General features: G+C 42.8%; 2 protein-coding genes across 2 annotated transcripts; one reads left to right on the top strand and one right to left on the bottom strand.

Annotated features, from left to right (window-relative positions):
• The first annotated feature begins 16,825 nt into the window (after positions 1–16,825).
• UBE2B (ubiquitin conjugating enzyme E2 B) lies at positions 16,826–53,150 on the top strand. Its single transcript, XM_075856335.1, has 6 exons — positions 16,826–17,006; positions 28,971–29,051; positions 35,193–35,218; positions 36,949–37,038; positions 37,559–37,647; positions 52,853–53,150. The coding sequence occupies exons 1-6, from the start codon at positions 16,963–16,965 to the stop codon at positions 52,979–52,981; spliced, it is 459 nt and encodes a 152-aa protein (XP_075712450.1). The 5' UTR covers positions 16,826–16,962; the 3' UTR covers positions 52,982–53,150.
• Positions 53,151–62,098: 8,948 nt separating this feature from the next.
• Positions 62,099–66,903, bottom strand: CDKN2AIPNL (CDKN2A interacting protein N-terminal like). Its single transcript, XM_075859958.1, has 3 exons — positions 66,662–66,903; positions 62,500–62,599; positions 62,099–62,389 (listed from the first exon to the last, which is right to left on the bottom strand). The coding sequence occupies exons 1-3, from the start codon at positions 66,832–66,834 to the stop codon at positions 62,381–62,383; spliced, it is 282 nt and encodes a 93-aa protein (XP_075716073.1). The 5' UTR covers positions 66,835–66,903; the 3' UTR covers positions 62,099–62,380.
• Between the last annotated feature and the right edge of the window lie 5,186 nt (positions 66,904–72,089).

The raw sequence follows: 72,089 nt of genomic DNA, 5'->3' as shown, positions 1-72,089 counted from the left end.
ATTTATTATATATAATCAAGACGATAGACATTAGAATATATGCTTAAATACATGTGGCATTATCTTGTATCCAATGTTGTTTGACATTCCATTCCTTTTCTCAACAATCTATAAAAGAAAGAAAAAGAAAAAGGAAAAAACATTAAAATTAAAAACATAATCATATTTAAATATTACATCCCAACTTTTTCGAACATCAGCTAAAATCTAAGTGGACCAGAGGGCAAACCCCAGAGCAAGCATCTATAATTACTGCATAGAAATTATTGAATTATACTCATTTAAAGTCCATACCACTGTTACGGTGGTTTATACTCCTCAGATGTAGTAAACCAAAAACCAAACACATTAGGAGCTTGAAACCAAAATGACAACCATATGATTAAAATTGTATAAATACTTTATTGAAATCTCATGTTAAAAAGATAAATGTTTACATATCATGAAAATAAACATTTAATACAGAATGTATCAAAGGACAATGGTATCAACATTTAACAACGCTAAATCTATTATACTGGACTAAGAAAATCAGGTATGATGATATCTGTATAACATGTAGCAGGCTTTATAGTGATAGTTTAGGTCTGTGTCAGAATGCTAGCAAGTTTTGAATGTTACTCAACGCTGAACAACCAACCATGTGTTTGCTTGGAAAAAAGCAAAGTCCCTGCATAGGCAAAAAAGGAACACTCAATGAGCCGCAGAGATAAATATATTACTATTATAGTAGTATGCCCTCATACATTGTGCATAGTCTGCTGATTAAATGTATTTTATATAAATATAACAGCATCCATATAGTACAAATTACTTGTCCTTAGATGATATTTGTTTAGAGCGTGTACTGCACCTCGACGCACGTTTCTCTTAGTAATCCTCCTGAGGATGTAAAACATGCTCTCTGGAATGTTATAAAGCACACAATTTATGTTTTTTCACAATATGTTGCGGATATCCTCTGGATAAAAAGTTATCCACAATAATTTCTAATGTTGGATCCATCTTTTCTTCCTGATCTACTATCCTCCTAATACGGAGCATTTGGCAAAATAATTAATAATCTTCCTAGGGTGACAACTACGATCGGTTGATCTTCTAAACAATTCTGTATGTAACCCATCATCACAAACAATAACTTTTGTATCCAAAAATTGGATCTATTTAAAAAAAAAAAACTAAAGTAAATTTGATGTCCGGATCTATGCTGTCAAGGAATGTGTGCAATTCTAAAAGTTGTGATTCAGTACCGAACCAAATGAAGAAGATGTCGTCGATGTATCTCCATCACTTCAGCACATGGTTGAAGTAGTGGGATACATAGATAGACACTTCCTCTAAATCGACGACAAATATATTAGCATACGCCTGAGCGACATTTGAACCCATCGCAGTTCCAACTCGCTGTAGAGTCATAAAACCAAAAATAATTGTTCGTAAGAATTAATGAAAGTAACTCTAAAACGAACTAGCTGTAGAAAATTCAGATTGAGTTAATGCCCGTTTCCCACCCTCTATACCTCTAGTATGGTCAATTGATGTATGGAGGCTGACAATGTCAAATGAAGCCAGGAAAGCCCCTTGTGGAAATGTGGTCCCCTGCAATTTTAGAAGAAAGTCAGATGTATCATTTATGCAGGATCTAGCTCTAATGGCAAAAGGTCTCAAAAGTTTGTCTAAAAAAAATGTAGATATTACTAAGAATTGAATGTGTAAAACACGCCATGAGTTCAATGGCGTTACTCACTGCGTTTTTTTCCTGCAGCCAGATTTCAATTTAAAGTCTATAATGAAAAATAAAAATATCGACATACACTGCGGTTTAATTTTTTATTTTTTACGCCGTTCACCGTGCGGACTAAATAATGATATATTGTAATAGTTCAGACTTTTACGGACGCGCCGATACCAGTTATGTTAGCTTTTTATATTTTTTACATTGTGCTTGAGGGAAAATGGGAAAAGGTTTTTTTTTTGAGCTTTTAATTTTAACATTTTTTTTTATTTGTTAAAATAACTTTATTTTACTGTTTTTTAAATTTTTTACTTGTCCCCCTTAGGGACTTTAACCAGCGATCGTTAGATCGCTTGCACGATATACTGCAATACTAATGTATTGCAGTATATTGCGATTCTGACAGTCTCCTATGAAGCCCTGCCTCCGGCATAGGAGAACAAAGATGGCAGACCTGGGGGACGTCGTCAGGCCCCCAGGCAGCCGTGCCAACCAACGGCTCCCCCTGATCTCATGGCGGGGGGGGGGGCGTTGGGACTTTACAGGGAGTCGCTCCCCTGTTTTCAGTCATTTAAATGCTGCGATCGCTATTGAATGCGGAATTTAACGGGTTAAACAAGCGGGATCGCGCTCGAACGGGATCCCGCTCGTTAGCCGGAAGTGTCGGCTGTAGCACACAGCCGACACACGCTAGCTATGGAGCGGTCTCAGCCCGTGAGCACGCTCCATATTCACCCACCCGGTGTGCGCCGTATATATACGGCGGATGTCGGGAAGGGGTTAAAGCCACTATGTACAATCACTTGCATGCTTGACAAAGGTGGGTTTGCCTACCAAAAAGTTGCAGCTCTGTATGCACTTTTTTTTTTATGTACCTGCCTGAATAAATGTGCAGCAACTTTTCTACACTGCTAAAGAGTCTCTGTGGTGCTGTGTCCTCCTTAACCATATATCTTAGGCCTCATGCACACGACCGTAAAAACGCCCGTTATTACGGGTCGTAATCACGACCCGTAATAACGGGCTCATAGACTTCTATTGGCGACGGGTGCCTTCCCGTTTTCTCACGGGAAGGTGCCCGTGCCGTTGAAAAAGATAGAACATGTCCTATTTCAGGCCGTAATAACGGCACGGACAGTCCATAGAAGTCTATGGAGCTCTCGTAATAACGGGTGGCTACATGTGTGCACCCGTCATTACGGCAGCGTTGCTAAGCGACGTCAGTAAATAGTCACTGTCCAGGGAGCTGAAAGAGTTAACTGATCGGCAGTAACTCTTTCAGCACCCTGGACAGTGACTACCGATCAGTATAAACCTGTAAAAAATAAAAATAAAAGACGTTCATACTTACCGACAACTTCCTGCTTCCTCCAGTCCGGTCTCCCGCCCGTTGCCTTGGTGACGCGTCCCCCTCGACATCCGGCCCGAAGTCCTGGATGAGGTTTCAGGCCATGTGACCGCTGCAGCCAATCACAGGTCAATCACAGGCTGCAGCGGTCACATGGACTGCCGCGTCATCCAGGGATGTCGGGCTGGATGTGAAGAGAGTGACGCGTCACCAAGACAACGGCCGGGTAAGTATGAATTTCTTTAACTTTTATTACAGAAAAGCCTGTCCCTTCTCTCTATCCTGCACTGATAGAGAGAAGGGGCTGCCGATTAGTGCAGTGCTATTTTGCCGCCAAAAACGTGCTCGTAAATACGGGTGGAATACGTGTGACACCGGACCCATATTTACGGGCACGGGTTCGTAAATACTGGTGCAAAACGGGTGGAATACGTGTGACACCGGACCCGTATTTACGCCAGTATTTACGGGTGGGAAAAAATACGGTCGTGTGCATGAGGCCTTACATGTATAGAGTGCACTGTTATCCTACAAAATGACATCATGTGACCATTAGAATTTCACAGAAGAAAGGATGTTTTGTTCTCTTCTTGCACGCCCCCTAGTGTTCTTGTGCAGTGTTTTCCTTAGAGCAGATTTTTCTGCTGTTTACTACTGAATCGTAACTGTGGCAACAGACTAACCCTGCCAAGCGCTGCAAACTGTTTAGCAACGTTACCAAGAAAAGGAGGTGGGAAGATCCGGCTGTTGTTGCTAAGTAACCACTTCTCACAGTTCCTGTGTATTAGTCTCTTAGTCATTACTAATAGTCAAGGTGGTTAGTGTGTGACATACCTCATGTATTAGATTGTAACATCACAATATGAGAAAACTGTACAATCATGGACTCCATAGCGACAGTCCTGTTGAAACGCAGTCCAAAACGCAGCATGCTCTAGGTATGACGTTTTTTTTATTGGGTTTTTCCCATAGGCTTCTCTATAGGACGTAAAAAAATACCAGGTAAAACGCATGTTTTAAAATAAAAAATGCCACGGAAAAGGATTGTAAAACACGCCATGAAAACTCACTGCGTTTTTTCCTGCAGCCAGATTTCAATTTAAAGTCTATAATGAAAATTAAAATATCGACATACACAGCGTTTTATTGTGGCACTTGTTGGCGGTTTTGCGATCAGTGGCGTATTTTTCAAAATGCAGCATGCTCCAAGTATGGTGTTTTTTTCTGGCGTTTTTTCCCATTAGATTCTCTATAGGACTTGAAAAATGTCAGAAAAAAACGCATTTACAAAATGTCATGAAAACTGCTTGATGCCGTTTACATGCCAGTATCTAAGTCAATATTTTGCACCAGTATTTGGAAGCTAAAACCATGCACATGACCGCGTTTGGTCCATGATCTACGGACTGCATATTGGCCGCATTTCCCAGACCGAACAGAGTTCAGGGAGCCAGGCTCCTAGCATCATAGTTATGTATCGGTGTGTCACTGCCTCCCCGTGGGACCACTGTCCCGTACCAATCAGCGTCATATATGTGCACTACAGCACAGCAAGCGTAAAATGACAGTTTACAGCTTAATCTCGCGAGAGTACGCTTGCTGTGCTGTAGTGTCGGGATTGTGTTAGCGAAGTGTCAGGATTCTGAATAGACATCACGTCCTGGCTGGAGGTAATGTATATTCATTATCAGGACACTGCAGTAATGTTAGTGTTTGTGTATGTGGCTGCATATAGCGATATAGCTATATCGCTATGTGCTGTGTAAATGAATGGGGAGAAGTGCATGACGCTGATTAGTCACTGATTGGTCAGCGTCATACACTCCTCTGTACAACGCCCACTTGGCCAAAAAGTAAAACACGCCCAGTTGTCCATTAAGAAACTCATTAGCATAAAGCTAAAATAGGTCATAACTCCGTCAAAAATGATAGTTTTTCTAAATAAAAAACACTGCTGTAATCTACATTACAGAGCCGATCACATCATGTACAAGATAGGGCATTTATAATGTGGTGACAGAGCTTCTTTAAACTTATTTTTTTCTTTCACACTACTAATAACTTTAATTCTTCTACACATTTTATTAGTCCCCTTAGGGGACTTGATCCAGCGATCATTGGATCGCTGCTACAATATTGTAAAGGATCTGCCAGGCACAACTTCTGTGTATACGCCCATAGGTAATCAGTCTGCACCTGAGTCTATGTCTCTGAGACTGACTCCATCTTCCACCACTCAGGATGGCAGGCTTAGGAGCGGGAGAGCCTATCGCAGCCTGGCCAGACGGAGCTAGCTCCCGCCCTCTGTCTATTTATACCTGCCTTTCCTGTTCCTCCTTTGCTTGTGATTCTTCTCGTGTGGTTTCCTGGCCCAGCTAGAGCTTCTAACTATTTGATCCTGCTCCATCCTGACCCTGGCTTACTGACTACTCTCCTGCTCTGCGTTTGGTACCTCGTTCACTCCTGGTTTGACTCGGCTCGTTCACCACTCTTGTTGCTCACGGTGTTGCCGTTGGCAACAGCCCCATTTCCCTTAGCTTTGTGTACCCTTGTCTGTTTGTCTCGTGCACTTACTGAGTGTAGGGACTGCCGCCCAGTTGTACCCCGTCGCCTAGGGCGGGTCGTTGCAAGTAGGCAGGGACAGAGTGGCGGGTAGATTAGGGCTCACTTGTCCGTTTCCCTACCCCCTTCATTACAAATATACTGCAATACTAATGTATTGCAGTATATTGTTATTTTTGAAGGCTTCTGTAACCGCACGATCGCTGTTCCGGTCCGTTAGTCCTGGGTGTCAGCTGTAATACACAGCGGACACCCGCAGTGTAGCACGTGAGCCCGCTCCATACATCAACCCCCGCACCATGACATGCTATTAAGTCATAGTGCGCAAAGGGGTTAATGCACAGCGGATGGTGTGAATATTGCAATTTTCCACTGGTATGCCATGAAAGTGCATAATATGTTGTGCCCAGTTTGTGCCACTGAAGACAAATACCTCATAAAACGTTAAGCGGGTTCTCCCGGGTATGGCGATGCCATATATGTGGGCGCAAACTGCTATTTGGGCACGCTGCAGTGCTCAGAAGGGAGGGATGCCATTTTGTTTTGGAGCGCAGATTTTGCTTGGTAGTAGTTCTATTTGGGGTATTGCTGTTATTTCAGTTTATAATGTGGGGGCATATGTAAGCTGGGCAGAGTACATCAGGACATAATAAGAGGGTATAATAATGCGGTAAGTAAATAATAATTCATAGATGTGTGGCCCGTGTCGCACTGATAAATGGCGCCCAATCTTATCCGCCTTTGGAACACTGCACATTTTGCATCGCCATATTTTGAGAGACAGAACTTTTTTATTTTTTCTCCACAGGAGCTGTGTGAGGGCTTATTTGTTGCGGGACAATCTGTAGTTTTCATTGGTACCATTTTGGGGTACATGCGATTTTTTTGATCACTTTATATTTCATTTTTTTGCAAGCCGGGTGACCAAAAACAAGCAATTCTGACAATGTTTCTTAGTTTATTTTCTGCGGCGTTCACTGTGTGCTATAAATGACAGTTTTACTTTATTTTGCGGGTCGGTACGATTATGGCGATATCATATGTATATAGGTTTTTTTATGTTTTGTGGCATTTGCGCAATAAAATCACTTTTTTTTAATAAAATAATTTATTTTCTGTGTCACCATATTCTGAGAGCCATAACTTTTTTATTTTTTAGTCAAAAAAGCGGTGTAAGGGCTTGTTTTTTGCAGGACGGGTTGTAGTTTTTATCGGTACTATTTTCGGGTACATGCAACTTTTTTATCACTTTTTATTCTCTATTTTGGGAGGGGTGGTGACCAAAAAAATAGCGATTCTCGTGTAGTTTTTTATTGATTTTTTTTGGGGTGTTCATCATGCGGGAAAAAGAACATTATAGTTTTATAGTTTGGGTCGTTACGAACGCGGCAATAGCAAATATGTGTATTTTTTTTAACGTGTTAATTTTTTTCCTATAATGAAAGTCTTATTATAGGAAAAAAAAGCATTTTTTGTTTATATAACATATAAATTTTATTTTTACACTTTTTTTGAAAACATTTTTATTAAATTTTTTACTTGTCCCACTAGGGGACATTTAGACTTGCAGCTTTGATCGCTGCAAGAGTATATTACACTACCTACGTAGTGTAATGTATTCTAACTGTCATTGTGTCCGTTAGGACAGTGTGCGCCGGGAACTGCTCCGCAACTGTACGTCCTGGTGCGGGAAGCAAGCCCTCTGCAGGACGTACAGTTGTGGCGCAGCGCGTGAAAAGAGGTTAAAGTTGGCAAAATTTGAAAAAATTGCAAGAATTTAGCAAATGTGTCATTTTATGCAAACAGTGATCGCACATAGTATAGACCACAGACAAAATTAATCTCCTTTCACGTTCTGCCACTTCTTTCCCCATATAGAAGTTAGGCCCTTTTTCTGCCCCCATATAGAAGTTAGGCCCCCAGTTTGTACCCCCATAAATTTAGTGCCCCGTGTAGATAGTGCCACACAGACCCCCTCCCAGGTAGTGCCACACAGCCCCCTGTAGATAGCACCATACTGGCCCCCTGTAGATAGCACCATACATACTACTGTAGCTAGCGCCATAAAGCCCCCCTGTAGATAGCACCATACGGCCCCCTCTAGATAGCGCCATACAGCTCCCCTGGTACATAGCACCATACATCCCCCCTGTAGATAGCGCCATAAAGCCCCCCTGTAGATAGCACAATACAGCCCCCCTCCTGTAGATAGCGCCATATAGCGACCCCCAAACTAATAAAACAACAAAAGTCACACTCACCTACTCACGACAAACGGAGCAAATTAACGGGATCCTTGCATAGGCCGGCGTGATTCACTGACTTCCCGCCTGTGAAGGGATTCCGTCCCTGTGCATGACAGGCTGCAAGCTGAACGTGGCCTGTAGCCTAGTAAATAGCAGAGTAGGGAGATATGTCTCTGCTCTGCCATAGTGTTCAATCCTACCTGCATCCTAAGGGCGCAGATACTATTGAATGTGGCGTTGCTACCACTGTAGCAGCCATAGCAGCTGCTAGCGGTGCCACCGGGCATGGGGGGCAGTAAAAGCAGGCGGCAAGGGCCCACTCATGCCATGGCCCCGTAGCAGCCACTATAGATGCTACAGCGGTAGTTGCACTGCCTCCTAGACAGGGGCTCCCTCTAGAAGCAGAATCCCCAGCAAGAGTGTCGGCAACTCTCTTGCCGAGGATTTCTCTCCTGAAGGAGTCATGAAGGCAGCGTCAGCACCCGGCGGCCGAGTTGGCCCCCCCAAGGGTAGTGGACCCCGGCAATGACGCCAGCAATTCTGTGCTTGCTTTTATAGCAGCAAAGTTTTCTGGGAGCCTAATACTACTGAAACATTACAAACATCCCATAAATTACTTCATTCACAGAAGTAGACCCCCCCCCCCCCCCCCTCACACAGTTTTCTTCAAGGGGTTCATCATATTTTTAGAAAGTCCAGTTTTTCTTGAATAAGATGGAACAAAATAAAGTTACAACTTTTTGGGCAAATGCTTACGTTTTCACAATCATTTTTCACACACAGAATGGACCACAGACAAAATGAATCTCAATTCACATTCTGCCACTTTTTCCATGTATACCCAATATGTGTGCTTTGTTTAATGTGCGGGCATGTGCCAGGGCTCGGCAAAAAAAGGAGGCTTTTTTGGCCTTTAGGGTCCAGCAATTCTGCACTTGATTTTATAGCAGTAAACTGTATTCTGGGGTGTCTAGTGCCCCTGAAACATTACAAACACACCATAAATTACTTAATTCACAAACGTAGACCCACCAAGGTTTTCTTCAAGGGTTTTATCATCTTTTTAGTCCAGTTTTTTTCTGAATGTAAAAGGATACCAAATATGTGTGCTTTATTTTTCACATAGAGATGTAGGAGGGCTTACAAAAGAAGAAGCTTATTTCACAAATCACCTTTTTTCAAAGCTGGTTTTACAAAACTCAGCAGAGTTTCTATAACACTTTCAAAATATCTGCTCTTAAAACAGAGATCCAAAAAGTATTTATCTAGGGGTATAATGGGAATCTAAAATAAGAAATTGCAGGTTTATGCAAATGAAGGGGGTTTCCAGCAGTCGAACATTAGAAAATATGCAAACATGACATCCACCCCCCACCCATTCCCTCCCTCACCCTTGGAGTAAAATAAGGGGAAAAATAAAAATGTAATGTAGGGCAAATATATATTCAACTAATAATCTAAAAACTAACAATTCAGAACAGTATTGAATTTTTTAAAACATGGGTAAATGCACAGGCCTAGTTGTGAGTGACAAGAGGGACAAAAGTATCGGGAATCTTTGCGGCGCCCATGTTTTCTGCTTACACGCCACTTTTTTGAGGGGTTACTTCTAGTTGGTGCAGGGCGAATGAGACTAATAAAAAGTCTTTCAGTCAATCGTTTGATATCTTCAGACTGGGGGCATTCCCTGGTGTCCTGATCTTCAAATATGAGGCCTTCAATAATTTTGTCCTGAAAATGAAAGTGCCCCTGCCACTGTTTTTTTTTTTTAGAGCACAAATGAATTGCGGATTGGCACCTTTAAAAGATAAATGGCCAGTTTTTTTGTACCAGGTTTTTGTTTTCCGTTTTACTAAATAGACTGTAAAACCTGGTCGCTTAAATCCACCCCTCCATATACTTGTCCAATGATGCCCCTCTTTCCCTCACTGCAACTGTTATTGCGGTATGAACTGTGTTTAGCTCATAAATTTATTTGCGGTCCCTGTACTTGACCGCTAGCAATTCCTCACATGTATAGGCACAGGACTCCCCCTTTACCATGCGCTTCCCCACTAATTTCTTGCGGAAAACCAATTAGTTTTTTGCACATGGTTCCACGCACCCATGTGTTCGAAGCATGCAAATGCCTAAACAGGGGCTCACTTGAAGAAAATTTGTTGCAGTACTGGTGGTACCAATTGTGAAGCAGAAGCTGCATTATCTCCAACACTATCTTACTGCTGGTGGAAAGATCAGGGGGGTATCCTGGAACATTTATTGTTCAGTTCTGTCCTTAAATCCCGCCCCATAAATTCTGAAGGCGTCAGTATATCCTGACCCGCTTTCACATAATTTGTAAAGCTTAACGCCATATCTTGCCCTTTTGGAAGGTAGATATTGGCGAAAGCTAAGACTTCTATGGAAGCTCAGGAGGGCTTCATCCTTAATTACATTCTGCTCTGGGGTGTAAAATTGCAGAGATAAATTATTGAGTCAACTTATCAGTGGTCTTATTTTGAACAACCGATCACGGTTTGCATCAGTACTTGGGAGGGCCTGTGAGTTATCACTGAAGTGAAGGAACCTCATTAAGGTTTCGTAATGAGACCTGAACATTACTGCAGAATATACTGGGGTGGCTTGGGCAGGTCTTGTTGACCAGTACAATCTTATGGAGGGCTTACAATACCCATATTTAGGGTGAGACTGGCATTTCATACATCATTATTTATATAAAGATCACTGGAGAAAGATGCGCCTCTTAATAAATTAGTCGCATCTCTCGCCATCTGTGCGGCTGAAAGGGAAATCTACGCCAGCTTTGAGCTGGCATAGATATTCGCTATAAATTATGCCACTTATTACAGAAATTATAGTAAATTTGACAGGCCCCCATTCACTAAGCCCCGCCTTCTTTGGAGAAAGTGGCAGAGGCAGCGTAAAAATGCTAGTTGCAAAATTTTTGTGCAAAAAACTGTTAATTGCCAACAAAAAAAACATACTTAAAGGGAATGTGTTGCCAGAAAAACATGTTGTTTTTTTTAAAAAATTAAACATTTAGTGTGTGGGTGATTAAACATTGTTCAAATTTTTTTTATTTTTTTCACGAGTCAGGAAATATTATAAATTAATTCTAATTTATAATACTACCCATTTTCGGTCACTAGATGGAGCTATCCCCAAAATTGCATCTTTGCAAAATTGGGTAAAAAGCCCTCGCTCTAGTGAGCTCTCAGCATCCCCCCCTCCTTTATCCTGGCTAGTGCCGGGATAAACGAGAGGTTTGAACGGTGTAACCTCCTACACTGTGTGTCGCCATTTTTTGAGCTAACACACAGTGTAGTAGGTTTACATACAGTAGTAAACACACACAAACACGAACATACATTGAAATCTCTTACCGGCTCCCTCCGGCCCGTCCGCTCCGTTTGCTGCCGCTGGTCCAAGTGCACAAATCCGGAAGCCGCGACCGGAAGTAGTAATATTACTGTCCGGCCGCGACTTCCGGTCCACAGGAAAATGGCGCCGGACGGCGCCAATTTCGAATTGGACTGTGTGGGAGCAGCGCATGCGCAGTTCCCACACAGACGCCGTACACTGAAGTCAATGGGACGGGAGCCGTTCGCAGTCCCTATGGGACTGTGGCTGCCGTATTCCATGTCTGTATGTGTCGTTAATCGACACACACAGAAATGGAACAAAAAATGGCAGCCCCCATAGGGAAGAAAAAGTGTAAAAATAAGAAAAAGTAAAACACAAACACACAAATGAATATAAACGTTTTTAATAAAGCACTAACATCTTTAACATATAAAAAAATAATTTGTGATGACACTGTTCCTTTAAGGCTTAGGATGACAAAATTGTGGCGCGTGACACGTTTATTTAACAACCAATCACAAGAAAATACAGAGCCTGATCTAATCGCTACACTGTATTACCTAAACTGGGGCACGCTTGCCCCCTCCTCAGTGGCAGATCATCATAAGGGCGGTTCGGGCGGCCGTCCGAGGCCCAAGGCTCCCAGGGGCCCCATGGCCGCCCGGCACATAACATTTATGGGCCGGGCGGCATGGGCCCCCACATGCCCGGTGGCATCGCTACCACTGGAGGGGCCCCCGGTGCTAGCGACAGCCACATTTACTTGTATCTGCGTCCTCTGGACGCAGATATAAATGAATACTATAGGCTGCAGGCCATGTTAGGTCTGCAGCCTATAAGGCGCTGGGAAGACTCTCTGCATAAGCTGGCGTGATGACGTCACTGCATCATGCTCGTCTACGCAAGTGTCCCACCCACAAGGCTGTGCAGCGCTCCATCCATTGCGGGAACGGGGCAAGGTAAGCACAATATTTTTTTTGGGGGGGGGCTATGTGCCAATATACGGGGGGATTGCTGTGTAGCACTATATATAAGCAGGGAAGCTGTGGGTACTATATACAAGGGGGAGATGTGTGGCACTATATACAAGGGGGAGCTGTGTGGCACTGTATACAAGAGAAGGGCTGAGTGGCACTATATACAAGGGGAGGGCTGTGTGGCACTATATACAAGGGGGATTGCTGTGTGGCACTATATACAAGCAGGGAAGCTGTGGGGCACTATATACAAGGGGGAGCTATGCGGCACTATATACAAGAGGGAGCAGTGTGGCACTATATACAAGGGAAGAGCTGTGTGGCACTTTATACGAGGGGGGCTGTGTGGCACTACATACAAGAGTGGTGGGCTGTGTGGCATTATATACAAGGGGTAGCTGTGTGGCACTATATACAAGGGGAGGGCTGTGTGGCACTATATACAAGGGGGGGGCTGTGTGGCACTATATACAAGGGGGATTGCTGTGTGGCACTATATACAAGAGAGGGGGGCTGTGTGGCATTATATACAAGGGGAGGGTTGTGTGGCACTATATAAAAGGGGGGGCTGTGTGGCACTATATACAAGGAGGGGTTGTGTGGCATTATATACAAGGGGTCTGTATGGCACTATTTACAAGAGGGGGGCTGTGTGGCACTATTTACAAGAGGGGAGGGCTGTGTGGCTCTATCTACATGGGGCTGTGTGTGGCGCTATCTATAGGGGGCTATGTGTGATGCTATCTACAGAGGGGTGTATGTGGCACTATCAACAGGGGGCTGTGTGTGATGCTATCTACAGGGGGTCTGTGTGGCGCTATCTATAGGGGGGCTGTGTGGCGCTATCCACAGGGGTGTGTGTGTGTGGCACTTTATACAGGGGGGCTGTGTGGCGCTATCTATAAGTAGGGCTGTCTGCGTTGCTGTCTACAGGGGGATATGTGTGGCGCTATCTACAGGGGCTCTGTGTGTCGCTATCTACAGGTGGGGTGTGGTGCTACCTATAGGGGGTGTGTGATGCTATCTACAGGGGCTGTGTGTGTGACGCTATCTACAGAGGGAGTGTGGAGCTATCTATAGGGGGGCTGTGTGGCGCTATCCACAAGGGTGTGTGTGTGGCGCTTTATACAGGGGTGCTGTGTGGCGCTATCTATAGGTAGGGCTGTGTGTGATGCTGTCTACAAGGGGATGTGTGTGGCGCTATCTATACGGGGGTGTGTGTGATGCTATCTAGAGGAGCTGTGTGTGTCGCTATCTACAGGGGTAGTGTGGTGCTATCTATAGGGGGGTGTGTGTGTGATGCTTTCTACAGGGGCTGTGTGTGGCGCTATCTACAGGGGACACTGTGTATGTGGTGCTTTACTTTACAGTGTTTGACACAATTATATTCAGGGGCACAGTGTTTGGTACTATTTTATTCAGGGGCTCAGTGTATGGTGCTATTATAATTAAGGGCACAGTGTGTGGCTCCATGATAATTTTATCTTCGTTTATAGGAGTGGAAATGTTGGAAAAGTGAGGAGCCGAAGACATTTGAGTGGCAAATTCTTCAGAAATGGGTCATGGCCGGCAGAAGTCGTCATGAAGTCTGATCCGGAAGGAGAAGAAAAGAGGGAAAAAAAACCTACTAGAATCTGAGAAGTTGTCACCTAAGTCACAGGATTTATAGAGAATCTGTCACTTCTCTTGATATGTTTATTATAGGAAATCCTTGTATTTCACGATAAGTCTTTGTGCAGTCCAGGACTGATAGACAAATGGGTGTTATCATTCCCCTTGTCAGGAGGATGTGTCCCTGTGTGATACTGTCAACAATGGTTGGAGAATGGTTGGAGACTGTATGTAGAGGCACAGCCCTTTGACAAGGGGAATCGTAACACCCATCTGTTAATGCTTGCACAAAAAGGTAGTGTTAACAATAGTTATGGCGAGGCAGGGTGGCGGTGGAGAGGGGGAGGCCCAAGTTTGGGTAACAGCCCAGTGCCAATGCCCTGCCTTATGACCTTCCGGACTGCCTAGGTCCTATGCATCCTGGGAACCTGCCGCACAGCTATTTTCCCTCCACATTTGAGTTCACCCTGCTGTGTCGGTAAGTGGTTAAGGCTATGTTCAAACCAGCGTCAGGGCTTTCCGTTCTGTCAGATGGCACCGGCAGCCGACGGAAGTCAATGACGTTACTGGGTTCCATCGGGGTGTCCGTGATTTTACTGGAAAGAATAGCACAGTATGCTGCACTATTGTTTCCAGTAATTACTGCCATATCTGCGACGGTGGCCCTAACGGAGCATCCATCGCAGATGTAAACTAGGCCTAGCAATGGTCCATCACTGAAGCGCTTAGTAGGAGTGCAGTGTTGTGATCAGAATTTACACAACGCAAAACCATTACAACAGGGTGGCTCTTCTTACTAAAGGTAAGTTCTGATCCTGCTCCTCTCTAGCCCTCCAACTCTACCAACACCCTTAATTCCCAACTTCCAATCCCTGTCCCAATCTCTTTCCCGTCATTCTGCCACTTTACACCTTCTACAGGTGCCCGCATCCCAGGCTTCCCGGGAAGTTTGGCTGACTATTTTGTGCCTATCCTCCTTCTCCAAAACTCCCCTACCCTCCTGCCTCCCAACAGTCCAGGATTCAGCGGGACAGTCCCGAATTCCGGGCGGTGTTCCACTGTCCCGGGCAGGCACCGGTATGTCCCGATTTCAACTGTTTCTGCGTCCCCAGGACGCAGATACAGTTGAATCCAGTGCTGAGGTAGGGAACCATCAGCTCCCTGCTCCAGCATTCAACTATGGTGTCCTGGGCCAGAGCAGCGCAAGGTCTCTGGCCGGGGACTCCTGTCTTGGGTAAGTTCTTGATGTCACTGTCCATATATGGACAGTGACGTCAGTGGCTCCTCCATGAGTGGAATCCATGGCCAGAGCGTTGCCGACGCTCTGGCTGGGGATTCCAACATCTTACAGCTCCTAACATCACTATCCATATATGGACAGTGACTTCAGTGGTACCTCCTGGAGCGGAATCCTCGGCTAGAGCGTTGCCGACGCCCTGGCTGGGGATTTAGTTCCTGGAGAAGCTACTGGACTGGACTGGTCATATATAGACCGTGACATCAGGGGCTATCCCTGAAGCGGAATCCCCGGCCAGTGTATTGCTGATGCTCTGGCCGGGGATTCTGCTCCTTGAGAAGCCCTCCCGTCACTATCCATATATGAACAGTGACGTCAGGGGCTGCTCCTGGAGTGGAATCCCCGGCCAGAGCGCTGCCGATGCTCTGGCTGGGGATTCTGCTCCTAGAGAGGGCCCCAGTGGAGATATCTACAGGCAGGGTGGAGCTATCTTCAAGGGGGATAGCACTATCTACACTGTGGCACTATGTGGGTATGTGGGCACTGGAACCATCTATGGGCATGGGCACTATCTACAGGGCATTGCAGCACTATGGGGCATTATACTATATGGGGGCATCTGTGTGGGCATTATACCGTATGGAGGCAGCTATGGGGGCATCATGCTGTATGGGGACAGCTATGGGGGCATCATGCTGTATGGGGACAGCTATGGGGCATTATACTGTATGGGGGCATCAGTGTGGGCATTATACTGTATGGGGGCACCTGTGTTGGCATTATACTGTATGGGTGCATCTATGGGGCATTATACCATATGGGGGCATTATACTTTGCGGGGGCAGCTATTTGGCATTAAACTGTGTGTGGGGCAGCTATTTGGCATTATATTGTGTGGGCGGGGGCAGCTATAATGGCATTATACTGTGTGGGGCTTCTATGGGGGCACCCCAAAAACATACCTATAGAGAATTCAGATTGTGAGCCACAATGGGGCTATATAAGTAACAGAATTTATAATTATACTGTGGAGAGGCACTATGGGAGCATGATACTGTGTGGCCTGACCAGAGTGTGTATGGGCAGGATTGGAGGCGTGGCTTAAGAGGTAAAAAATTGCTGCGCCCCATCGGTTGTCCCTCTGATTCTTGAAAGTTGGGATGTATGGCTAACCTTACTACCCATGCTAGAGATGCCAGGTCCCCCTTTATGGCTCCTTGGACTGATTCCCACATTCCTCATCACCAACAAAAAGTCTAAGCCCTAGCCTCATGGCACAATACCCTTAGACTCTCATGCTTATGTGTGTTTACACCCGGAATAAAATAAAGTGTGCAACATTAATACGAATAATCTCACTGACCGGGACATTAACCACTTCCTTATTGTAGCTTCAGCTATTTTTGTTATGACCCTATTTTTGCCGTCAGATACACATTCAGTGACATGCAATGTACATGGCGCATCACGGGTCACATGATCTGACGTAACCTTTCTCCAGGAACTTTTTGGTTGTCACTCTTGGAATGTTCCATGTGCTGTAACAGGGGGGTGCGCGGCAGTAACATACGATTGGACCCCAAGGTATTAAAAACTTCCACCTTTAGGACGCACGTATTACATAATTAAATGTTATGTTTTCAGCATTTAATCAGCGTTTTGCCCAGTCGAGTAAGAACTATAAGAACTCTGAACACCCCCTCTGTTTTAGAACGAGTGGTGCGGTCCGTAGAACGTTCTGTTCTGCCCTTTTTGGGGCGCAGTGAGACGTCACCGGAGCTTGTTTGTACCAGGGCTGCAGAGAGAGCAGCGGCGGTGGCCGGGCCTGGGCTCCCGACACCCGCTCTCCCTCTTCTGTTCCTCCGTCCGCCTTAGCGAAGGCCATGTCAACCCCGGCCAGGAGGAGGCTTATGAGGGACTTCAAGAGGTGAGTAGGGCATACCGTGCCTCCACCCACTCTGGACCCTCCAGCTTTCACTCTGCTGTGCCCCTGGGCTCGAGGGTGGGGAGCTACAATAAATTCCCTAGTGGCTGATCACGTATGGGCATACATTAGGCTGCATCTGCCACCTGGCAGTATCCAGTAGTGAGGTGCAGTTACTGATGAAGTCCTGCTGGGGGCTGCCCGTATGTAACATGTGGAGTACTAGAGGAAAGGCAAATTTATAGGGAGAGTGAGACCCCCCTTTCCAAGTAGAATTTTATATAAACCCATAATAAAGAGTATGGAGAATTCCTATTGTTGTCCAGTAACAATCTGTGCCCACTTTGCCCCTAGTTTTTAACTTGTGCAGTGTTCACCAACCTGTGGCTCACCAGCTTTTGCAAGACTACAGCTTCCAATATGGCCTTACTGCTAGAGGGTGTCTAGTTATGCTGGGAGTTGTAGTTTTGCTGTAGTGGAGAGCCACAGCTTGGATTGGAGACCACCGCTGCTGAACCCCACATATAAAACACCTTTGTATCGGCTCCTTTATTAAAATGGCGCACATTGATTGCATTATACAGTTGTGTATGTATAACTACATGATGTATTCCTGAAGATCAGGCTTTATTTATGGCATGTAGCTATATCAATAGATATTGGGAATCCCATTATATATAATGATTGCGAAATAGAAAATAATCTCCATTGTAATCTGGAAAAGAGCCACGTATTCTGTCTGCTGTGGTTCGTGATAAATGCCTCCGGCTTCATGAAATCTGAGGCATATGGTTGTACAGTAAACCCCATAGACTTGTATGGGTGCCCTATTAGGCAGATGGCAGATTTGAAGAATATATTCCTTCCATTGTTCCATACATGTAAATTGGGTTTGTAAAAATACATGCAGCAGAAACAACCCCATTCAGACGTATGGAACGGTCACAGAAAAACCTGCCACGTGTGAACATACCATTACAGCTCTGTACAACTCGTGTGCGCAATAATTTTTCTCAAAACCCGTGAACTCTAAGGCCTTGTTCACACAGTGCAGATTTTGCATTCATTTTTTAAGGCAAATCCAGAAATGCATCCAGGAGAGGAGACACTTAAAGGCTATGTAAACCTTTTGAAAGTAAATTTATTTATTTTTTTAAATAAAAAAAATGATCAGCCAGTGTGTTTTGTGTAACTTTCACATTTTTTTATTTAAAAATTATTTTTACTTTTTGAGATACAGCTGCTTTGTATTCTCTATACGGAGCAGCTGAATCCTGTACCCGTCAGGTCTGTGGGGCTGACGGGTTCAGTGTCAGCAGGTCATGCGGGATCCACCTGTTATCCATCACATGGAAGTTCATAACTTCGATAAATTAGATGTGATTGATTGCAGGTGGATCCGTATCAGACACGCAGGACCCGCTGATGCTGAACCTGTCAGTTCCGCGGACCTGACTGATACAGGTTTCAGCGCCAGATACAGCTGTTCTGTATCCTGTATACAGAAAAACTATCTGAAAAAGTAAAAATAATTATTAATAAAAACTAATTTGAAAGTCGCACAAAACACACTGACCTTTTTATTAAAACCATTCACTTTCAAAGGTTTACCTAGCCTTTAATCTCTTAACGCCGAAGAGACCCTAGTTCGCGCAGGAGGACGGATATATCCGTCCTGTGATGGCGCGGGTACTGACACTGTACCCACGCGATCAGCGGCAGGAGCACGGCTGCTATACACAGCCTGGCTGCTGCTGCAACTGCCGGAATCGAAGCGCGCTCCGATTCCGTCAGTTTAACCGATTAAATGCCACTGTCAATAGTGACCGCGACATCTAATGTGTTTGACAGAGGGAGGGAGCTCCCTCTATCACCCCATCGGCGCCCCCGAAAAGAAATCGCGGGTCGCCGTCGGGTTTCCATGGCAGCCGGGGGTCTAACAAAGACTCCCAGGTCTGTCTTCCGCAACTGCCTGTTAGGCGATGCCGGAGGCATGACCTAACAGGTTGCCTGTCAGTTTTACACTGACAGGCAATAATGCTCTGGTATACTAAGTATACCAGAGCATTATATATGCCATCAGCAAATCGCATAGTGAGGTCCCCTGGTGGGACTAAAAAAAAAAATTTAAATCAGTTAAATAAAGTTTGTGAAAAAAAATAAAATAGTCAAAATCAAATAAAACGACTTTTTTTGCCCAAAAAGTGGTTTTATTCAGTAAAAGTGTCAAAACAAATCACACATACACATATATGGTATCCCCGCGATCATAACAACTTGAACAAATGAACACATTAAACCACCGGATGAACGGTGTCCAAAAAAACCGCAAAAAACGGCAAAATTCTCTTTTCTCCCATTCCCCCCATAAAAAAATTAAATAAAAGTTACTCTATAAGTCCTATGTACCCCAAAATAGTACTAATAAAAACGACACATTGGCCCGCAAAAATCAAGCCGACATACGGCCACATTGACGGAAAAATAAAAAAATTACGTCTCTTGGAATGCGGCGATGCAAAAAGTAATTTTTTTTCTAAAAGGCTGTTTATTGTGCAAACGCAGGAAAACATATAAAACCTTTACATATTTGGTATCCCCATAATCGTGCCGACCCATAGAATAAAGGTAACATGTTATTTACGCTGCATAGTAAACGGCGTAAACTTATAACTTGAAAATTAATGCTGAAATAGATGCTTATTATCAATTCTCTCCTAAAATAAAGTTAATAAAAGTTAATCAATATGTTATAAGCATCTAAAAATGGTACAATTACAAAATACAACTCGTCCCACAAAAAACAAGCCCTTATACGGCGATGTCGACGGAATAAAAACAAAGTTACGACTCTTGGAATGCGACCCTGAAAAAACAAAAAATAATCCTTGGTCATTAACGTGCAAAATGGCCCGGTCATTAAGGGGTTAAAGTCTGTTCCCTCACACAGGATGAGGGCTTATTTACACGAACGTGATATACGTCCGTGCAACGCGCGTGATTTTCACGCGCGTCGCACGGACCTATGTTAGTCTATGGGGCCGTGCAGACAGTCCGTGATTTTTGCGCAGCGTGAGTCCGCTGCGAAAAACTCACAACGTCCTATATTTGTGCGTTGTTCGCGCATCACGCACTCATTGAAGTCAATGGGTGCGTGAAAATCACGCATGCCACACGGAAGCAGTTCCGTGGGATGCGCGTGATTCACGCAACAGCTGTCAAACTATGAATGAAAACAGAAAAGCACCACGTGCTTTTCTGTTTACAAACATCCAAACGGAGTGTCATAATGATGGCGGCTGCGCAAAAATCACGCAGCCGCGCATCATACGGGGATGACACACGGAGCTGTTAAGTGCCTTTTGCGCACGCAAAAACGCACACGCTCGTGTAAATAAGGCCTGACCGAAAGAAAGCAGCAGAATCTTAAAAAAAAACAAACCAAAAAAAACCACCTGCAGATCATCGAGGCCTCATCTCATGCACACGTCAGTATTCTGGGCAGTATTTTGCTTCAGTATTTGGAAGCCAAAACCAGGAGTGGAACATAAATAGAGAGAACCTATAATGGAAAGATCTGCACCTCTTCCGTGTTTTGGCTTCCAAATACTGATCAGGATACGGACGTGTTCATGAGGCCTCAGTCACAGAAATCTGCAGCAAATAGCGCGGTTTTTGCTGCGCCTTTTACTGTGGTTTTAGTGTCCTTGATTATAGCAAACTTTTTGTGAACCTATGGATTTACCTCGGTTTTTAACTGCGTTTCTGCTGTACAAACCGCAACAAAACATCTATTGCAGAATTTGTGCTCCGATTGAAGTCTGAGCCAAACACTCAGCATCTCCGTGCGGAACCCGCAGCATAAATTGACACGCTGTGGAATTGAAAGTCACACCGCAGAACACTTTCCACACGACTTTCTGTAGTTTTTTTTTTGTTTTTTTCCGCGGTGTGGACATGAGATTTTCCTAATCTTATTCACTTTGCTGCTACTGTAAATGCTTTGAAATTTCCCCCAGAATTCCGTTGCGGAAACTCTGCAGTGTTTACGCTACGTGGGAACCCGGCCTTATGCCTTCCTTTTACAGTTAGGTCCAGAATTATTTGACACAATCTTCATGATTTGGGCTCTGCTGCCACCACATTGGATTTGAAATGAAACAACTGAGATGCAATTGCAGTGTAATTCAAAGGATTGAACAAAAATATCCTGTGAAACGTTTAGGAATTGCAGCCATTTTTCTAGTCTCCTCATTTCAGGACAAATTAACATTACCATAAATAAAATGTTTTTGTTTTTTTAATACTTGGTATAGCATCCTTTGCAGGCAATGACTGCCTGAAGTCTGGCTTTACTGCAGCGGTCTTCAGTTGTTGCTTGTTTGTCTTTCTGCCGTAAGTTTCGTCTTACGCAAGTGAAATGCAGCTTGATCGGGTTGAGATCTGGTGATTGACTTGGCCATTGCAGAATATTCCACTTCTTTGCCTTAAACTCCTGGGTTGCTTTCGCAGTATGTTTTGGGTCATTGTCCATCTGTACTGTGAAGTGACATCCGATCAACCTTGCTGCATTTGGTTGAATCTGAGCAAAAAGTAAATCCCTGAACACCTCAGAATTCATCCGGCTGCTTCTATCTTCAGCCACATCATCAATAAACACTAGTGACCCAGTTCCTTTGGCAGCCATGCATGCCCATGCCATCACACTGCCCCCACCATGTTTTACAGAGGATATTGTGTGCTTTGGATCATGAGCCGTTCCAAGCCTTCTCCATACTTTCTTTCTTCCATCATTCTGGTACAGGTTGATCTTAGTTTCATCTGTCCAAAGAATGCTGTTCCAGAACAGAGCTGGCTTCTTTACATGTTGTTTGGCAAAGTCTAATCTGGCTTTTCTATTTTTGAGGCTGATTAATGGTTTGCACCTTGTGGTGAACCCCCTGTATTTGATCTCATGAAGTCTTCTCTTTATGGTAGACTTAGATACTGATACACCTACTTCCAGGAGAGTGTTCTTCACTTGGGTAGATGTTGTGAAGGGGTTTTTCTTCACCATGGAAAGGATTCTGCGATCATCCACCACTGTTGTCTTCTGTGGACGTCCAGGCCTTTTGGAGTTCGAGATCACCAGTGCGCTCTTTTCCTTCAAGAATGTACCAATCTGTTGATTCGGCCACTCTTAACATTTGTGTTATCTCTCTGATGGATTTTTTCATTTTTTTCAGCCTAACGATCGTCTGTTTCACTTGCATTGAGAGCTCCTTTGACCTCATGTTGTGGGTTCACAGCAACAGCTTCCAAATGCAAATGCCACATTTCAACTCCAGACCTTTTACCTGCTTAATTGATGATGGCTTAATGGGGGAATAGCCCATGCAGCCCATTAAATAGCTTTTGAGATAATTGTCCAAATATCTTTGGTCCCTTGAAAAAGAGGCAGCTACATATTAAAGAGATGTAATTCCTAAACCCTTCCTCAAATTAGGATGTGAACACCCTCAAATTAAAGCTGAATCTGCCCTTTAAGCCCATATTGATTATATAACTGTATATTCAATATGTTTTGGTAAACAGCTAAAATGCCAAAACTTGTCACTGTCCAAATAATTCTTGACCTAACTGTATATATGTCTTCTGTTTTGGTTCCGTTCCTGGTTCATGCCAAAATTGCATCAAATTGCACTGTGTGAACAAGGCCTTAGGCTTCATGCACACGGCCGTGCCCGTAATCACGGCCCACGATTGCGGGCATGGCCGGCCGCTGACACCCGCTGGCCGCATTTTCGTGCCGTGCTCCCATACAAAGTCAAAGTCCCGTAAAATCAGAAAAGTAGGATATGCTCCATATTACCCGACACGGTTCTACGGCACTAATAGCGCTACGGAAAGGTGTCCGTGACCAATAGAACCGGGTGGGTCCATAATTGCGGACCGTATTGCGGTACACAATTGTTTTTTTTACGGTCGTGTGCATGGGGCGATAGACAGGGTTCGTGTGTTTCGGGAAAAATTATTCAGATTTTTCAAACTTCTATTCACTTCTAATGTAAAATTTTCATAACCTGTCCTTCCTATTTTAATTGAACAGGGCAATTGATCTGTGTCTGGGGGACTTTCTTCCACAGATGTCTGTGCCACCTGAACATTTTTCAGTTCTTTTGCTCCCTGTAGCTGATCTAAGCTAATGTTAGATTGACAACTGTTTGCAGAAGTTTCTGACTGCTTTTTCAATCCATCACCAATTGACCTAAATGATGAAAGAAAATCATGACACAACCTGCTTTAAAATAAAAATCAACATTACTAAAAAAAAATTGCATCAGTCCCAAAGAAATGAACAGAATCTGTCAACTGAACCATCATGATCCTTTCCTTACTGCAAATAAAACCTCTGAATTTGCCTTCTTTTTATAATCTAAAAATATTTCCTCCACCTGGAGCAGTGACCCACATGAATATGCCCTAAGTCTAGTAGAGTGAAAACTGTATAAAACAATCCAGTGCTATACAATGCTCTTAGGTTCTATTCTCACCTGCGTCTCAGTTGCAGATTCCATTGCTTTTTTTGCGTTCAGCGATATTCTTCCTTTCAAAAGGATGGACACTACGATGGGACCAGATGGACATTATCGATCATAGGACTGATCCTGCACGGCTTCCTTGTTTGCATTATAAACCTAAACCAAAACACTGATGTGAACAGAGCCTAAAAACGCAGATGAGCAAATGAAAAAAAGGCCTTGTGAATAAACAGCCTGCTGAAAACTATGGGTTAAGGGTGACCCAAACTCATGAGTCAACAAAAAAATTTGGATCTGTGATCTGTATTTCTGAGAAAACTGGTGAAAGACCAGCATACCTTTGGTGATAATGTGCTGATATATTGAACAATCACATAGCTATACTATAGTGTTAAAGGGAACCTGTCATGGAGGTACACGCTGCAATAATAAGCTGGGACTCCTGCTAAGAAGAGTGGCCTTTGTCTACAGCTTTACTCTGGGTGCACACATAACTTGGTGAAACTTTGTTAGACGGAGACCGGCGAAGGACATGGGACAACAGTAGGATTTCCAGATGGGGGCCAAAACTGGATATTCATTGGGGAACATCTGCAAGAAATCAGTTCATTCCATGGCAAGAGTTAACATGCTGCGGATTAAAAAAAATCTGCGTTGCAGGTAGCTTTCTGCACAGAAAATTTCCACAGCATGTGGATGACATTTGTTAAAATCTCATCCACTTGCCCTCTACTTTATTCTGGCAAGGGTTTTCTATCCGCAAATCTGGACAAAAAATCTGCAGCATTTTGGTCAATTTACATTTTGAAATGTATGCCCCAGACATGCGCATCTCTACGCCTTTTAGGCTAGGTTCCCTTGGGTCAGATACGCTGTGTAAATGTACGCAGCGTATCTGACCTAGAGCCCGCAGGGAATTCCTCCAGAAAAAAAAACACACTAAATCGTAATGCAGATTTTTGGTTGGAATCTCCGCTGCGGAAAGCAGTGCTTGAAGGGAAAAAGAAAAGCTTCATTCTTACCTCCGGCCCTTGTTATAGCGACATGTCGCTCTAATCTTCATGCATGTGACTGCTGCAGGAGAACTGCGGCAACACGTCATACAAGGAGGGGGGCTTCACTCAGAACAGAGGAACGCGTCGCTGTGACAATGTTCGGGGTAAGTATTCGCTTTTTTCAATGGGGGAAAACACACAACACGAGCAATGTTTCCGCAGCATAAATTGTCCTTGAGATGTTCTTTCGTAAAATAAGGACCCAAAAGCCGCCATAATGCTCTAATGGCCACTGACGCCTGCAAAGGCATTTTTCTGCTCTAAAATCAGCCTGATGTGTATTTCCACGCATTAGCCTGTATGCTGAGCTAAAATAGTTGAGGAGCGCCATGGCACTATCCTTGTTTTTTTTTGCCAGTGAAAAATCTTTACTCACAGTTGCTTTCCATAGACTGCACGTAGACAAGTAGCTGGTTGGCTGCTGTGCAGGAAGGAACGTTGCTCCTGAAATACAGACCTTGCCCCAGGTAGCGTGACTTGTCAGATCTCACAGTGCTGAAGTGAATAGTAGAAGGCTGTAAGGCCTCATGCACACGCCCGTGCCCATAATCGCGGCCCGCAATGCCGCCGTGGGCCGTATTTTTGTGCTGTGCTCTCATACAAGCTACTGGAGCACGCCCCGTAAAAGTAGGACCTGCTCCATAATTGCCGGCACGCTTCTACGGCACGTACACTTATCCGTAGTGGTACGGAAAGGTGTCCGCAGCCAATAGAACTGGGCGGGTCCGTAACTACGGAGATTTTTTACGGTCGCGTGCATGGGGCCTAATACGCTTGCAGTGGCAGTTCAGTGTCGGCGAAATCCAGTGTGAGCAGTTAAAGGGGTCTTCCGAGTTGAAACTTGTATGTGTTAATGCTTTTAACTTGTCAATGTAAATACATTTGTAATGTACTTAGTTTCAAAATTGGCCCCGTTTCCCGATGCTGCCGTGGGGCACGTGTCTGGTGACATCCCACTCAGCCCACTGTGTTTATCATAAATTTTCTTCCTGGTATACGTCACTAGTGACAGTCCTGTATGGGCTGTTCTGTTATACAGCGAGTAACGTGAATACTGGCTGTATAAAATGCATGTGCGGTCCCTGTTGTTCTCTCAAGAACAGCAGGGACCGCACATGCGTGTTACTGACTGTATAACAGAACAGCCCATAAACGGCATGTCACTAGTGACATGTCTTATACCAGGAAGAAAATTGATGATACACAGCGGGCTGAGAGGGATGTCACCAGTCACGTGCCCCACTGCAGCATCGGGAAACGGGGCCAATTTTGAAACTAAGTACATTACAAATGTATTTACATTCACAAGTTAAAAGCATTAACACATAAAAGTTTTTAACTCGGAAAACCCCTTCAAAGAGATGAAGGGGAAGCAGTGCTCCTACAAGTGCTGTGGCCTCTTCAAAACAGCTGATCGACTCTGACCGATCAGATATTGATGGCCTCTCCTGAGGATAGGCCATCAATTTATAGACAACCATTTTAACTGGAAATCATTCACTTTCTTTATAACTAAACAGACAAGCGACATCATAAGAGCAAGCAGTGGAGAATGTCAGGGATATGGGGGATCTTCCAATCTGGTGATCTGGCTGTAGGTGTCAATGGACCCAGTGTGCTGCAATCCATCAGCAGGAGGTCAGAGGTTGTCATAGTCTCGTGGGGGGGGGGGGGTTGTGATGTGCAGCGTCTGACCTCTTGGCTGAGTGACACTATCAATTGGAATTTTATTGTCTTAAGATAAACCCATATGTAATACTCTAGTACAGTATATACCCAAATGTACACACGCACAGAAAAAAAAATGGCGACCGCACTCTGTGAACACCAATGTCGCCTAAACCGCTAAATATAAATAAATTAGCATTACTGCTAAATCTACTTTCAATAGGGAGGTTCTTAGTGCACATTTTGATTAAATTGTGTTTGCCCACCTGCCACAACAAGGCGACCTCTATGAGGTGGGAACCTATGCTGCACATACACCCAGAACTGGGACTAAACCTACATATTCTTGGGGATGGTAGGAACCAGCATTAAACTAATTGAACTGGATTCTGCACCTTCACCGCCTGCCGTCAAGTCAGTGGGCAGTCGGGAAGGGGCTAACATGATTCTTGTGCAAGAATAAAAAAAAAAAAGAAGATTTTTACAGCCCTCCTGACAGTCAGGAGTAGGGATGCACGATTCTTCGAAACTTCAATACTGTTTCGATGCCGTGCACCCTCAAATGGTTCGATATTGTTTCATGTATTTCGATACTAAGCTGTGCCGCCGCACAGCTTAGCATTGTAACACGTGAATGTATGAGAGCGGGGCTGCGGCTGTGTGATACAGCCATTGCCCTGCTCCGGAGTCCTGACGAGTGCCCGCGGTCAGCATGAGGTGATGCGACCAGCGCCGCACTGAAGACAGGACATGGCGGTCGCACTGAAAAACACCCCCATGTTCCGTCTTCAGTGCCTGCGCTCATTAGTGCAGCGTCGGCTGCATCATCTCGTGCTGACCGCGTGCACACTTAGGGTATGTTCACATGACCTATTTTCAGACGTAATTCAGGCGTTTTATGCCTCGCATTACGCCTGAAAAGACAGCTCCAATATGTCTGCAAACATCTGCCCATTGCTTGCAATGGGTCTTACGATGTTCTGTTTAGACGAGGTGTAATTTTACGTGTCGCTGTCAAAAGACGGCGCGTAAAATTATGCCCGCATCAAAGAAGTGCAGGACACTTCTTGGGACGTTTTTGGAGCCGTTTTTCATTGACTCCAATGAAAAACCGCTCCAATTACATCTGTGAAAAACGCGAGTACATGCAAAAACTTATTTGGTGTTTTGCGTGTGAACATACCCTAATCAGGAGTGGGGCAATTGCTCTATAACACCGCCGTGGCCCTGCTCTAACGGTGGAGATTAGAAAAACCTCTGACCGCCGCCGCCGCCGTTCCCCTGAATGCTGCAATCAAAGCGGACTGTGGTATTCAAGGGGAAAATGAGAAGGGGGATGCCCCTTGGATTGCGTCACGGAATCCCTGGGAGACAATTGAGGGACATACCATATATGGGCAGACAGCCGGGGGTCCATTGAAGAACTCCAGGGCTGTCTGACCATAATTCCTGTTGTTGGGACATACTCGGGTATGTGCTAACAACTGCCCGTGTACTATCCGTACACAGGCTAATGTACTGGCATATAGATATATGCCAGTACATTAAAGTTTAAAAATAAAAAAGTAAAAGCATGAAGTAATGTTAAAAAATAATATATATATATATATATATATATATATATACATACATACACACAGTCCACTTGTAGATGAACACAGCACTCCATACAACTATATATTAGGCCATGTGCACGTTATCAGAGGATGAATCCGTTCCCCAATTGAAATGCATAAAAACCATAGGACGAAATAACGGCACCAGGACTTCCAGATAGATGAAAAAGGGTGGATTTATTCACCTCAAGTGAGCAGCGACGTTTCGGTTCGTCACAGAACCTTTCTCACAGCTTGAGAATATATTGTATTACACACATTTTTTGCACCATTTATGATGTGTAAGCTATAAAAACAAATTAGATAAACTTTTCTCTTTCACTTATTAATGTAAGGCACGAGGTGTGATGAATTTAACCTCCATGTGCCTCACATTAAGTTAACCACATCATGTACCTTACACATTAACCCAATGTTGTCCATTATGGTTGAGAAACATGATGGGGTTAATTACTATTAATGTGAAGCGCATTCAAAATTCATCACACCTCATGCCTCACGTCAGAAAATGGAAGAACTTATTATTATTTTTTTTTATTACTGTTGGCAAAATATCGTTTCGGTATCGAAAATCGCAATACTACACAGTGTCGGTATCGAATTTCCAAATTCTGGTATTGTGATAACCCTAGTCAGGAGTAAAATCGGGTGCATCAGCTTGGCTTGAGGTTATGTACCTAGTTTGACTCCTCATGGTCAGTAGCGCTGTAAAAATCTTCCCTTTTTTGCACAAGAATTCTATTCATTTAGCAGTGGTGTCGCTGAAACACTATCCAGTTTGGAAGAAACTGTACACTGACCATAACTATATGCCTTTTCCAGAGTTGTGCCTGCCGTAGAGCAACTTATTCAGATCAGCACAAGTGGCATTACCGCACCATGTGCCGCCGCTTCTCTTTTTTCCCTCTAGCTGCAGTAACTATTAAGCTGGGTATGTTCATTTGCACTACTTGGGTTCTCTTCCACAACTTGTATAGCCCACTGGATGTCACTTGAAGGTTTTTATTCAAGTGAGGGGTGTGCAGAGCCATATACTTTATATACATGAATGTCTAGATGACCTAAACTGAGAATACCAAACAATTTCTCTTGTTACATTCTTAACAGGCTACAAGAAGATCCGCCTGTTGGAGTCAGTGGTGCGCCGTCTGAGAACAATATTATGGCCTGGAATGCCGTTATATTTGGGTAACTACTACTGCAGAAATAATCTAGATTTCTATAGTTTGCGTTAGACATCAGGCTGTGTCAACGTCGTCTTGATATTGAGCCCCATTCTGAATGTTTGCGTTCTTCACAATAGTGACTCTGATCTCCTACTACTTGTTAACCTACTGAATGTACATTAGAAATAAGTACTGGACAGACTAAAGGGAATATGACTTCCGAATCTGACTACACAGGGTTTATCTGTAACCATGGAAATACATAGTTCTGCATAGGAGTTGTAGACACAAAAGGTAGAATATTGCGCCGGAAATGTACGGCACTGGAATGGTGCGGGCACGTGAGCTGTGCCTGCTCCATCCACTGCAGGTGTCGGTTATGTATTACAGCTGACACACTACTGCAACGGCTGGGATTGGAGATGATCCTGATCCCTGCCATTAAACCCCTCAGATGCCTCGGTTATTAGTGACCGTGTCTAAATGGTTAGACAGATGGAAGGGGCTACCTCTATGGCCACAAAAGTATTGCAGTTAATTATGTAAGCGATGTCCAAGTTTCCTATTGGGACTAAAATAAAACACAAGTTAAATTAAATATTTAGAGAAAAAAAGCAAAAACCTTTTTTTCCTCTTACAAAATGCTTTATTATAGAAAAAAAAATTATATATCACACATAATTGGTATTACTGCAATGACCCGTACTATAAAACGAATGTGTTATTTATCCCGCATGGTGGATTTACACAGTGCTTTAAGGGAAAATGCCACATTTGTAGCAGCAAAAAAAACACTGTGGCTGGATGTTGGCTTATAGTCAATGGGAACATATATAACGCCCTAAAAACACAAGTTTTTTGGGTCCATTACGTTTCTCCAAAATCCCAGAAAGCCTCATTTGGCATTTTTGCAGCATTTAGTTGTTTTTTTGCTCTGTTTAAAAAAACAAAACAAAACGCAGGTGTCTTTGTGTAGGACTTTTTTGGGCGTTCTTTTGGTGGCGGTTTTTTCTAGAAAAAACGTTTGTGGTAAACTGAGATCTTTGGGTGACATGATTTGCAATGTAAAAACACCACTTAAAAAAGCTCAGGTAGTAAAACACACTAAACACAAAAAAAAAGCCATAAACGCATATACCATTTTACAAAATAAATCTTCATTTTTCTTGGATGCATTTTTTGTGCCCCAAAAAAAAAAAACTGTGTGGGGGAGGCCTAAAAAAAAAAGACAAAATAGTGGAATTGTGTTCCCTCTGCAGGCCCTCTTATTTTTAATTCCCCATTTTCTCTGAGCTAGTGGGTGGAACCTAACTGCCGTCATGTCTTCTATACACTGCACACATAGAAAAGGAGAATCCTGCTCTCCTATCTCTCTATCTATCATCGTATATAGAATCTACAGCAGCATGGAGGACATTATACAGCAGTAATGAGCAGTGTAGCTGAGAATCCAGCACTGTGTTGAGATATAACACTTACCAGAAAGCTGCCATCTCTGTGTGTGTCTCTCACTTTGATCCTCTTCCCCCTCCCCATAGACTTATATGGGCAGCAGTTTGTCTCTGCTCCCCCCTCTTTATAGACTTCTATTTTTTTTTTTCCTGTACCCCAAAATTGTGCCATTAAAAATACAACCCGTCCCAATAAAAAAATAAATTGTTCTCAAGGCCCAAAATAACTGTGTACTTAACCCCTTAGGCCCCATGCACACGAGCGTAAAAAACGCCCGTAATCACGCCCAGTAATTACGGGTCCATAGACTTCTATTGGCCACGGGTACCTCCCCATATGCTTACGGGAAGGTGCCCATGCCGTTGAAAAATATAGAACATGTCCTGTTTCAGGCCGTAATTATGCCACGGGCATGCCCATAGAAGTCTATGGGGCTCCCGTAATTACGGGTGACTACGTGTGTGTGCACCCGTAATTACGGGAACGTTGCTAGGCGACGTCAGTATATAGTCACTGTCCAGGGTGCTGAAAGAGTTAAACGATCGGCAGCAACTCTTTCAGCACCAGGGACAGTGGCTACCGATCACAATATAGATAAAGCTGTAAAAAAAAAAAAAGACGTTCATACTTACCCACAACTCCCTGCTCCTTCCTCCAGTCCGGCCTCCTGGGATGATGTTACAGCCCATGTGACCGCTGCAGCCAATCACTGGCTGCAGCGGTCACATGGACTGCGCGTCATCTGGGGAGGTCGAACTGGATGTCAAGAAAGGGACGCGTCACCAAGACAACGGCCGGGTAAGTATGAATTTCTTTTACTTTTATTACGGAAAGGGCTGTCCCTTCTCTCTATCCTGCACTGATAGAGAGAAGGGCTGCCGATTACTGCAGTGTAGTTTTGCATCGAAAACGTGCCTGTAAATACGGGTGACACCGGACCCGTATTTACGGGCACGGGTCCGTAAATACTGGTGCAATACAGGTCGAATACGTGTGACCAAGGACCCGTATTTACGGGTGGACAAAAATACGGTCGTGTGTGTGGGGCCTTAACCCCTACGGGCACCAGGACGCAACTGTACGTCCATGTGGCCAGTGTCTTAAGGCACAGGGACGTACAATTACTGCGTGGTTCCCGGCACACACAGTGTGCATCGGGAACCGGGAGGCCAGCTGTCCCTGACAGCTGACACTCCAATGTATGCCGATCAGCGGCTTATATAGATTGCAATCACCGCATTCAACGGTTTCTAGCTCATCGGCAGACCTCACGATGAAATTGTGAGGTTTGCAGATGGCTAGCATGGCGATCGGAGGCCAACTAATGGCCTCCGTGTCTGCCATGTACGGAAGTCTATCAGGATCAGCCTCCTGATAGACTTCATGTCAGTGACAGGACGTCACTGCCGTTCGCGATGCACACTGTCGATGACTGTGTCTGTGACCGTGTCGGCGACGGTGTGCATCGAGAATCGGGAGGTCAGCTGTCCCTGAGAGCTGACACTCCACTAGTTGCCGATCAGCGGCTCATTGCCACTGATTTCCCCGTTACATGCGGGGCTCGATTGCGATCTCCGCATGTACAGGGTTTGTAGCACATCAGCAGCCCCCATGCAATTGTGGGGGCTGCTGATGCTTGTGATGGCACCCGGGGGCCAGACAACGGCCCCCGGGTCTGCCATGTATGCAAGCCTATGAGGATCAGCTTCTGCTGGTCCTCGTAGACTAACTGTCAGAGTGACACTGACGTCACACTGACAGTTGGAATACGTTACACTACCTAGGTAATGTATTCTAGCAGCGATCAGAGCTGCAGGTAAAAAAAAGTGTAAAAAGTAAATAAAAAATAAAAAAAAGGTTAATAAAAATGTTTTACAAAAGGGTAAAAATATATATTTTTTTCCTATAATAAGTCGCTTATTATAGGAAAAAAAATGAAACCGTTAAACAGTACACATATTTGGTATCACCGCGTTCATAACGACCCAATCTATAAAACTATAATGTTGTTTTTACAGCACGGTGAACGGCGCAAAAAAAATAAACTAAAAACTATGCCAGAATCAAAATTTTTTGGTCACCACCCCTCCCAAAATATAGAATGAAAAGTGATCAAAAAGTCGCATGTACCCGAAAATAGTACCAATAAAAACTACAACCCGTCCCGCAAAAAACAAGCCTTTACACCGCTTTTTTTGACTGAAAAATAAAAAACGTATGGCGCTCAGAATATGGTGACACAGAAAATAAATTATTTTATAAAGAAGTGATTTTATTGTGCAAACGCTGCAAAACATAAAAAAACTATATACATATGGTATCGCCGTAATCGTACCGACCCGCAGAATAAAGTAAAATTGTCATTTATAGCGCATTATGAACGCCGTAAGAAATAGAGAATTTAAACCGCCAAAATCCTTATTTTTGAACACCAAAGCTCTAAATAAGTGATAAAAAATTTGCATCTACCAAAAAATGGTACCAATAAAAACCACAGCTCATCATGCCAAAAATAAGCCCTCACACCGCTCAATTCATGGAAAAATAAAAAAGTTATGGCCTTTGGAAGGCGGGGAGTGAAAAACTAAAATGGAAATCAAAAAAGGATCAGTCCTGCAAAGGTTAATTTCTATTAAAAAAATTATTACCACATGTGGGGTATTGTCGTACTCGGGAGAGATTGCATTACAAATTTAGGGCGACTTTTTCTCCTTTATCCCTTGTGAAAATGAAAAAATTCAACATTTTAGTGGACAAAAATGTTTATATTCATTTTCATGGCCTAAGGCCCCATGCACACGAACGTGTTTTTGCGTCCGCAATTCCCCCGCAAATCCACGGGAGAATTGCGGACCCATTCATTTCTATGGGCCCATACACACTATCCGTGTTTTCACTGGTCTCCGCATGTACGCAAATCCGTGCCGCAGAAACTCAGGACATGTCTTATTACGGCCCGCAAATTCGAATCGGACATGCCCATAGAAGTCAATGGGCCCGTGGAAAATGCGGGTACACCTCCGTGTGTCAACCGCAGTTTGCGGAAGTGTTGCTAGGCGACCGGGAATGAGTTCTGTCGTCATCCTGTTTTAACTAGGCTTTTTTTTTTTTATCCGCATTTTGCGGATTACATACCGATGAACTGCGGAGGACATTTCACGGAACACGGTCCTGGAATTTGCGGACCAGAAAAACACTACGGTCGTGTGCATGAGGCCTAATTCTACTAAATTCTGCAAAAGACATGTGTGGTATAAATGCTTACTATACCCCTAGAAAAATTCCTTGAGGGGTCTAGTTTCCAAAATGGGGTCACTTTTGGGGTGTTTCCACTATTTTGTTCCCTCCAGGGGGTTGCAATCGCTACGTGTCACCAAAAACCAATCCAGCAAAATGTGTGATCCAAATGGCGCTCCCTCCCTTCGGAGTGCTGCCGTGGGTCCAAACAGCAGTTTATTACCACATATGGGGTATTTCCGTAATCGGGAGAAGATACTTTACAAATGTTGGGGTGAATTTTCTTCTTTATTACTTGTAAATATTAAAAATGTCTTATTTCAGAAAAAAAGTAGATTTTCACAGACTAACTCCAATAAATATAGCAAAATACCTGTGGGGTCAAAGTGCTAACTATACCCCTAGATAAATTCCTTGAGGGGTCTAGTTTCCAAAATGGGGTCACTTTTGGGGAGTTTCCACTGTTTTGGCAATACAAGACCTCTTCAAACTCGACATGGTGCCTAAAATACAATCTAAAAATAAGCAGGCCCCAAAATCCACTAAGTGCTCCTTTGCTTCTGAGGCCGGTGTTTCGGTCCATTACCGCACTAGGGCCAACATGTGGGATATTCCTAAAAACTGCAAGACCTGGGCAATAAATATTGAGTTGTATTTCTCTGGTAAAACCTTCTGTGGTACACAATTTTTTTTTATTACAAATGAATTTCGGGAAAAAAAAGAGAAATTTGTAAATTTCCCCTCTACTTTGCTTTATTTCCTGTGAAATGCCTAAAGGGTTAAAATACTTTCTGAATGCTGTTTTGAATACTTTGAGGGGTGCAGTTTTTAAAATGGGGGGGATTTATTGGGGTATTCTAATATAGAAGGCCCTCAAAACCACTTCAGAACTGAACTGGCCCCTGTAAAAATAGCCTTTTGAATTTTTCTTGAAAATGTGAGAAATTGCTGCTAAAGTTCTAAGCCTTGTAACGTCCTAGAAAAATAAAAGGATGTTCAAAAAAAACGATGCAAATATAAAGTAGACATATGGGAAATGGTAACTAGTGACTATTTTGTGTGGTATTACTATCTGTTTTACAAGCAGATGCATTTAAATTTAGAAAAATGCACATTTTTGCAAATTTTCTAAATTTTGGTGTTTTTCACAAATAAATATTGAATTTATCGACCAAATTTTTCCACTATCCTAAAGAACAATATGTCACGAGAAAACAATCTCAGTATTGCTTGGATAGGTAAAAGCATTTTGGAGTTATTACCACATAAAGTAACACGTCAGATTTGAAAAAATCGGCTGTGCCACAAGGCCAAAACAGGCTGCGTCCTAAAGGGGTTAATGTTGCTCTTAAGAATATGAAAATACAGTAGAATTATTTATCTTGTATTTTGCCAAGTTCAGTTTATTTAAATCAAAATGAGTTTGCATCGTGCAACTAAGCTGATGTCATGTTAATTTTTATTTTTTTTTTAGGCCAGAAGGAACACCATTTGAGGATGGTAAGTTTATGTATTGAAATAAATATTTGTATGTTTAGCTTTATAGTTTGAGGGTTCATTGAGACATTTTAGAAGATTGTATTGAAGGTCACAAGAAGGAAGGGGCTTTGGTACTTTGCCTTAAAGGGCTATTTCCATAACGGACATTTATGGCCTATCCATGGGACGAGTGCCTATTTTTAAGAACACATGCTTGCTTTAGTTTTATTTGTAATTCACATAGACGTGAATAACGTGCATGGCCATCTCTCCATTCATTCTCCACGTGGATGTGGCCCGCTTCTATTGTACACTTATGGCAAACCATGTTAATATCACGATTGGTCGCACTTTACAAGTTATGCTAGAAGAGTTATTTTGGCATATGCTTGACAGGTGCAAGCAGATAACATAACTTGAATGAATCCTACTTACCAAGAACGCTCTCCTACTTCCCGCAGTCCAGGCTCCTGGGATGACATTTCATCCCGTGTGACTACAGCGTCACATGGCCTGCAACGTCATCGTGGGAGGCCAGACTATGCGCTGAAAAGAGGGGGGTGGGGGGTTAAGTATAGTGTTTTGTTTTTTGTTTTTTTAACCCAATGCAGCATTCCACAGCGGAAATTCCATTCAAAGGAGCTGTTTTTCGAACAGAAGGACCTGCGGGTTCCAGGTCGGATATGTTTTTAGGCAGTATATCTGACCCGTGGGAACCCGGCCTTAGCTTGGATTCACACGCAGCGTTTTTTTTTTTTTTTGTTTTTTTTTTTTAAAAATGGCACCAATTATTTAGACTTTTTTTTTTTTTTGTAAACCAAAGCCAGGAGTGGTGGATTTAAAAGGAGTGGGAAATATAAAGGAAGGACTCTTCCTTCCTGTTGGATCTGGCTTTTTTCAGAAAAACACTGAGCGAAACCACCCCAAGGTCTCCTTTACACACACTTTTTTTTTTATTTTTTTATTTATTCATTTATTCTTTTGGCCAAAAAAACGACACGCAAAAAAAAAAAAAAGGTGGTGGTTTTCATATTGCAAACCATCTGATTTTTCTTTGCAACAAATGTTTTTTGTTTTTTTCTTAAAAAGAAACGCAACGCACATTGACACTTGCCACTAAAAGCTGGAAATAATGCCAAAGCTAGGCTTGCTATGATTTAAAAAAAACAGCCATGTTTGTAGTGCGTGTTATATTTTGCCTTTGATTTCAAGCTGACAATTTGCCGCTGCATTTTTTTTGCAAACAAAACAAGGCTGAAAAAAACTTTACAAAAAAAGTGCCTTTTTTCCCACAAAACGCTGCATGTGAAGCCACCATTACGGTATATTTACACATGGAAGTGGGAATTTGTTCGAAACCAGTGAATGCAAGCTCCATTTAGATTGGAAACGTTGCAGAATTCTCTGCATGTTGGAATCTGATTGGTTGCTTTGGGCAACCACCCCATTTTTCCTTGACACCCGTTTTGATAAATCTCCCCATTGTGTTGATTCTGCACCATAATCCTTGTTCAAAAAAACACACAATAAATTCAAACTAAAAATAAAAGGTCTGACATTATTTTAAAACCACAAAAAAAAGGTGAATCCTAGGCTGGATTCCTCGGTACACCTAGATCACTTGCTGCAGCCCCAGGAAACTCCTGTCTTGATGGATAAAAGTGCCTTTGCCCGAACATTAATATTCAGCTCTGTATGGGATGCTCCTTTGGGGCTACATTTTACTGACCGTTTCTATTGTCTTCTTTTAGGTACATTTAAACTTGTGATAGAATTCTCAGAAGAATATCCAAATAAACCTCCAACTGTTAGATTTGTGTCAAAAATGTTTCATCCCAATGGTGAGTGTATGTAATAAAACTAATTAGACTAAAATGATGGTCATTCATTCATTTTTTATTTTTTTTATCTTTTTTGGGGGGATTTTGTGATCTCTGCTGTGAGGGTGAGGCCACACATTGTGGTTTTGTTTAGACCATTTTCTGGGTTTTTCTGAAAACTGGCTTCTAAATCCAGGACTCGCCAAGAGTCTTCAAGAAGCAAAAAGGGTGCAACTAGGCGTGCTGGGAGTTGCAGTTCTGCAAAAACTTGTGGGCCACATGCTGGAGACATCTGATATTGCATATGGGGATAACAAGTCTGAAATATGTGTGCGAGTTGAAATGGCTCTAACATTTTATGTATGTTGCATCCATTGGACATGCCTGACGACATTTAAATTGCTTTCGTACAACCCAAACATAGATGAAGTAGCTATTAGGATAGTAGGTATATCTTATGCGTATATGAACATTTCTCAATCTGCATTTCTTTTAGTGCTTAAATTGATAAATTCAGCAAATGTTCCTCTTTATCTCGCAGTTTATGCGGATGGCAGCATATGTTTAGACATCCTTCAGAATCGATGGAGCCCAACTTATGATGTCTCTTCCATATTAACATCAATTCAGGTAAGATCCTGCAGGGCTTTACAGTTTCCTTCATTATCTCGCCCAACACAACTTGTGGTTCTGGCTTTCTGTGCGGCATGAAGGGAAATCTCAATTTGTCTTTATAGTTTAATGACCTTCTACCAGCAGAACTGTCTGAAGTATATTTTCTGCAAGTCTGATCTCTTGGCTGATGGGGAGAGACGCTTTAGAGACAGGAAACTGATCTAGTAGTTTCAGTAACATTTCAGTTATGGCAGGATGTTGACACCTCTATGTAAAACTTTTTGTAAGTCAATATTTTTTCTTGAATAAAAAGGTGTATCAGCGTGTTTGGTATTCACAAATACTTTTTACTCTGTTAGATACAGTTGCTCTGTATTCTCTATACACAGCATCTGTATCTAGCGTTATTCAATAAATCAGTCAGTCCCGTGGACCTGACGGGTTCAGTGACAGCGAGTCCTGCGTGTCTCCAACACACTGGATCCACCTGTAAACTATTAGGGTATGTTCACACGCTTACTAAAAAACGTCTGATAATACGGAGCTGTTTTTAGAGTAAACAGCCTCTGATTTTCAGGCGTTTTTTTAAGCTGAAAATTAAGCTTCTTTTAATTTGGAGCTTCTTTTGATGCATTTTTCATAGTGTTCAATGGAAAATCGGCTCCAAAAAACGCCTTTTTACGCTCCGTTTTTTAAAACAGCGACGTAAAAAGATGCCCCGTATGAACTAAATGCTGTTTTTCCCATTGATTTCAATGGGCAGATGTTTTGTAGGCGTTCAGCTTCCGTTTTTTGAGGCGTTTTTTCGAGGCGTAAACGCCCCGAAATATGCCTGAAAACACTGCATGTGAACATAGCCTAGGGCTATGTTCACACGCTTAACAAAAAACGGCTGTAAAATACAGAGCTGTTTTCAAGGGAAAACGGCCTCTGATTTTCAGCCATTTTTTAAGCCTCAAGTGTTTAATGATGCGTTTTATGCACTTCTATACGGGGCGTTTTTTTTACACGCAGTTTTTAATAACTGGCGTGTAAAAAATGTCCCGTGGGAATGGAACGCCATTTTTCCCATTGAAATCAATGGGCAGATATGTGGAGGCATTCAGCCGTTTTTCGGGGCGTTTACGGCCCGAAAAACGGGTGAAAATAGGCCGTGTGAACATACCCGAACATCTAAGTTAATAGTTACATAGTACATAGTTAGTACGGCTGAAAAAAGACACATGTCCATCAAGTTCAACCAAGGGATGGGAAAAGGGAAGGGAAAAATTTCTACACATAGGAGCTTATATTTTTTTTGTTCTAGGAAATTATCTAACTCTTTTTTTAAAGCCATCTACTGTCCCTGCTGTGACCAGCTCCTGCGGTAGATTATTCCATAGATTCACAGTAAAGAAGGCTTGTCGCCTCTGCAGGTTGAACCTTTCTTTCTCCAGACGGAGGGAGTGCCCCTTGTTTTTTGAGGGGGTTTTACATGGAACAGGATTTCACCATATTTTTTGTATGTGCCATTAATATATTTATATAAGTTAATCATTTCCCCCATAGTCATCTTTTTTTTCTAGGCTAAAAAGGTCTAATTCTTTTAATCTTTCCTCATAACTTAGATTCTCCATGCCCCTTATTAGCTTCGTTGCTCTTCTTTGTATTTTTTCCAACTCCAGGGCATCCTTTCTATGAACTGGAGCCCAGAACTGAACTGCATATTCTAGATGAGGCCTCACTAATGCTTTGTAAAGTGGTAATATTATATCCCTGTCCCGCGAGTCCATGCCTCTTTTCATACACGACAATATCTTGCTGGCCTTTGAAGCAGCTGATTGACACTGCATGCTGTTATTTAGTTTATGATCTACAAGTACACCCAGATCCTTCTCAACCAGTGACTCCCCCGGTGTAGCTCCCCCTAGGACATATGATACATGCAGGTTGTTCGTACCCAGGTGCATAACTTTACATTTATCTACATTAAACTTCATTTGCCAAGTGGACGCCCAAACACTTAGTTTGTTTAAATCCGCTAGCAATTCACGAACATCTTCCATAGACTGAACAATCTGCAAAAATAGAATTCGTGCTATTAATCCCATCCTCTCTATCATTAATAAAGAAGTTCAATAATAGTGGTCCCAGCACTGAACCCTGGGGTACACCACTTATAACCAGGGACCATTCAGAGTAGGAATCATTGACCACAACTCTCTGGATACAGTCCTTGAGCCAATTCTCAATCCATTTACAAACTATATTTTCTAAACCTATAGTCCTTAATTTACCCATTAGACGTCTGAGGGACAGTGTCAAATGCCTTTGCAAAGTCCAAAAACACTACATCCACAGCGGCCCCTCTATCTAGGCTTCTGTTCACCTCTTCATAAAAAGAAATCCGGTTGGTTTGACAACTTCTGTCCTTAGTAAAACCGTGCTGGCTGTCACCTGTAATACTATTTGTCACATAATCACTCAATAGCCCCTCAAACATTTTCCCCACGATGGATGTTAAGCTTACTGGTCTATAATTACCCAGGGAAGACCTAGAGCCCTTTTTGAAAATAGGCACCACATTTGCCCTGCGCCAGTCCCTTGGCACTATACCAGTCACTAGAAAAACTCTAAATATTATGAAGAGGGGGACAGAAATAACTGAACTAAGCTCTTTAAGAACTCTAGGGTGTAACCCATCTGGTCCCGGGGCCTTTTGCACATTTTATTTAATTTAGCTTGGACCATATCTACATTCATCCAATTCAGTATATCAACTGATATAGCGGGTGCCAGTGCTGTTAATATATCAGCTGCTCTTTCTTCTGTTGTATATACAGAGCTAAAGAACCCATTTAGTAACTCTGCATTCTATCGATCCCCCTGTGACCAACTTCCCATTACCACTATCTAGGGGTCCTACATGTTCAGACCTTCGCTTTTTTTGCATTTATATACTTGAAGAATTTTTGGGGATTTGTTTTACTATCCTTGGCCACCTGCCTTTCATTTTGTATTTTTGCTAATTTTATTAAATTTTTATAGATTTTATTACGCTCTGTATATTTTACAAAGGCTACAGCTGTACCCTCAAATTTGTATTTTTTAAATGCCCTTTTTTTGTCATGTATTGCCCTTTTTACAGAAGGTGTAAGTCATGTGGGATTTAATTTTAGTCGTTTATACTTGTTACCTATAGGAATAAATTTTGCACTATAATTACCCAAAGTAGATTTGAAAATCTCCCATTTATCATTTGTCCCATTATTTATCATTAGTTCTTCCCAGTCTATATCTTGAATTGCAGCCCTCATCCTGGGGAAATTGGCCTTCTTAAAATGAAGTGTTTTTGCCCTCCCAGCCTGTGTTTGTTTTTTACAGTATAGAATGTAACTATACTGTGATCACTGTTACCGAGGTTTTCACGAACATTGACATTCCCAACAAGCTCTGCATTATTAGAAATGACGAGATCCAACAGAGCGCCACCTCTAGTCTGGTCTTCCACAAACTGGCCCATAAAATTTTCCTACAACAGGTTGAGGAAATGTCTCCCTTTTGCAGTTGAAGCCGGACTATTACACCAATTAACGCCTACCCGCACGAGTAAGTAGCTGTATGTTGTTGCGGGAGGTTACTTCCCGCACGAGGACGTACAGTTACTGAGTTGTTTCCGGTGCACACTGTCGGCGACATTGTGCACCGGGGAGGTCAGCTGTCGCCGACAGGTGACTCTCCGCTCTTGCCGGCCAGCGGAATTTTAGGGGTTTCTAGCATATCGGCAGACCCCGGTCCGAAATCGCGGGGTTTGCCAATGGTTAGTATGGCAAACGGAAGCCAAACAATGGTTCCATGTCTGCCATGGACGGAAGCCCATCAGGACCAACCATCGGCTGGTCCTGATAAACTTCCTGTCAGAGTGACCGGAAGTCAGTGTCATTCCCGATGCACACTGTCGGCGATAAGGTGTGCATCGGGAACTGGGAGATCAGCTGTCACCTACAGCTGTCACCTACAGCTGACACTCCAGTGTTACCGATAATTGGCTCATCGCCGCTGATTTCGGCGATTAACCCGATAAATGTTTTGCTCGATTGCGATCACCACATTTAGGGGGGTTTGTAGCACATCAGCAGCTCCCATGCTATTGTGGGGGCTGCTGATGCTTGTGATGGCACCCAGGGGCCAGGCAACGGCCTCCGGGTCTGCCATGTATGGAAGCCTATGAGGACCAGCCTCTGGCTGGCTCTCGTAGACTTACTGTCAGAGTGACTGTGACGTCAGACTGACAGTTGGAATACATTACACTACCTAGGTAGTGTAATGTATTCTAGCAGCGATCAGAGCTGCAGGCAAAAGAAAAGTGTAAAAAGTAAAAAAAAAATGTTTTCTAAAAGTGTAAAAATAAGTTTTTATTTTCCTATAATAAGTAATTTATTATAGGGAAAAAATGAAAACGTTAAAATAAAAGCACACATTTGGTATCACCGTGTTCGTAAGGGCCCAAACTATGTTGTTTTTTCCGCACGGTGAACGCCGCAAACAAAATAAACGGAAATCTAGGTCACCACCCCTCCCAAGATATAGAATAAAAAATGTTCAAAAATCGCATTTACCCCAAAATAGTACCAATAAAAACTACAACCCGTCCCGCAAAAAACAAGACCTCCCACAGCTTTTTTGACAAAAAAATAAAAAGTTACGGCTCAGAATATGGTGTCTCAGAAAATAAATAATTTTATAGAAACGTAATTTTATTGTGCAAACGCTGCAAAACGTAAAAAAAAAAACGATACACATATGGTATCGCCGTAATCGTACCGACCCGCAGAATAAAGTCAAACGTAATTTATTGCGCAAGGTGAACACTGTAAGAAATAAAGAATTTAAAGTGCCAAAATCGCTGTTTTTTTGTTCACCTTTGCTGTAAAAAAGATCCTATGGGGTCAAAATGCTCTCTATACCCCTAGGAAAATTCCTTGAGGGGTGCAGTTTCCAAAATAGGGTCACTTTTGGGGGGTTTCCACTGTTTTGGTCCCTCCGGGGCATTGCAAACCCGACATGGCACTGAAAACCAATCCAGCAAAATCTGCGCTCCAAAATCCAAAAGGTGCTCCTTCTCTCCTGAGCCCTGCTGTGGGTCTAAACGTCAGTTTATGACCACATATGGGGTATTGCCATAATCGGGAGAAATTTGCTTTACAAATAATGGGGTGCTTTTTCTCTTTTATTCCTTGTAAAAATGAAAAAATTCTGTTTCCGCAGAAAGAAAGGTGATTTTCATCTTCACAGACTAATTCCACTAAATTCTGCAAAAAATCTGTGGGGTCAAAATGCTAACTATACCCCTAGAAAAATGCCTTGAGGGGTGCAGTTTCCAAACTGGGGTCACATTTGGGGGGTTTTCGACTGTTTAGGTACCACAAGACCACTTCAAACCTGACACGGTGCCTAAAATATATTCCTAAAAAAAGGAGGCCCCAAAATCCACTAGGTGCTCTTTTGCTTCTGAGGCCTGTGTTTCAGTCCATTAGGACACTAGGGCCACATGTTAGATATTTCTAAACTGCAGAATCTGGGCAATAAATATTGAGTTGCGTTGCTCTGGTAAAACCTTCTGTTACAGATTTTTTTTATTTTTTTATTTCAAATGAATTTCGGCAAAAAAAAATTTAAATTTGTAAATTTCACCTCTACTTTGCCTTAATTCCTGTGAAACTCCTAAAGGGTTAAAATACTTTCTGAATGTGGTTTTGAATACCTTGAGAGGTGCCGTTTTCGAAATGGGGTGATTTATGGGGACTTTCTAATATAGAAGGCCCTCAAAGCCACTTCAGAACTGAACTGGTCCCTGAAAAAATGGCCTATTGAAATTTTCTTGAAAATATGAAAAATTGCTGCTAAAGTTCTAAGCCTTGTAATGTCCTAGAAAAATAAAAGGACGTAAAAAAAAAATGATGCAAACCTAAAGTAGACATATGGGGTATGTTAAAGAGGCTCTGTCACCAGATTTTGCAACCCCTATCTGCTATTGCAGCAGATAGGCGCTGCAATGTAGATTACAGTAACGTTTTTATTTTTAAAAAACAAGCATTTTTGGCCAAGTTATGACCATTTTCGTATTTATGCAAATGAGGCTTGCAAAAGTACAACTGGGCGTGTATTATGTGCGTACATCGGGGCGTGTTTACTACTTTTACTAGCTGGGCATTGTGTATAGAAGTATCATCCACTTCTCTTCACAACGCCCAGCTTCTGGCAGTGCAGACACAGCCGTGTTCTCCAGAGATCACGCTGTGACGTCACTCACAGGTCCTGCATCATGTCAGACGAGCCGGCACCAGAGGCTACAGATGATTCTGCAGCAGCATCGGCGTTTGCAGGTAAGTCGATGTAGCTACTTACCTGCAAATGCTGATGCTGCTGCAGAATCAACTGTAGCCTCTGGTGCCGACACGATGCAGGACCTGTGAGTGACGTCACAGATCTGCACTGCCAGAAGCTGGGCGTTCTGAAGAGAAGTGGATGATACTTCTATACACAACGCCCAGCTAGTAAAAGTAGTAAACACGCCCCGATGTACGCACATAATACACGCCCAGTTGTACTTTTACTTTTCAACACGCCCACTTGTACTTTTGCAAGCCTCATTTGCATAAATACGAAAATGGTCATAACTTGGCCAAAAATGCTCGTTTTTTAAAAATAAAAACGTTCCTGTAATCTACATTGCAGCGCCTATCTGCTGCAATAGCAGATAGGGGTTGCAAAATCTGGTGACAGAGCCTCTTTAACTAGCAACTATTTTGTGTGGTATTACGATCTGTTTTACAAGCAAATACTTTTAAATTTAGAAAAATGCAAATTTTTGCTAAAATTTGAAGTTTTTCACAAATATTGACTATCGACCAAATTTTTTCACTTACATGAAATACAATATGTCACAAGAAAACAATCTCAGAATCGCTTGGATAGGCAAAAGCATTCCAGAGTTATTACCACATAAAGTGACACATGTCAGATTTGAAAAAGATCATTTGTGTCCACAAGGCCAAAACAGGCTGTGTCCTAAAGGGGTAAATATCCCGGTAATTTAAAATCTCCCATTATTACTACAGTACCCGCCGGTGCATCCCGCTCCATCTGTTTATATAGCTGACCTTCCTTTTTCATCTGATCAGTTATATTGGGGGGTCTATAGATTACACCAAAAGTAATTTTTTCAGTGATTACCTCCCTTTCTAGTTCCACCCACAAGGTTTCAACCTCCTCACAATCTTCACCCTCTAATGTCTCTTTCACACTCGCCTTAACCCCTTCAAGACACAGCCTGTTTTGGCCTTCAGGACACAGCCAATTTTTTCAAATCTGACATGTTTCACTTTATGTGGTAATAACTCCGGAATGCTTTTACCTATCCAAGCGATTCTGAGATTGTTTTCTCGTGACACATTGGACTTTGTTACTGGCAAAATTTGCTCGATACATTAAGTATTTAATTGTGAAAAACACCAAAATGTAGCGAAAAATTGCAAAAATTTGCATTTTTCTAAATTTATATGTATCAGCTTGTAAGACAGATGGTAATACCACACAAAATTGTTGCTAATTAACATCACCCATATGTCTACTTTAGATTGGCATCGTTTTTTGAATATCCTTTTATTTTTCTATGACATCACAAGGCTTAGAACTTTAGCAGCAATTTCTCACATTTTCAAGAAAATTTCAAAAGGCCATTTTTACAGGGGCCAGTTCAGTTGTGAAGTGGATTTTAGGGCCTTATATATTAGAAACCCTCTAAGTCACCCCATTTTAAAAACTTCACCCCTCAAAGTATTCAAAACAGCATTTAGAAAGTTTCTTAACCCTTTAGATGTTTCACAGGAATTAAGGCAAAGTAGATGTGAAATGTTCAAATTTCATTTTTTTTTGCAGAAATTCATTTTTCATCAGTTTTTTTTGTAACACAGAAAGTTTTACCAGAGAAACACAACTCAATATCTATTGCCCAGATTCTGCAGTTTTTAGAAATACCCCACAGGTGGCCCTAGTGCGGTAATGGACTGAAGCACCGGCCTCAGAAGCAAAGGAGCACCTAGAGGATTTTGGGGCCTCCTTTTTATTAGAAAATATTTTAGGCTCCATGTCGGGTCTGAAAGGCTCTTGCGGCACCAAAACAGTGGAAATCCCCCAAAAGTTACACCATTTTGGAAACTATACCCCTTGAGGAAATTATCTAGGGGTATAGTGAGCATTTTGACCCCGCAGGTTTTTTGCAGAAATTATTGGAAGTAGGCCGTGAAAATGAAAATCTACATTCTTTCAAAGAAAATGTAGGTTTAGCTAATTTTTTCTAATTTCCACAAGGACTAAAAGGAGAAAATGCACCACTACTTTTGTAAAGCAATTTCTCTCGAGTAAAACAATACCCCGCATGTGGTCATAAACGGCTTTTTGGACACACGGCGGAGCTTAGAAGGGAAAGAGCGCCATTTGGCTTTTGGAGCTCAAATTTAGCAGGAATGGTTTGCGGAGACCACGTCGCATTTGCAAAGCCCCTAAGGGACCAAAACAGTGAAAACACCAAGAAAGTGACTCCATTTAGGAAACTACACCCCTTGAAGAATCCATCTAGGGGTGTAGTGAGCATTTTGAACCCACAGGGGTTTCATAGATTTTATTAGAATTGGGCAGTGAAGATAAAAAAAATCCTTTTTTTCCAATAAGACGTAGCTTTAGCTCAACATTTTTCATTTTCTCAACAAATAAAGGAATAAAAGAACCCCAACATTTGTAAAGCAACTTCTCTGGAGTACGGCAATACCCCATTTGTGGTTATAAACTGCTGTTTGGGCACACGGCAAGGATCCGAAGAGAAGGAGTGCCATTTGGCTTTTGGAGCACAGATTTTGCTGGATTGGTTTCTTGACACCATGTCACTTTTGCAAAGCTCCTAAGGTACCAGTACAGTGGAAACTCCCCAAAAGTGACTCGATTCACGAAACTACACCCCTTGAGGAATCCATCTAGGGGTGTAGTGAGCATTTTGACCCCACAGGTGTTTCATAGATTTTATTAGAATTGGGCAGTGAAAATAAAAAAAATCCTTTTTCTTCAATAAGACGTAGTTTTAGCTGAAAATGTTTCATATTCTCAACAAATAAATGTAAAAGAGCACCCCAACACTTGTAAAGCAACTTCTCCTGTGTATGACAATACCACATATGTGGTCATAAACTGCTGTTTAGGCACAGAGTAGGGCACAGAAGGGAAGGAGCGCCATTTGGCTTTTGGAGTACAGATTTTGCTGGATTGGTTTCTGGGCGCTATGTCGCATTTGCAAAGTCCCTGTGGGACCAAAACAGTGGATCCCCCCCAGAAGTGACCCCATTTTGGAAACTACACCGCTCAAGGTATTCACCTAGGGGTGTAGTGAGCATATTAACCCCACAGGTGATTGGCAGAAATTGGTGTGCACGTGATATTGCAGAGTGAAAATGGTTTTTCAATAGATATGCCAATATGTGGCGCCCAGCTTGTGCCACTGGAGAGACACACCCCAAAAATTGTTAAAAGGGTTCTCCCGGGTATGGCGATGCCATATATGTGGAAGTAAACTGCTGTTTGGGCACACTGTAGGGTTCAGAAGGGAGGTAGCGCCATTTGGCTTTTGGAGCGTGGATTTTGCTTGTAGTAGTTTTGTTTGGAGTCTTACTGGTGTTTCCGTTTATAATGTGGGGGCACATGTAAGGCGGGCGGAGTATATAAGGGGCATAGTCAGGTGGTATAATAATGGGGTAAAAAAAAACAATAAAATGATCCATAGATGTGTGTTATGCTGTGACACAATCCTTTCTGCACAGGCCGGTGTCGCACTAATAAATGGTCTTTACTTATCCCCCTTTTGGTCCGCACTCCGCACCTTTGTAGTTTGGGGAATTTTGCTGGGAAAGTGTTGTCCTGGTATAATACGGGCACCCTCACTTCAAGCAGATATGTTTGGGCCCTCCCCTTCCTGGATCCCTAATTTTAGGGGCCTTGATAATTCGCCACTTGAAACAGAAGAAATGTTCCCCTCGGGCCGGCACAACTGCATATTTTTATTTCCTGGCTTATTGGTGCCTTGACTAATTTAATTTTTTCATAGACGTAGTGGTATGAGGGCTGTTTTTTTTTTGTGTGACGAGCTGTAGTTTTTATTGGTACCATTTTGGGGTACACGCGACTTTTTGGTCACTTGTTATCCTTTTTTTTTGGGAGGCAAGGTGACCAAAAAACAGCAATTCTCGCATATTTTTTTAGTTCTTTTTATACAGCGTTCGCCACGTGTTATAAATTACATGTTACCTTTATTCTGCGGGTCAGTCCGATTCCGGTGATACCTAATTTATAGCACTTTTTATGTTTTACAACTTTTTGCACAATAAAATAACTTTTGTAAAGAGAATGGATTTTTTCTGTCGCCATGTTGTGAGAGTCATAACGGTTTTAAATTTTTCGTCGACGGAGCTGTATGAGGGCTTGTTTTTAGCGAGACGAGTTATAGTTTTTATAGGTACCATTTTTAGGTACATGCGACTTTTTGATCACTTTTTATTTCAATTTTTGGAAGACAAAGTGACCAAAAAATAGCAATTATGTCAGTATTTTTTAGTTATTTTTTTTACGGCGTTCACTGTGCGGAATAAATAACATAATATTTTTATAGTTCAGGTCGTTACAGTCGCAGCGATACCAAATATGTATGGCTTTATAATTTTTTTTCAATAATAAATGTCTTGATAAGGGAAAAAGGGCGATTGTGTTTTGTGTTATTATTTGAAACGTTTATTGTATTTTTTACAACTTTTATTTTTACTTTTTTGACACTTTTTTTGGACCCTTTTCTTGAGTCCCACTAGGGGACTTGAAGGTCCAACAGTTTGTTTGATGTTCTAATACATTACACTACCTATGTAGTGCAATGTATTAGAACTGTCAGTTGTTCACTGACAGCAAGCCGATCAGGCTCCGCCTCTGGGTGGGGCCTAATCAGCTTACGTAATGGCAGACAGGAGTCCATTGTTAGGGCTCCTGTTGCCATGGTAGCAGTCGCCAGCCTTGCCATCGCGTGGCAAGGCTGCCGATTTGCTACAAACCTCTAGGATGCAGCGATCACAATGGATCGCTGCATCGAAGGGGTTAATGCCAGGAATCGGAGCTAGCTCCGGTTCCTGGCTATAGATCGGGGTGTCCGCTGTAACATACAGCGGACACCCACAGCTGATGACGCCGGCTCAGCTTCTGAGCCGGAAGCTGAGCCGGCGCCATCTTGCCGATGGTACCGGAAGCCTCCTGGGCCCCGCCGACGACGGGGCATAGGAGGATTCCGTTGCTGGCGGACCGGGAGGTAAGCATTAACCCTCCGATCGCCTTTGCAGCCACCGGCAACCCAGCGATCACGTTGCTGGGGCGCCGGTGGCTATAAACTCCTCACATGCTGCGATCGCTATTCAACGCAGCATGTGAGGGGTTAATCGGAGGCTAGCTCCGGTCCTGGCCGATACCTCAGGGTGCCAGCTGTAACATACAGCTGTCACCCGGCGGTGATGTCGCTGGCTCAGCTCCTGAGCCAGCTTCATCTCCATGACGTACAGTTACGTCGAGATGCGGGAGCAGTCCATCTCCCATGACGTAACTGTACGTGATTTTGCGGGAAGGGGTTAATATCACTTCTCACATACAGACATACACCACCATCTTTCCTATTTGTCCTGTCTTTCCGAAAAAGTGTAAAACCCTGTAGATTTACAGCCCAGTTGTGCGAAGAGCCTAGCCATGTTTCAGCAACACCCAGTATATCTATATGTTCCTCCAGTACCAAGGCCTCCAGCTCCCCCATTTTGCTTGCTAGACTTCTGGCATTTGTGAACATACACTTTAACTTGCCTTTTCAGTTTTTCACTTTTATTATCAGAAATGTGATTATTTGGTCATTTTTTATTTACACTGCTGTTTTGTAACAAAAGGATTTCCTTATCTTGTCTAGTCCTCTCCCCACAGTCTGTTCTCCCCCCACCAATAAAGTCTGACCCCTCTCTAACCGGGCTACCCCTTTATTTTCTACATTGACCTCCCTCCTCAGCCCTAGTTTAAATACTCTGCCACCCCAGTTAGAATTCTCTCCCCCAGCACAGCGGACGGACCCCCTTCCATTTAGGTGCAAATCATCTGCAGAATACAGTTTGTACCCCAATGAAAAGTCAGCCCAGTGCTCTAGGAACCCAAAGCCTTCTCCTCTACACCAAGCCATGCATTTAACTCCCTGAGCTCCCGCTGTCTTTCCTGTTATGCGCATGGCACAGGCAGTATTCCTAAGAATACAACCTTGGAGGTCCTTCCCTTCAGCTTGTAGCCTAGTTCTTTAAAATTATTCTTAAGGCTCCTCCACCTACCATTTATTCTGTCGTTGGTACCTACATGGACCACGACAGCTGGATCATCACCAGCCCCTCCCAGCAATTTGTCCACCCGTTCCACCACATGCCGAACCCTGGCACCAGGGAGACAGCAAACCATTCGGTTGAGGCGGTCTTGGCGACAAATTATTCTATCCGTCTTTCTGATTATAGAATCCCCTACAACTATATCTAACTTAGATGTGATGGCTAAAAGGTGGATCCTGCTTTTATGCCCCGAAATATGCCTCAGTGAGAACTCTTCGTGTGAACATATCCTTAGGCATCTAAACCGATACAATCAGCCAATGAACAAGTGTTCTGTAAACGGTCGTTTGCCTGATAATTGACAAGTGTAAAAGGGCCCAAACCCTTTAAGCCACTACAGTGTGCCATTGTGTAATAACCTTATTACATCTGTCCTGTTTGTAGATTAGATCAGGGGTGGGGAGTGTCCGGCCCGCAGGATAGTTTGGTCCGGCCCGCAGGATAGTTTGGTCCGGCCCGCAGGATAGTTTGGTCCGGCCCGCAGGATAGTTTGGTCCGGCCCGCAGGATAGTTTGGTCCGACCCGCCCTTACTCTGAGCGCCGCGATTCAGCCCTACTCACTCACATTTAGGAGCCAAGTATGGCAGCGGCAGTCTGAAGTCAGTGCGTGCCAGCCCAAGAGTGGATCAGTCCGGTCACCTGAGGTGAGGTGACCGGACTGTGCCAGCCCAAGAGTGACCTGAGTCAGTCATGTAAGGTCAGGTAACCGGACTGGTCCACTCCAGGGCCGGCAGTGGCGTAACTATAGGGGTTGCAATTGCGACCAGGCCCCTAAGCCTGTGGGGGGTCCACAGGGCCCCCATTGCCACACAGCACTGGTGTAGCCTCCAACTGAATCTGCGTCCGCAGGATGCAGATTCATTTGGGTTCAATGCTGGAGCCTTGCTCCAGCATTCGCTGTGCCGCAAGCAGCTTGGCGCAGGCAGGCGCAATGTAGTGACTTTATCACGCTTGTCTGCGCCGAGTCACTCACAACACAGTGCAGAGGAGGAGAAGGACCCACCACCTGTCGTGGGAACAGGGATAGGTAAGTAGTTATGTTATTATTTTTCTATTAGGGGCATTATACTGGGTATTGGAGGGGAGGCTCATATGGTAGCTGCCGAGGGGGCATTATACTGGTTGTGGGACAGCTGTGGGGGCGTTGTACTGGATGGGACAGCTGTGGGGGCGTTGTACTGGATGGGACAGCTGTGGGGGGCATTGTACTGGATGGGACAGCTGTGGGGGGCATTGTACTGGATGGGACAGCTGTGGGGGGCATTGTACTGGATGGGACAGCTGTGGGGGGCATTGTACTGGATGGGACAGCTATGGGGGGCATTATACTGGATGGGACAGCTATGGGGGCATTATACTGGATGGGACAGCTATGGGGGCATTATACTGGATGGGACAGCTATGGGGGCATTATACTGGATGGGACAGCTATGGGGGCATTATACTGGATGGGACAGCTACTACGCTTTTCAGTACCTTTCCAAAATGTATTCCACACACATGTTTTTATTTGTATTTAAGTCAATGGTGACGTATAGACTAGGTATGCAATATTAAACCCTACTTCTGCATACGTAAAAAGTATACATCTTCGTCACTATATATGGGAAATTACCCAGATTATGAGATAAACCATTTCCTCCCCTGCCAAGCTAATCCGTACTGGCACCAGAAAACACTGCAGCCACTCCCTACTACTTCCCTTATATTTTGACTTGACAAAGTTTGATTTAGCACAAGAAGTACTTAGAATTAAGAAAGGACACAAACGTATATGATGTATACTACAAAAAAGTAAGCGTATGTTACAAATGCATACGTTTTTGTAACTTTAAAAACGTGTACGTCATCTTATGCCACAAACGTGTGCACAAAACGAGGTGTGAACTTAGCCTTACAGAACAACACCCTACTGCAGAATGTTTCCACCTCCGATCTGTGCTGAAATCTGCAGTTACATCTGGATTTTGATGAAAAATTTCACATTGCTAAAAATCCACACTCTGCCCACAATCTCGCTCATTTTTTTCCCCCACTACAGAGTTCTTAAAACCCCATCCACACGTATTGTACTGTAAATTGCTGCTGAATTTTCAGTGTGGAATCTGCAATTCTGCAGTGTGAGAATTCACCCTTAAAGGCTATGGAAACCTTTTGGAGACGTAGTAGTAGTAGTAAAGAAAAAATATATGTTCGGCTCAGTTCACACGTTGCATAAATACTGCGGATTTTCCGCAAACGGAATTCGTTGCGGAAAATCCGCAGCATAATACAGTAGCGGATGAGAATACAGAATGGATGAGAAAACAAATCTTCTATGTATCCAGGATCTTGCACTGAAACTAATCAGTCAGGTCAGCGGCACTGACCGCTTTGGTGACAGGGGGTCCTGTGTGTCTCTGACACTCAGGATCCACCTGTTATTGATCACATCTAAGTCATGAAGTTTTTTTTACATATTAGGTTCCTGAACGATGTTAAGTAGGATCTGCTGACCGTTTTATCCATGTATTTCCGTTACAGGGCCGTGCATGTCACTAAAGCAGGAGTGTTCCAATTCATTATTTTTGGTGTACTTTGTGCACTATAGGGATCATGGGATATGTGCACCACAGAGCGTTGCAGATGAAGTGCGGTAGGGCCTTGAGAAAATGGAAATAGAGTTCAGCATGCGATGGTCAAAATGCAATTTTTATCCATTATTTTTTATTTCTTCGTTCACTTAACTAAACGTTTTTATTTTTTTTCAGTCTCTACTTGATGAACCAAATCCAAACAGCCCTGCGAACAGTCAAGCCGCACAACTTTATCAGGAAAACAAACGTGAATATGAAAAGAGGGTATCTGCTGTTGTTGAGCAAAGTTGGAACGATTCCTAAGCTCTTCTCTGCTACTTATCGTTCTTCTCCCTTGTGTTCATCATGAGAGACAGAATTGAGAACTACTATAAATGCCTCAAGTTTTAAAGATTTGCATAAGTTGATGAGAAACACAGAAAATCCTCTTGGTTCTCCAGCCCCATTATACTCCTGTTTGGAAAGTGTAAAAGCTTGTGTATCTTAGTGGTTTTTTTTTTTGGTTTTTTTTTATTGCATGTTGTGCATGGTTTGAAAATAAGTTATTGCTACATTTGTAATATATCCTGTTTGTATTACCCTCTAATGTTGGCATGGAGTTTTCATGCAAATACATATTTTGTAAGTCCGTACAGGTTTTTTTTTTTTTTTCTCTCTTTAAGGAATCTGAATGCTTCAGTTTTTTTGTTTTTATATAGAAAGAGAGCACTTCCAGTTTGTTTTTTTCTTTAATATTTTAAGGTAATCTGTTAAACTACTCACAATAGAGTTGAATAATCCACTGTTTCTGGGTGTTTTTTTTTTTCCCCTTGTATTATCTGTTTTAGGATGTTTTTAACATCTATTTTATTTATTTTAATACGGGTCATGCATTTACAGAACCTGCAGCTTAAAGAGCTATTCTACTGACATTCATGATACATACCTAGGACAGCGATCGCTGACCACTGTCCTATGTTTATGCAGAAGGGTCTTACGCTCTGACAATTGCATCTTGGTTTCCATCTATAACAGAAACCACGAGGCAAAGCCAAACCAGTCGTACGGCTGACACCAGTGGCGCCAGACAGACCCCGTTAACTTACAATGGGGTGTTAACTCACCGAGGTATTCATCCTTTTGTCAGGAAACGGAGCAGCATGCGGCAAATTTGACAGTCTGCAAATGAGTGTTTGAATATAGCCTTAAAGGGGTTTTCACTTTCTGACAACTGATGACCTATCCACTAGATGATCAGTGCGTGTCAGACACCTGGACCCCGCACCAATCTGCCACTCCGGCTGCCTCTGGGCGCCCTACGATGTTGCCGGAAGTAGGTGGCTTCGGTCAAAGAATAGCGGATGGACTGCAGTATTGTAGCTCTGCTCCCACTCAAGTGAATAAGAGCAGAGCTGCAGTTCTGCCGAACGGCTGCTATGCAGTGGTCGGAGCCACCCGCTTCCTGCTCCAACAACTGCATCTCATCCAAGCATCCAGTGTACGGAGGCAGCTGGAGTTGCGGATTGGTGCGGGGTGCGGATGTCTGACACGTACCGATCATATACTGATGACCTATCCGGTGGATAGGTCATCAGTTTTCAGAAAGTGGACAACCCCTTTAATGATGTTGTTCAGGATTAGAAAAAGGAGCTGCTTATAAACAGTGTTCCACATCTGTCCATGGATTGTCTGGTATTGCAGCTTAGCTCCAATAAAGTTAGTGGGGATGAACAGCAATACCAGACACCGCTCACGGACAGATGTGGCAAAATTCTAGACTACTCCATTTAATATCAGAATAATAAAGCTCTCCATTGGTCTGACAGAGCTGTAAAAGTACCACTATCAAGTCCGTGCGCAATACTACTTATGCTTTCACATCTGGAATACATCCTTGATGTAGAGGTATTGAAGTGTATATTTGTTCAGAGTAGAAATAGTGGCGCACCTCTTTAACCCCTTTAGGACACAGCCTGTTTTGGCCTTGTGGACACAGATGATTTTTTCACATCTGACATGTCACTTTATGTGGTAATAACTCCGGAACGCTTTTACCGATCCAAGCGATTCTGAGATTATTTTATCGTGACATATTGGACTTTATGTAAGCGAAAAAATTTGGTCGATAAATTCAATATTTATTTGTGAAAAACTTCAAAATTGCATTTTTCTAAATTTAAATGTGTTCGCTTGTAAAACAGATAGGAATACCACACAAAATAGTTACTAGTTAACATCCCCCATATGTCTACTTTAGGTTTGCATCATTTTTTTTCACGTACTTATATTTTTCTAGGGCGTTACAAGGCTTAGAACTTTAGCAGCAATTTCTCATATTTTCAAGAAAATTTCAATAGGCCATTTTTTTAGGGACCAGTTCAGTTCTGAAGTGGCTTTGAGGGCCTCCTATATTAGAAAGTCCCCATAAATCACCCCATTTTGAAAACTGCACACCTCAAGGTATTCAAAACCACATTCAGAAAGTATTTTAACCCTTTAGGCGTTTCACAGGAATTAAGGCAAAGTAGAGGTGAAATTTACAAATTTAATTTTTTTTGCCGAAATTCATTTGTAATAAAAAAAAAAAATCAAACACAAGGTTTTACCAGAGAAACGCAACTCAATATTTATTGCCCAGATTTTGGAGATTTTAGAAATATCCAACATGTGGCCCTAGTGTCCTAATGGACTGAAGCACAGGCCTCAGAAGCAAAGGGGCACCCAGTGGATTTTGAGGCCTCCTTTTTTTAGGAATATATTTTAGGCACCATGTCAGGTTTGAGGAGGTCTTGTGGTACCTAAACAGTGTGTACCCCCCCCAAAAGTGACCCCATTTTGAAAACTACACCCCTCAAGGTATTTTTCTAGGGGTATAGATAGCATTTTGACCCCACAGTTTTTTTGCAGAATTTAGTGGAATTAGTCTGTGAAGATGAAAATCACCTATTTTTCTGTGGAAATATAGATTTTATTTTTTTATTTTTACAAGGAATAAATGAGAAAAAGCACCCCAACATTTCTCCCGATTACAGAAATATCCCATATGTGGTCGTAAACTGATGTTTGGACCCACAGTAGGGCTCAGGAGGGAAGGAGCGCCTTTTGGATTTGAGCGCAGATTTTGCTGGATTGGTTTTCAGTGCCATGTCTGTTTTGCAACGCCCCGGAGGGACAAACAGTGGAAACCCCCCAAAAGTGACCCTATTTTGGAAACTACACCCCTCAAGGAATTTTTCTAGGGATATAGTGAGCATTTTGACCCCACAGGATCTTCTTTAGAGCAGAGGTTACCAAAAAACAACGATTTTCTTACAGCGTTCACCATGCACAATAAATTACGTTTTACTTTATTCTGCGGGTCGGTACGATTACGCCGATACCATGTGTATAGTTTTTTTTTTTTTTTTTTACGTTTTGCAGCGTTTGCACAATAAAATGACGTTTCTATAAAATAAATTTTTTTTCTGAGCCGTAACTTTTATTTTTTCGTCAAAAAAGCTGTGGGAGGTCTTGTTTTTTTGCGGGACGGGTTGTAGTTTTTATTGGTACTATTTTGGGGTAAATGCGACTTTTTGATCACTTTTTATTCTATATCTTGGGAGGTGTGGTGACCAAAAAATAGCAATGCTGAGATAGTTTTCCGTTTTATTTTGTTCACAGTGCGGAAAAATTAACATTATAGTTTCATAGTTTGGGTCGTTACAAACACGGTGAACATTTTTTCCCTATAATAAATGAGTTGTTATAGGAAAACAAAAACTTAGCTTTACATTTTTATAAAACATTTTTTTACTTTTTACACTTTATTTTTTTGACATGCATCTGATCGCTGCTAGAATACATTACCTAGGTAGTGTAATGTATTTCAACTGTCAGTGTCACGTCTCAGTCACTCTGACAGTTGGTCTACGAGGATCAGCAGAGGATGTTCCTCATAGGCTTGCATACATGGCAGATCCGGAGGCCGTTGCTTGGCCTCCGGATGCCATCACAAGCATCAGCAGCCCCCACGATTGCATGGGAGCTGCTGATGTGCTACAAACCCCCTACATGCGGAGATCGCAATCGAGCCCCACATGTAACGCGTTAATTGCCAATCAACTGCGAAGAGCCGCTGATTTGGCAATACTGGAGTGTCAGCCGTGGGGGACAGCTGATCTCCAAGTTCCCGATGCACACCTTGTCGCCGACAGTGTGCATTGGGAACGACACAGTGACTTTCTGTCACTCTGACAGGAAGCCTATCAGAACCAGCCGAAGGTTGGTCCTGATGGGCTTCCGTCCATGGCAGACACGGAAGCCATTGTATGGCTTCCGTTTGCCATACTATCGGCAAACCCCGGGATTTCGGACCGGGTCTGCCGGTATGTTAGAAACCCCCAAAATTCGGCGATTGCAACCGATCGCCGAATTTAAGAGGTTAATTCGCCGAAATCAGCGGCAAAGGAACGCTGGCTGGCAAGAGTGGAGTGTCAGCTGTTGGCGACAGCTGACCTCCCGGTGCCCACGGTCGCCGACAGTGTGTATCGGGAAAAACTCAGTAACTGTACGTCGTCGTGCCGGAAGTAACCTCCCGTGACGACGTACAGTTACTTCCTCATGCGGGTAGGGGTTAAACCAAAAGATAAAGCATAGCTGTACCCGCCACATGTATTAAACTATTTAGTTACTCTACTGCAAACTTTAATGACCCAGTTTCTACAGTTGAAACTCAAGTAAATGGGCTTATGAGATTTGTCTTATTCACTTTCTCAAACACCTGGTGATACTACTAGGAAAATATTTTGTTTGTAGCTAGGGATGTCACGATACCAGAATTTGGACTTCGATACCGATACTTCGTTCAGTATTGCGATTTCGATACCAATTTCGATACTTTTGCCAACAGTAATAAAAAAAATAATTCTTCCGTTTTCTGATGTGAGGCGTGACGTGTGATGAATTTTGAACGCGCCTCACATTAATAGTAATTAATCCCATCATGTTTCTCAGTCATAATGGGTTAATGTGCGAGGTACATGATGGGGTTAATTACTATTAATGTGAGGAACATGGAGGGTAAATTCATCGCACCTCACATTAATAAGTGAAAGACAGCAGTGTTTATTTCATTTTTTTACAGCGTACACATCATAAATGATGCAAAAAAATTGTTGTGTGCGCCAATACTGAATGTGTGTTTTATGTATTGAGACTTATTTTAATGTTTATTGTAAAAAAGGTGTATGTGTATTTTTTTTAAGAATACTTTATTTTTAAACTTTAATGTACTGACATATATCAGATATGTGCCAGTACATTAGCCTGTGGACGGATAGCACACAGGCAGTTGTTAGGACATACTTGGGTATGTCCTATCAACATGAAATATGGTAAGACAGCCCTGGGGTCCGTCAATAGACCCTGAGCTGTCTGCCCATATATGGTATGGCCCTCGATCGCGTCACAGGAATTCCCTGTGTCGCGATCCAGGGGCATCCCCCCTGCTCATTTTCTCCTGAATGCTGCAGTCCGCTGTGACCGCAGCATTCAGGGGAATAACGGCGGAGATGAGAGGTTTCTCTGATCTCCGCCGTTATAGAGCGGTGCCGCGGCTGTGTAATACAGCCATTGCCCCGCTCCTGACAGGAAGTGCGCGCGCGGTCAGCATGAGGTGATGCGGCCGGCGCTGCACTAATGAGCGGCAGTTCAGGCACTGAGGACAGAACATGGGGGTGTTTTGTAGTGTGCCCGCCATGTTCTGTCTCCAGTGCCGCCGCTCATTAGTGCAGCGCCGGCCGCATCGCATCATCCTGACCCCACGAACTTATCATGACTCAGGAGCGGGGCTGTGGCTGTATTACACAGCCGCGCTCCCATACATTCATGTATTACTATACTGAGCTGTGTGGCTGCGCAGCTCCGTATCGAAATACAGGAAATAGCGGTATCGAACCGTTTAGGGATGCACAGTATCGAAGTTTCGATGCACCGTGCATCCCTATTTGTAGCCTGTACCTGCTAGAGAAGAGTGCTGGTACAGCAATAAAGTATAAAATACATGTGAATTAATGGGATTTTACAAAAGCCTATTAAACTTGTGTGCCTTTTGAGGACATCATTTATTTATTTTTTTTTTTTTTTTAAATCCATTAAGGACACAGCCTGTTTTCAGCTAATGGACTGGGCCATTTTTTTTTTTTTTCAAAATCTGACATGTCACTTTATGTGGTAATAACTTTGGAATGCTTTATATTTTTTCAAGAGATTCTGAGATTTTCTCGTGACTAGGGATGTCTCTCTATCAGAATTTGGACTTCGATACCGATACTTTGTGTAGTATTGCGATACTCTATACCAAAACGATACTTTTGCCAACAATAATAAAAAAAAAAAGTTCTATTTTCTGATGTGAGGTGCAGGGTGGGATGAATTTTGAATCTCCATTATCTCACATTAATAGTTAATTCCATCATGTTTCTCAGTCATAATGGACAACATTGGGTTAATGTGAGGTACATGATGGGGTTAATTACTATTAATGTGAGGCACATAGGGGTTAAATTCATAATACCTCGTGGCTCACATTAATAAATGAAAGCAGTTTTTTAAGTTTATAAGAGTAAACCTAAATGACGCTATAAATGTATTACGGGTGCGACTATACAGAATATGTATATTTTATGTATTGAGATTTATTTTAATGTTTATTGTAATGTGTGTATTTTTTTAATTTTATTTAACATTACTTTTATTTTTTTTTACTTTTTTAATATTAAACTTTAATGTACTGGCATATATCTATATGCCAGTACATTTAGCCTGTGTACGAATAGTACACAGGCAGTTGTTAGGGTATACTTAGGTATGTTCTAACAGGAAATATGGTCAGACAGCCCTGGGGCTCTTCAATGCACCCTGGTCTATCTGCCCCTATCGCGTCACAGGAATTTTCTGTGACGCGATCCAAAGGGCATCTCAAATTAAGGAATGACTGTGTTTGGCCTGCACTTTGGAATAGCACATAAGCGTTATACAATGCCATCTGTACCATGTGCACGGCCAGCGGTTTTCACATGGCACTATACGGCTTCGGGACTTAATATGAGAAATCGACCCCTCCCATGTACTTATAGCCCACAATACAATCTGGCTTGGGGGGGGTCATTGTGGTGCTACCATCACCATGTATTGTGGTCAAGAGGACATCCCTCTTGTCCTTATACTTGACAAACATGTTCTCGCTGCATAAGGCCCTGCTCTCATCCCCTCTGACACATTGACCGAGCAGCGTTTTAGGGAGACCTCTGGTTTTTGCACAGGGTGCCGCATGCTACAGTATTTCTAGTCAAGAGGCAGTTGTAAAAGCTATCTTCGTAAAAGGTCGTAACCCTGGTCCAGCAGGGGTGCACCAAATCCCACGCTATTTTCCCACTAACTCCCAATCCAGGAGTTCTTCCCTTCAGAGACCTGAAACCTGTAGGTACACCCTGAGCTACTCTCCAGTCTGTAAATTTTTATCCCATACCTCAACCTCTTACTGGGCAGGTATTGGCGGAATTTTAGCCTCCACTTAAAATATACAAGGCACTTGTCTATTTCAATGCTCTTTTGGGGAGGGTATACGTTTGTTGAAATTTGGTGCAGAAATGATTGATAGGCCTGATTTTGAATAAGCAGTCATATGTGGGGTGGGTACTGTGCATTATCATGCAAACATGTAAGAACAGCTTCAAAGCGTGGCTGTGTCATGGCCATGCAGTAAATTGGGGCGTACAAAATATCTGTACTCCAGTATTGCCTGATCTGTGGCTTCTTTACTAGCCCCATACGCAGGACAAGGCCCCAAAATTTGAGCATCTCTGCTGCATCTACAGGGTCCGCTTGAAGGGTATAGCATATGAAGTGGGGTTCTGGGCAATAAGTTGGTCTGGGCTACCATTAAATTCACAAAATCCACACTGGGAAAAAACCTATTTATGTGAGGCCTTCAGTCTCAAAAGGAGTTTGTGAGCTGCCTATGAATTCCAGTATCTGAGGTTCTTAAAGGGAACCTGTCACCAGCATTTCACCTATTAAACTTTACATACCCCTCACTGGCTGCTGCTATCAAAAGTTCATTGCCGTTATCCCCTCTCCTAAACTCCTCCTCCAAATGTAAATAACGGTCTGCAAACATTTCACACCTTTTATCGTAATAATCCGGTGTCCCTTTGTTTGCACACATCAGAAGAGGACATCAATGCACAAGCGCGGGATTGTGTGTGCTGGGGAAGGCGAGGAGGCAGGGTAAACTCAGAAAGACTTGAGGAATGAAGAGATGACTCTTATGCTCATTAGCATATGGTGTGGAAACACTAAAAAAAAAAACAACACTAAAGCTACAGAGCCAACTAAGAAGACAATTATCGGTTATATAGAAATGATTTTTCACCCACAACCACCTGGTAGTGCTGGTTTAATAGGTGAAATGCTGGTGACAGGTTCCCTTTAATTGTCAGGGGGTGGGAGCCACACAGGATAACTTATCTGGGTGGGGGGGGATTGCCTCGGCTGATGTCCTGGGTCACCATGGGGGCGGCGTGTCGTTGAGATTTTCATCACCAGAAACAGTCAATTGAAAAGTCATTAAGTTCACTTTCATCATTCTTAGGGTATGTTCACACACTAATTACGGGTGGAGGTTGTGTATTTACACGTACATATCAAAACTGTTGGGGGAAAAAAAAAAATCACTAAACAAACCTCAGTAAAAGTTACAGCAATCAACCAAAGAATTTTCTGCCTACCTGACACAAACTAAGATTTAGTGACGCTGAATCTGCAACATTATATATTAGTGCTAGAAAAATAAAAATAAAAAAAACACTAGTAAAAATTATACTGCAGTAAATTTTGACTAAAGCTACGCTCTGTAAAATTTTGTGAAGGAACTTCAGTAAAAAAAAACAAAAAACAACTGAACGTCATCACGGTCACTAAATCTGTAACGCTATATATTAATGCTAAAAAAAAAACAACAAACAGTAGAAATTATACTACAGTAAATTTAGACAAACTATAAAGCTACACTACCACTGACAGTAAATGTAACACTATCTTAGTGTAAATTTAGTGTAGTATATTTCTTATACTATTTTTTTCTAACTTTAAAAAAAATTGTATAGCTAAAACTACATAAAATGAACGCTAAACTAACGCTTCACCTATGCATGTACTAGCTACACACAGTTTTAAAAAAAACAAACCAAAAAAAAAAAAAGACAGAGATAGTGTTTGTGTGTATATATATATATATCTCTCTATCTAATAAGCGGAGGAGGCGGGGGCAGGATGGAGATGACAGGAGGTCATTTGTACAAAAAAAAAAACAACTCATAAGCTCTGTGAGCAGAAAGATTTTAACAGTTACATTGTAGTACAGCTACTGACGAAAGTGCAATAAATACCGGACAACATATGTAAAAACACGACAAAAATTGTTTATTTTCTTCCAATGACTGTCTCTGATTTGTTTTGGTAATCAATAGTCACATGGTTGGATGTCATTAAGGGGTTAAAAAAAAGTTAAAAACAATGATCTTCAGCACTTGTGTAACACAATGGCTTCCACATTTTATAAAGAAGGTATTCTAAAGCTGCTGGTCTGCTTATCTTGAGGAGCGCCACAAATAAATATGATCACAGTCAGAGTCCTAGAAAATCCAGATCTGTGCTAAAGGATCAGTCATCAGCATCCAGAGGTCAATTATTCTGAGAAAGAAAAAAACAAATCAGTAACATTTTGAGGGTGTTTTATGCTTGGCAGTAAGTTTGATGTAAAGACACTGCTGGAAAGTGCCATTATAACCTTGTAAACATACCCGCTTCATAATTTCATCTCTTGTGGTAAAGTGTGGCGCTTCTTCTACTTCAATACCTTCCGCCATACTCTGCACCCTTTCCAAAAGTTCTTCACTGTATCTGAAGAGATGTACAGGTATAAAATTATCTATTGTGTCCAGGATGAAGTCTTTTTTTTTTTAAAGAAAGGATCTGTCGCTAGTTTAGTAATGCCCTCCTATCTAAACTAACATGCGCGGTCACTGATAATACTAGTGAAAATGGTGTCCCATAAAGTTTATTATTTTAAGTTCTGAGCTTTTTTTTTTTGCTAAGTATGTAAATGAGCCTTTATTAGACAAGTTGGTGTCGACAGCAGCGATTCTCCTGAGGAGCCTCCTCACAGCCTCTGACCTGTCCTATCAGCATGGAGCTGCTTCACACAGTGTGAGAGACTGAGGGTGGAGGGAAGGGGGATCACTTCAAACAGCCATATCTCAGGCTGTGGACCATCTAGAACAGCGGTTCTGGTGGCATATGAAAGAGGAGATTCTGAAACAACCGGAGATATCGCCAGTTGAATACACAGTCGGGAATGGAAGCTGTGTACTATATGTTCACACTGTTGCTGGGCAGGGAAGGGGGAGAAACTGTATGAGGATTGGACAGCATCATACAGAGGGATAATAAAGAGTCACCTATTTGGCTATTACAGCCACATTAGCATATTTAGAAAAAATGCACATAACTTTGCAAATAAACTTTTTGGAAAAAAATAAATAAATCACACTAGTTATCAGCATTAAAGCGCCTATAAGATTAGTTAGGAGATAGGGAATTAATAAGCTAGTGACAGATCCTCTTAAGCCGCACAAAGTCCAGGAGCCAGAGGTCGAGTCTAGTGATACATTCACACGACAGCAGAAAACATAGAAGTCAATGGATCAGTTTCTAACGGCCGTTTTTCAGGAATTAATCCTTGTAATGGACGGTAAAAACCGATCCTGGCCGAGGACTCCCCGCACACAGCACTACTTTGAGCGCTGAGCCTGGGGAAGCCCTTCACATTACTGTCCATATATGAACAGTGACGTCAGGGGCTCCCTCTGACCCCCCCCCCCCCCCCCCCCGTAGATAGCGGCACAGTAGCTCCCTGTAGGAGTGAAATCCCCTGCCAGAGCCAGTGACATAAGAGACTACTCGTCAAACACTCTGGTAGGGGATTCCGCTCTTGGAGCCCCTTCCGTCACTATACATATATGAACAGCGACATCAGGGGCTACCTCTAGGACTGGAATCCCTGCCCAGAAGCATTCAGCTCCTACAGGGAGCTACAGTGGTGCCATCTACAAAGGGGGTGCTATCTACATGGGCACTGTGTGGGCTCTGGCACTATCTACATGTGGGCACTGCGGCAAATGAAATCCATCCACAGATGACAAACTGCCATTAAAAATGGACAGACGGATTGGAAATGGATGAAAATTTGGAGACACACCCATGAAAATCAGACAGTTGATCGGTTTTTAATGGCCATTTTTTTTTTTTTTTACTGGCGTGTGTAAGTATCCTTAGGCTATATTCACACGAGAGTTTTTCATGGACATTTTGCATCAGTGTGTCTCCAAATTCACCCATCTTTCAATTCATCTATTTTAAGTCAGTTTTTTTTGTCCCAACCCCCTGAAAACACCACAGTGCCCATGCAGATAGTACTGCAATGCCCCGGCAATGACTGTCTGTGGTACTTACAGCAGAGCAGCGTAATCTCGCGAGATTACGCCGTAGATGACAGGTTACAACGAGATTACGCTTGCTCTGCTGTAACTACCACAGATACAGTAACGAAGTGCAGAGATTGTGAATAGACATCCCGTGGAATGTCTATTCACGGTCTAAACACTTCAGTATTGTTAATGTGTTAGTATAAGACAGCACATAAGGATCTAGGAGGATCCCTATGCGCTGTGTAAATGAATGGAGAGGAGTACATGGGGCTGATTGGTCAGCGTCATACACTAACTACCCTGTACAACGCCCACTTGGTCTAAAGTAAAAATACGCCCACTTGGGCATGAAGCAACTCATTAGCATAAATCTAAAACCGCTAATAAAGTGGTGAGAATAGATAGTTGTTTTTTTTTTATAAAAATCACTGCTGCCACCTACATTATAGTGCCAATCTCCTTATGTAGGAGACAGGGCACTTATAATGTGGTGACAGAGACTCTTTAATGTCTGCTGTAGTGGTTTAACAATAATTTTTAAATCCCCGTTCTAAAGCCAGATACAATTGATCGTAAAGTTTTTAGTATTTTTAGCCTAACCAGGAGCGAAACCACAAGAAAGGAGATGAATCAGTCTTTTGTTTTTACCTTTCCTATCCACTTCTGGCTTCTGCTCAAAAACTGCGTGTGTGATCATGTCCCGGGGGCCAAACCCTACGGCTATGTTTACACAGGGTGGATACGCTGCGTAAAAGATTACAGCCTATACTGCCCTGCAGGGAATTCCGGCCCAAAAATACGCACCAAATAGTGGTGCAGTTTTTCGGCATGAATATCAGCCTCGGAAAATTGCACGTTAAAAAATACCAAGACGCATAATTACCCCGACATCCTGCTGCCTGGGATGACGTTTAATTCCATGTGACCGCTGCAGCAGGAGATTGGCTGCAGCGGTCACATGGGATGAAACGTCATCCCAGTAGGCCGGCCTGGACGAAGAAACACAGAATTCTGTGCGGTTGCGTTTTTGCATCTATTTGTTGCAGAATTTACCTCCCCATTGAATTCAATGGGGAAAACCTGCAACAGAAAAACAGCGATTCCGCTTATACAATTGACATGCTGCGGATTAAAAAAAAACGCACCGCAGATCAATGTCAGAGCGTTTTTCTCCGCGTAGTTTTTACCGATACCGGTTTGGGGTACATGTGACGTTTTGATTACGCTGTATTCCATTTTTTTATTTTTTTTAGAGCTAAGGTGACCAAAAAACAGCAATATGCGTTATATATTACGCCGTTCACGGAGCAGGTTAACCAACGCTATATTGGGATAGTTCGGACTTTTATGGACGCAACGCTAACTTATTTTTTTTTAACATTGCTTTAGGGAAAAAAAAAAAATGGAAAAGTATTTGCAGATTTGCCGCATATTGCAGTACCAGCAAAGCAAATGAGATTTCAAGTAATCTCATCTACGCATTGCAGAATTCTCCACACCTGCGGTGCGTATTTTAAAGTCTGCAGCATGTCAACTTATCTCGCATTTCTCCCTCAGAATTGTGTATGACAAGTATATAAAAAAAAGTAACAAAATCCGCAGCAAAAAACTGCACCGATTTCCGCATTATATTGTGAAAAAAAACGCACCTAAAAATGATTTTTCCTGCGGTTTTGATGCAGATTTTCGGCACCAATTTCCGCAACATATGCACATAGCCCTAAGAATTGGACTGCCAGGTTGTACAGACGGGAGGGGGTGAATGTATATATTTATCTATGTACATTTCATGTGTTTATATGGAAGAACACTGCCGTTCCTGAAATTAACTCTTGCAACCACGAGTGTATCAGATATATTACATAGCACAAATTCTGGTCACATCCGAGTCCTGGGTTATATTTCTAATGGAAACCAGGAAGAAGTGCCAATTGTGACGTGCGGCAGTAACAACTGACGCCCACCGGACCCCATTAACTTATAAAGGGGAACGTTAGGTTCCAAGGTGTTCATCGGTTTTCCTGCCAGACTCTACGACGGGGTCTCTGACACCAATGTGAACATAAGCTGAGCCGATTAAACTATTTCTGAAGAACCGCTTCACAGATTCGTAATTGTACATGCAACCAAAATTAACCCCTACTCCCCACAGCTGATGTCACCCCCAAGACTTTATATTAGAACATGTGCAGAGCCTCTTCACATATACGGTAGACACAGGTTTGTGGAGGGTCTCAGAACTGCAGCTATACATTTATCTGCATCTACTATCAGTAATTCCGTTCATCAACATTACAATCAGCCTTTCCCCTGCCTGAAATGGCTGATAACAGGGAAGACTAGTCTACAATCAATTGCATATCGAGTGTAAATACAATAGACGTTCCCTTTAAGAGAAGCTCATCGTAGTTCTACGCCGACAACACAACTCATGTACATATACAAGTTACATGACAGAGTCGCCGATCATATCTACCTGCAGCCCATGAATACATGATTGGCCCAGACCATAGACAGGGCTAGCAGCTTGTCCGTTTCGTTTTCTCCCTGAAAATTTTCAAGATTCCGTAAAAGAAACTCTTCCCTGGCTCTCCATTGCTTATCACTCTCGCTGTAACTCTGAAACTGCCTCACGAGTTCCGCTGCCATCTTCAGGGTTACGGAAACAAAAGCAATCTACTTCCGGCTTCCTCACCGTGGTGGCTACTCTCTGCTCAGCGCACGGCCGCATCTCTATGGTATGACGAAGTAGTTTGTCGTCAAGGGAACAGCAAGGGTAGATGCTAGCGTATGTGCGCCTTGGAGTTTCTGACGTCACGCGTCTCTGCGCTCACGTGACTGCTTTCATACTTTTTCCTGCTTTCAGAGAGCGATTGGGCGGCAGCGGGTACGCTGTGAATGGCTCATCTGTGGTCTGAGTTGGAGCGGGGTCTGGTGGGGTTCAGGTCTATGTTGGGGAGGGGTCTGTGCTCTGGATAGAGCTCTGCCCGGGGACTCCAGCACTGCTCCTGACATAACTATCCCTATATTGGCAGTGACATCAGGAGTTTCCCATCGCTGGACCCAGGAAAGGGATATATAATATATATGGTTTTTTTTTTCCGTGTTTTTCTTTACAGGTTCGGTTGTCGGACTGCTTCAGATTCGAGGACTACTTCAATTACGGCATTTTTTAACATTTTCATTAAAATGGTTAACGATTTTTATTTGAATAAAATATATTTTCTACGTGTCTGTTTTATTTTTAACTATATTACTACTGCCTTAGTAATGGCCAGTGTCTGATTGACAGCGTCCATTACTAAGTTGGGGCTAAGGGTATGTTCACACGCCCTATTTACGGACGTAATTCTGGCGTTTTACGCCTCGAATTACGTCCAAAAATACGGCTCCAAACCGCCGGCAAAAATCTGCCCATTGAAATTAACAGGGTTACGATGTTCTGTGCCCACAGGCTTTTTTTTTACGCGCCGCTGTCAAAAGACGGCAGGTAAAAAGACGCCCGCGTCAAAGAAGTGCATGTCACTTCTTGAAACGTAATTGGAGCCGTTTTTCATTGACTCCATTGAAAAATAGCTCCAATTACGTCCGTAATTGACGCCGCGAAAAACGCGAGTACGAGCAATTACGTCTGAAATTCAGGAGCTGTTTTCGCCTGAAAACAGCTTCGTAATTTCAGGCGTATTGGACACTGCCGTGTGAACATACCCTTAGAGTTAGCTGATGAAAAGGCCAGCACAAACCCCACCACTATTACCCCGATACCCACTGCCACCAGGGATACCAGGAAGATCCGGGTGCGATCCAGTTCCCGACCATCTGTAGTGATGGCCGGGGCACTGGTGCGGCCGCATGCTGGTATTATTAGGGTATATTTACACGCCCTTTTTTCGGCCCGTGAATGCCAGAAAAACGACCGAAAAATCGGAAGCAAAACGCCTCCAAATATTGCCCATTGATTTCAATGGGAAAACGGCGTTCTGTTTTTTGCAGCGTTTTTTTTACTTCTTGGGACGTTTTTGGAGCGGTTTTCCATGGACTATTGAAAAAAACTCCAAAAAACATTGCGAGTGGCACAAAAAAACGTCTGAAAATCAGGAGCTGTTTACAAGAGTATTTTGAGACGTTTTTGACTCTGCGTGTGAACATACCCTTAGATTGGGAAAGGTCAAAAAACGTTGCCTTTCCCTCTCTGGTAATGCTAGCCTGCTGCTATGTTGTATGGGGCTGGTTATGAAAAAAAAATTGAGAAAAAGCCGATGTGTGGTATCCCTATTTTTCATAACCAGCCAACTACAACATAGCAGCAGCAGGCTAGCATTACCAGGATGGGCAGGGCCATGGTTTTTAGCATTTTCCAGTCTAATTATACCAGCCTGCAGCCACCCCAGTGCCCAAACATCACTACAAATGGTTGGGTTCTGAATCGTACCCGGCTCTTCTCGGTACCCCTGGTGGCGGTGGGTACTGGTGTAGTGATGCAGAGCTAGTGTTAGCCTTTTCCCTAGCTAACGCTAATCCCTGCTTTAGTAATGGACTCTGTGAATCAGACCGCGGTAATTAATTAGGCTTCTTTCACACTACCGTTAGTATACGTTGAGCTCTTTTCCGTCACAGGAAGAGAGGATCAAAAGATTAAACTTTGTTCCCATGAAAAAAACGGAAACCTAGCGAACAGAGACAAAAGAATTACCATTGAAACCGTTTAATCTTTCAATCCCCTCTTCCTCTGATGGAAGAGAGCTAAAATGATAGTAATGGTAGTGTGAACTTAGCCTAAGGCCTTATTCACACAAACGTATAATACGTCTGTGCTACGCGCGTGGCACGGACCTATGTTAATAAATGGGGCCGTTCAGACTGTCAGTGAATTTTACGCAGCATTGAAGTCAATGGGTGCGTCCAAATCGCGATCGGCACACGGAAGCACTTCCGTGTGCCGCGTGTCATGCGCGCTACAGTAGTAAAAACTATGAATGAAAACAGAAAAGCACCACGTACTTTTCTGTTAGTAAACAGAAAACCAGAGTGTCATCATGATGCCGGCTGCGCGAAAACCATGCAGCCGCGCACCATATGCTGATGCCACACGGACCTTTTGCCCATGCAAAACGCAGCGTTTTTGCGCGCGCAATACAGACATGTCCGTGTGAATAAGGCCTAAGGCAGGAGTATAATGAAGTTAAAAAAAAACACAGAGACATAGAAAAATAATTTGATAGACATAAAACCCCCCCACAAAACCCTCGTTAACCATTTTATTGAGTGAAAAAAAACGCCGTCATCAAAGTAGTCCTCGAATCCGAAGTAGTCCAAAAACCGAACCTGTAGACAAACATTAATAACACATAAAAAAGCAAAACAATTATTATACTTACCTTTCCTGGAGCCGCAATGTCAGTGAGATACGTTGTTTCTGTAACGTTGGAAGATATAGGGGATGTTTTCACCTACGCTCCCCCCCCCCTGCCCTCCCACTTAACCTCTGTCTCCTTCTATACCCATCCTTCCACAGAGACTTTGCCACCATTTGTGCCCCCCACCACAAATAAAGTTGAAAATCCTCTTCAACGTCCCCTGCACCACGTGAGACCCCTCTGCCACTTTCCTTGCCCCCTGCCACATTTTGTATTCCTTGTATGTCACCCTCATAGGGCCCCAGGCACATTTGGACCCCGCAAAGAACCCCTCCGAATTCTATCCCCCCTCACCTAAAACAGTGGCCTGTCTACCCTGTCCCTGCTCCCTCGCAAAGCCCTGTCATCTTCTGAACCCACCTCGGTTCTTTGTTCAACATCTGCATTTGCTGTCCGAATTGTCGAAAAATCAGCCAAAGCTGCAGTACACTGCTCAATGGTTGTGAGGACATAGTTGCAAGTCAAAAATAGCAGAAAAAACGCCAGGAACCCTGACTGGGCGATCATGTGACCTTCCTGTGGGTATTTTAGTGGGTTGGGACTAAAAAAAAATGACAAATGAAATTCATCCCGTTTTAAAACGCACAGTGAAGAACGGATGCAAAAACAGGTGACAATCCGCTGTCAAAAAAAGAAACACAGATCAGATGCAAAACGTCTGTAAAAAAACGGACGAAGACGGCTGTTTTCAATGGCCAACACTCAGACCCTGTCGTGTGAATAGGGCCTTACTGGCATTGCCACATCTGCAACAACCTGCTATAAAATTATATCTTCTTTTTGTTCATCTAGATCAGGGGTCTCAAACTCGGCCGGGTAAATGGGCCGCACATAGAAAAAATGTGAAGTTGACGGGCCGCATTACTTTCAAATTTGATACAATACAAAATTATTTGTTAATCAATTAGTTATTTGAACTACTATAACACTATATTACTATAATAATACTACAATAATAATACATTACTATAATACTACATTACTATAACAATACTACATTACTATAACAATACTACATTAATATAACAATACTACATTACTATAATAATACTACTACACTACTATAACAATACTACATTACTATAATAATACTACACTACTATAACAATACTACATTACTATAACAATACTACATTACTATAATAATACTACACTACTATAACAATACTACATTACTATAACAATACTACATTACTATAATAATACTACATTACTATAACAATACTACACTACTATAATAATACTACTACACTACTATAACAATACTACATTACTATAAGGGCATGACCACACATGGCGGAATTCCTCCGCAACTGTCCGCATCGATGCCGCACAGAATCTGCGTTGCAGATTCTGCAGCGGATCTGCACAAAATGTGCAGTACATTGATGCGGACTAGCTGCTGCAGACTGCGGGAAAAGTGCTTCCCTTCTCCCTATCAGTGCAGGATAGAGAGAAGGGACAGCACTTTCCCTAGTGAAAGTAAACGATTTTCATACTTACCGGCCGTTGTCTTGGTGACGCGTCCCTCTTTCGGCATCCAGCCCGACCTCCCTGGATGACGCGCCAGTCCATGTGACCGCTGCAGCCTGTGCTTGGCCTGTGATTGGCTGCAGCCGTCACTTACACTGAAACGTCATCCTGGGAGGCCGGACTGGAGACAGACGAAGGGAGTTCTCGGTAAGTATGAACTTATATGTTTTTTTACAGATACATGTATATTGGGATCGGTAGTCACTGTCCCGGGTGCAGAAACAGTTACTGCCGATCGCTTAACTCTTTCAGCACCCTGGACAGTGACTATTTACAGACGTCTCCTAGCAACGCTCCCGTCATTACGGGAGCCCCATTGACTTCCTCAGTCTGGCTGTAGACCTAGAAATACCTAGGTCCAGCCAGAATGAAGAAATGTCAAGTTAAAAAAGCAAGACGCATCCGCAGCACACATGACATGTGCATGACAGCTGCGGACTTCATTGCGGAACTTAGAATCTCCATTGAAGTCAATGGAGAAATTCCGCCATGAGTCCGCCACTGCTCCGCAACAGACAGAGCATGCTGCGGACACCAAATTCCGCTCCGCAGCCTATGCTCCGCAGCGGAATTGTACGCATCGTGTAAACGAACACTGCTAAATTAAAGTGAAAGTCAATGGAGAAACGGCTCCGCTGCGGATTAACGCTGCGGAGTGTCCGCAGCGGAATTTAAGTGGAATTCCGCCATGTGTGAACCCGCCCTAATAATACTACACTACTATAACAATACTACATTACTATAACAATACTACATTACTATAACAATACTACATTACTATAATAATACTACATTACTATAACAATACTACACTACTATAATAATACTACTACACTACTATAACAATAATACATTACTATAATAATACTACATTACTATAACAATACTACATTACTATAATAATACTAGATTACTATAATAATACTACACTACTATAACAATACTACATTACTA

Source organism: Rhinoderma darwinii, chromosome 3 (genome assembly GCF_050947455.1).
Source record: "Rhinoderma darwinii isolate aRhiDar2 chromosome 3, aRhiDar2.hap1, whole genome shotgun sequence".
NCBI classification, from domain to species: domain Eukaryota; kingdom Metazoa; phylum Chordata; class Amphibia; order Anura; family Rhinodermatidae; genus Rhinoderma; species Rhinoderma darwinii.
Note: the sequence above shows the minus strand (reverse complement) of the source record. Positions and strands in the feature narration are given on the sequence as shown.

Bases quoted from the DNA above. Each gene is read 5' to 3' on its own strand.
- UBE2B (XM_075856335.1), top strand. From the start codon at position 16,963: ATGTCAACCCCGGCCAGGAGGAGGCTTATGAGGGACTTCAAGAG. The intron at 35,219-36,948 runs GTAAGTTTATGT...GTCTTCTTTTAG, and splicing joins AGGAACACCATTTGAGGATG to GTACATTTAAACTTGTGATA. The intron at 37,039-37,558 runs GTGAGTGTATGT...TTTATCTCGCAG, and splicing joins AAAAATGTTTCATCCCAATG to TTTATGCGGATGGCAGCATA.
- CDKN2AIPNL (XM_075859958.1), bottom strand. From the start codon at position 66,834: ATGGCAGCGGAACTCGTGAGGCAGTTTCAGAGTTACAGCGAGAGTGAT. The intron at 62,600-66,661 runs GTAGATATGATC...ACATCTCTTCAG, and splicing joins CATGTATTCATGGGCTGCAG to ATACAGTGAAGAACTTTTGG.